This window comes from Lissotriton vulgaris, chromosome 6, assembly GCF_964263255.1.
Source record: "Lissotriton vulgaris chromosome 6, aLisVul1.2, whole genome shotgun sequence".
In the NCBI taxonomy this organism is placed as follows: Eukaryota; Metazoa; Chordata; class Amphibia; order Caudata; family Salamandridae; genus Lissotriton; species Lissotriton vulgaris.
In genome coordinates, this window is record NC_141694.1 from 327,742,305 (window position 1) to 327,814,393 (window position 72,089).

Consider the following 72,089-nt stretch of genomic DNA (forward strand, 5'->3'; position numbering starts at 1 on the left):
GGGCAAAGCAGCGGAAGGGTCCGGAGCACTTCTAAAGTGCAGCCGCCATCTTGACGCTTCTGGTCACATCCCATCATGGCATTTATTAATAATTAATCAAGATTTTAAACCATGTCCTTTGTTGGTATTTAGTCAAGACATGCCCTGGACTTTACCACAGATTTCAGATAACCAAGGAAAAAAATGATTAATCCTTTAGCAGTTGTAAGTACAGGAGAGCTGGACGAGCCTGTTTAAAATCCATCCTATTTAAAATTGGCACGATAAAAAAACTTCCGTGGTACCTCATATATTTACAGAATAGTACAAAGTTTATCAGATCCTGTGGAGACTCTCAGTCGCAGCCACAGGGTGCTAACAACTGCCATCTACTGCTCTCCCTCTGCATCGCGAGCAGGAGGTGAAAGAGGTCCAGGTGAAACATGATCAGTAAAAAACGTTCGTAAACGGTAAAAGGTCCCAGAAGATAAGGCTCAGCTAGTGACGTTGTCTTCAGCATTAAAGATTTACGTACACTGGATTTGCGCAGTTCCAGCTCTTCCCTCTCCAATTTCCTTAGACTGCCAAAGGACTCCCTTATTAACCCCACGTCCTCTTTGGTTATTAGTTCAGGGTTGGTGTACAGTTCGCCTCGTCTCAACCTTTCAAGCCTACTCTTGATGTATTTAAGCCATGGTATACTAAGAGCATGATCAAGGGTCATGCACTCTTTTAAAACGATCTGGCTCAATGTTAATTCCTTGCTCAACCAAGTTTTAAAACAAAATGTTAGGGGATGTAGTGCCAGAAAATCGCTTAAATAAGGCACCCGTAATTCCTTGAGTACCACCATATTAGATAAGCCATGGGGAATACCCAAAAGACGCTTCAGGAAGCTGTTCTCAGCTCCCTGGATATCGTCTGTAGTGACGTGCCCCCATATTTCGCCTTCGAAGGATGCTGTCACTACACTAAATCTTCAACAATGCTCCAATAGGTCTGTTTCCCAACCTAGAGGCAAAGTTGAAGATAGCTGCGTTCACCCGCACCAGATCCCCCTTCTTTCTTTATATTAATGATTTAGACAAAGCCCTTTTATCAAGAGGGTTTGATTATCTGCATGTGAGCCGACTTGGTCTACCTGTACTACTCTACGCGACGATGCAGTCCTTATATCCAGGACTGCAAGGGGGTTACAAACCCTACTTGATGCCTTCTCAACTTTCATGTTGGATTAAATCCTATGTCATCCGAGTGGGGACAAGCCCCAAAAAATAGTTGCACTTCAGGGTAGGTTCGGCTAAGGTACCTTGCACAGACATCTTCTCACACCAGGGGGTAGTATTGGATGCCCACGTGAAATTGGGCCCACTCAAACAAAGAAAGAAGGGGGACCTGGTGCAGCTGAACGCAGCTATCTTCAACTTTGCCTCTAGCTTGGGAAATCCTTTCAGCAATATGGGGCCTATTAAAGTTTACAATGACACAATCGCCTGGGTATGATTTATGAGAGCTACCAACCCAACTCATTCTACGCACCATATTAATGTTTTTCTCCTCCCGTTTTCCCAATTGTGGGTTGTGTGATAGCCAGTGCAAGACTTTGTTCTTTCACTGGGGGAAATCCTCCTTTGTGCCCTGTGTGAGGGTTGGCACGTTTCCCAATACCACTATATACAGGGTTGATTCCACTGGCAGATGTATAACTGGTAAACCCAGGGGGGGTATTCCCCACCTCCCTTAGGCTGCACTCGGATTGGGTGAATTTTTTCCTGGGGCTGAGGCTGCAGTGTCAATCTGCCCCTGGGATTATAATTTCCACTCTGAGAGGACAGTGGAAGGCCTTCATTAACGTGTCCCCCCTGTGACTGTAGCTGGCCACTGGAGTTTTTAGGCAGGATGTCCAGATTCGGTGGATCCGATAGGGAGCTTTGTCCTGAGTGGTCATCTGGCCCCCCAGTTAATACAGGTGAAATAAGGCATTTAAAATCTGATAAACTCTTTTCAATCGATGCCAGACGATGAATTATCCGGCCCAGCTTGGAGTCCAGCATACTCCTCCTCGAAGCTTGGAAAGATTGCAGTGCACCCATCAGTTCTGACTTGGACAGTATTGGTGTGGAAATTGGGGCTTTAGGGGGCATGTTGGGTTTTAATCTTTTGGCTTTACCCCCTGTTGTTTGGGATTTTCTTTTGGTGCCTGTCCGTAACCCTGCCCCTGTACCACCTGACTCAGTCAGAAGTAAGCTCCCTTGCATGGGTGCATTCGGTGTTACCGTGTGTTTACTGGAGATAATTGCAGCTGCTGCGTGCCCCTCATTTGAGTTAGCTTCATTACCCCTGTGGATGTTTATGGTAAAGGCAAGAGAAAGGGGCAACCAATGGGCTGTGGGTAACAGGATTGACTCACTCCCATCAAGCATCCCTGTGTTATTTAGAAGAATGGATGGATCGTTATCACCGGTGGCACTGGCCAGGGTCACATGTGTGTCTAGGTGCGTAGAGGATGGAGCAACGACAGGGGATCTAAAAATACATTGATTGACCAGCTCAATCTCCTTATCCAGGACTGCTGCAGCACGCTGGAGAAATGAGTCTGTGGTGGTCACTGGGGAAATGGTGCCAGCTGCAGCCCTCCCAGGGGCTAAAATCACTTTACGCCTACCCATGGTTGGCCAATACTGTCTATTTAAAGTGTTTAGCTAATGGAATTTAGGTCCAGGGGTTTTGAAAAAAGGTCAGCGATATAAATATAACAGAGAGCAAAACCAGGGTACCCCAAGTCACAAAGGCGCTTCTGCAAGTTTCTGCAGCGAACTCCCCTGCAAACTGTGATTTGTATACAGGAGTAGAGCAAATAGACCTTCTCCTCGATCACTGAGTGCTCCACACGAGGTCCAGGGTAGACAACTGTGCTCTGCTGGAGGTATTGATGGAATTTCCAGTTTCCAGTGGTGGACCAAAAGAGTAATTTTAACAATGTACGCAATTCGCATTACAAAAATAAGCAACAAGGAGTCACTAGGGTTTTTTTGAAAAAAGGCGGTATTATTCACCAATTGAAACAAGAGGAGGTCTTTCACATGGCAATACAGTTAAACAGCACTGTACAGAACAAATCATGTGACAACCCAGTGGCACTTGGTGAGTAGTAATATATACAGTTGGTGGCTGTGAAGGTGCAAGTGCTAAGGTGAACAGCGTGATCGGCGCATAAAGGCAAATTATAAATCAATAATGGCTCCAAAAGATCAAGTTGTAGTCACTTAGAACATGATTGCATAAATTTTAACAGGAGCACAAAATGTAATATGCGTCATATAGTTATGCTGTAAAGTCGACGGCTTTCGATCCCCGTAGGTTGGGATCGTCATCAGGACAGGGTTGTCGATGAAGACAGTGAAAGTCACCCAAGCGAAGGCGCGTGGGTGGCTGGGGTCCAAGCGGTCGCTCAGGAGTCGATAGCTGATCGTTAGTTGAATCTGGTCAGCGAGGGGGCGGGCGGCGCCTGTATGAGTCAGGGCGGCGGAGGGCGATTAGGGCTCTTAGGATCAAGTGGAGCTCGCAATTAATGCTGGAGCTACGTGGGGATCGGTGGCCTCCTGAGCGACCGCTTGGACCCCAGCCACCCACGCGCCTTCGCTTGGGTGACTCTCACTGTCTTAATCGACAACCCTGTCCTGATGACGATCCCAACCTACGGGGATCGAAACGCCATCGACTTTACAGCATAACTATATGACGCATATTACATTTTGTGCTCCTGTTAAAATGTATGCAATCATGTTCTAAGTGACTACAACTTGATCTTTTGGAGCCATTATTGATTTATAATTTGCCTTTATGCGCCGATCACGCTGTTCACCTTAGCACTTGCACCTTCACAGTCACCAACTGTATATATCACTACTCACCAAGTGCCACTGGGTTGTCACATGATTTGTTCTGTACAGTGCTGTTTAACTGTATTGCCATGTGAAAGACCTCCTCTTGTTTCAATTGGTGAATAATACCGCCTTTTTTCAAAAAAACCCTAGTGACTCCTTGTTGCTTATTTTTGTAATGCGAATTGCATACATTGTTAAAATTGCCTTCGTATGATACCTGTTGGGAATTGTTCTTGTTTACATTACACACCCATCCCAACGTGGTCTATGGGTTCCCTCCTGTTGCTCCTATACGGACCAAAAGAGTGGGCGCAGCCTAGCCTCAACCGGTCTCGGACGGGCGCAGACGGGCCTGCACTTGGCCCGGGTTTTGCCCGGGTGCATACTGCATTGTGGGAGCCCGCGCCCCCTTTTAAGCACCTCCTGGCGTGAAACAAACGTGTTGGCGCCTCCCTGGCGCTTGGGACTGTGGGCTTTGAAGTCCCCTCTGCAGGCGGATGAGCGTCAGCGGTGCTTGCGGTATTGCGGCACTGAAAATATGGGCACCTGCCAGGCATATACACGTCTCACAAAGTTTAGCAAATATGACATTTTTTGATTCATTATTTTCTTGCTGAACTTAGCTGGTCACTTTCTTTGCTTTCTACATTTTTCTTCATGGATATTTGCTACGGTCATATTATTTTCACCTGCATAGTTCTCTTGTTCTATTCTCATGCTTTTCAGTTATTTACATATTTTTGTTAGTTTGTCTGAAGGAAGCGGGATGTGTTGGGATAGAACGTTGAATGTGAGTTCCCTGCTTGGAACTCGGAATGATGCAGGGAGATCGGGATTCGACAAGGAGGCAGATGCTGCCATACAGGGAGAAATAAAGTTTGGTTCAACCACTCACAGCCAACTGGACTACCTTTCACAGAAGAGTCATAGGTTTTTCTCCAGGCCCTCTGTATCAGTTTACAGTTTTTTTTGCAGCTACGAGGGTCTCATTGAACCGTTCTTATTTATTTAATGTGATTTTATATAGCGCAAACTTTACCTGAAGGTGTCAGAGCGCTTTACATAAGAACCAATGTTAATGCATATGGATTTAGGATTACGTGTGTTACATAAAAGATACAAATAGAAAAAAAAACAAATGTACAAGTTGTAAAGACACACAAGAGAGTCACTCAAGGAAGCAATACAAATGGATAAACTCTAAGCGTCACATAGGAATGGTAGAGAGTACAATGGTCTACAGCATATACTAGTGATTGGAGTTATCTCTATATACATATATATACAAATAGTAGATTTGGGTGGGAGTAGGGAGGGTGGGAGCGATACAGGGGTATGTAAAAAAGGCAAATCAGAAACATTTGAGGATCGTCAAGGGGGAAACGAGGGAGAAGGGTAAAGGTCGAGGGAACGGATAAGATGGTGGGCCAGGGTCAGGAGAAAGAAGCGGCCAAGAGCAGCAGCAAAATGGCGGCCAGGACAAAAGAAAAAAAGTAAAGAAGTCCATGAGACAGTAAGGGTTGGTGCCCATTCTGGCATGTGACACGTGTCACTCAGTCATGTGGCATATGCCACAGCTTATTTGGCATGTGCCACAGCATGTCAGATTTCTGACATGCTCTTTCATGATTAACTGCAGATAATGCCAGATCCCATGAGAGTAACCCAGTGAGTATGACCCAAAGTGCCAGGAAAAGTACGGGGGTGGGTACATAGTTAAGGCAAATCAAAGTCAGGAAGGGAGAGGAGGTGTGTGGGCTCGGGTCCACTGGATCAACGCCGAAGACCATTTATTCATCTATGCGTTTTCATACAGCGCAGACTCCACCCAAAGGAGACGTCATGAGTTGAAGTAAACCTCTACTTTAACATATTCTCGTCAGGCTCCACATTAGAAGCTAACTGCAGATGGCTGAACAAAATAAAATTACTAAATTCCTGTAAATCCAAATGATGCAATTGTCGTTCCAGGGTTGTGGTGCATTCGTGAACAGTAATGTTGATGGTCATGGGGACCATGTAGTGGTCAATCCAGGAAATGGCCAAGGGGTAGAAACAAGTAAATTACTTATACTCGAAACCATAGGGTCGAGAAGGTGGTCAGCAGTGTGTGTCGAGCATACAACTAATTGGGATAGTTGCATGACTGTAAGGTCAGCCAGAAAATTGCGAATTTAACTGTCAAGAGCTCTATTTACCTCCCCAAATTGACGTGTATTATTGATGACATAGCAACAATTCAAGTACGACCTGTCAAAATGATTTATGTGCGTCAAAGTGATTTATGACATCAAATGACAGGCCTTAATCGTAATAAAATCTGCAGACAATAATCCCCAAAAACTCAATCAACGCCTCATGTGTCTGTAAAGTAAGTCACCGTAATGTGAATGTTGAAGTGGGCCAAATTAGGACGGCAAGATTTTGTTTTCAGATGAAAATTCTACGAAATAATAATTGAACGTAGAAAACTAACAGCAATCCACGAAGCACAGTGTACTATCCAGTATTTTGTTGTTGACAGGTTAATCCCGTAGTCAGCATTAAGCCTGTCGGAAAACTTTCGAAGCTACTTAAATGTGATTAACAACGATAATTTCTTCGAAAACAGAAAGTGCTCATCATCAGTGACCGGCCTGCTCGTTAATTCTGCGGTGACGGTCAGAGCTTCTGTCTGCAGCCTCCCCTTGTGAGGGCGCTGCAGGAAGTGGGGAACAGTCGGACCCACCCTCTCCGCAGTACTGCGGGCTATGCAACGCTGGAAGCAGAGCCTGTACGCACAGCTACTGTCTGCGGTCGTTCATTACCTCATGTAGGAAGGACCTCTGCACTAGTCTCTGCGCCACGCCCAGTCACAGGCCTCGACTTGTCATGCCCACACATCCTTCTCATAACTAGGCGGGGACTATCACTCCATCCCCATGGCGACAGTGACGTCATCCCGCCCTGGATTTTATTGGAGGAAACCCCGTGGCTTGCGGCCCCTGCCTACCATTCTAACCTAACTTCCTTGCCCAGTATTTAGCCCCGCCTTACCACTTTCCCCGAATTGGATAGAACGGCGACAGAAAACCCTGCCATTCATCAAGCACTGTGCGAGCGATTGGTCAAGACGAACGTCACTCCTAGTTGAAGCTCCGCCGCCTCGTCCGACTCCTCGGGTAGGTTGAGACGGGGAAGCCTCTTTTTTCCGCTGTAGCTCTAAGCGGGTCGAGTCGGTGGTGCAGCGCGGAGACTGTGAAGGTGAGCGTGGTTGCGTCTTCTGGACATTGGTCTTAGATTCGCAGGAGAAGGTGGCGGGCTGTAGAATTAAGATTTGGGACGAGAGCAGGTTCTCCTTTCGGGGACAGGAGGCAGGTTCGGGGTCGGTGGGCCTTACTGGCAGTAACTCCATCTTGTCAATGGGTATAACCATTGCAATTAGCGAGGGGATCTGCTGCAGTCCCAGCTTTTCCCCACCTTATGCATAGGTCCTATTAACTGTCGGGTTGGTCTTCATGGAATTGTTAGTGAGGCCCGTTGCACCCGCTCTTAGTCTTTAGGAAAATCACTAATTCCCCCCCCCCCCCCCCCACACCTGCTCCTCCGTGTTTTCTTCATTTGGAACGGGTAGCAAATGCTGCAAACGACATTGCGTGCGGGAGGGTGGTATGTCAGAATTGTCATTACATGAGGGCTGTTTTAAAGGGTCCACAGCATAGATGTGGACTTTGAGTGCGGTGGGGATGGTCATTAAATTGTGTGTATGGGGGTTAACTACTCTGCCAAATGGGCGAGGCGGTAACGTTTAACGTGCAGACGGCCATCTTAGTACAGGTGGGGCCGCTCGGAGGGCGTGGCCCTGCTGCTGCGGGCGCTAGGCGTGGTGCTGTTCGCGCGCGCTGTGCCTTGAGAATCGCGCCCTTACTCTCTCTCTCTTTCCCCACCGCAGGTCGCCAGCCCCGGTGTGTGAATCGCTCCCTCTGCCCGCCATGGACAAGGCCGCGGACACCAAGAAGGCCGACAACCAAGAGCGCCTTGAGCACATCCAGAAGGCCAAGCTAGCCGAGCAGGCGGAGCGCTACGATGACATGGCTGCTTGCATGAAGACAGTCACCGAGGAGGGCGGCGAGCTCACCAACGAGGAGCGCAACCTGTTGTCAGTGGCCTACAAAAACGTGGTGGGGTCTCGGCGATCCGCATGGAGAGTCATTTCCAGCATCGAACAGAAGACCGAAGGCAACGACAAAAAATGCGATATGGCGCGGCAGTACCGAGAGAAGGTGGAGCAAGAGCTCAAGGATATCTGTAAAGATGTGTTGGTAAGTAACGGCTAGAATCGCACGGTCTCTGTTGCTGCACATCTGGGCAGGGCCCTTGCGTTTTGACAGGCTTACCATGGGTCCTAAGTCCGCCTTCATAGCGCACGCGTGAAGGGTGTTTTCTTACTAAAATTCATACGGTACATTCATATAGTTTTTCGCTAGAGCGTGTAACTTTTCCACGACTAATCCAATACAGAAACACGAACGCATGCATATATATTTATTAGACCTTTTTGGATGGGCGATAAATCCCAAGATAGGAGCTTCAAGTATCCGAGTCCTTCCGCACCCCATGTTTTTTCTTAATCCGGCGAACGAGCAGCAACTAGAGATGAGCTCACAAGATTTTCCAGCAAGACGCCATGTGAAGCTCTTGAAGCAAGAGTTGCCTGAGCCATAATATTGTGCCCAGAGTAAACTATGCAAGTGAAACATTGCTTGTGTAATCCGTCACATTTTCAAAGACCAGCAGCTTTCAGAACAGTATGGGGTATCAAGAGTGTTACCGCTGTATATCTTGGCATGGACCTTTAAGTGCGACGTGTGGGCAGGATTTTCACCTGGAATATCTTCGATGGTAGAGGATGCCCCACCCAAGCCTACTGTAAACGTACAACACATCCAGGTGGGTAAATGAGTGCAGGTTCGTAAAACAATTGGCATATTATATTTTCGAAGGGCTCTGGTTTAATTTCCCGGTTTACCTTCTCACGGTAGCGCCTTGGAGTGGGAAAAAAGGCGAATTATGCCAATTCGGTGGAATCGTAACACCGGGAAAGATGGGGGTGTAAATTGACCGACCCGGAATATGCTGTCCGATCTGCCCAGAATGGTTTGAATTGCTTTCTGTGATGCATTTTTGGTTTCCTACAACGGGTTATTGTGCACTCGCGCAACTGTTTCGCGAAGTACTGCATACATTTAACAAGACTAGTAGAAGTCATCTACTCGTCCACCGTTCTGCTCATCACAGATTTTGAATAGGCCATTCTCTTGTTCTCTTGCTTGGTGGATGACAGCAGACCATATTGCGGCTCAGTGAGCCGCCCACTATGATTCAGTCCCATTTTCGTTGTACCATTGAAACTATAGCTTCATTGTTTACTTAAAACCCCTGGGTAAGGTTTGCTTGGTAAACTTGACCATGTGGCACTTAGATTTTCCCTCTGGTCCGTTTTACTGCCAGTGATTCTAGGGGAGAAGGCTCTTTTCCATTGTATTCTGTGCACATAATCACCTCATTCGTACGTGTCATTCCACAGTATTGGTTTATTTGTATTAGAATTTATTTCTTCTTGCTTGGGCCCGAAAGTGTCTTCTGTATAGCCTTATTGCAAGTCGAAGCTTATAACCCATGGTGAGTAAGTGTGCAGGAAAATTAAGAGCTAGCTTGGAAATACTCAATGGAAAGGGTGTTTATAGTTTGGCCTATCAGTGTTATCAACTAGTATCTGTTAATCACTACAGTAACGTTAAAACAACGCCTGTTGGAGGCATTGTTACTCTAAAAGATTTTTGAGTAGGGGTGGGCGGAATATTTTATTCTGCCTGCGAAATATAGCAAATCCTCGTTACTTTTGTAACACGTAGTTTATTTAGTCCAAATTATGCTAATCACCACACATTTATTTTTCCCTGCATGACTACAGAAACAGTACCCATTCACTGCATCTACAAAATCTAAATTCGGACTAACTTCTGTCCCATGCAACTAGTCAATCGGGACGAGCAGCGTAGCACAATACTTTATATTAGTCCAGCCAATGTCCAAGTCCTACATAACCTGCATATATTTTGCATTTGCGACTTGTGGCTCTTGATTATCGTACAAGAATATTGTAAACTGAGACTGGATGCTCCCAAAGGAGGGGGTTGTCAGTGTAAAGGGGTAATTGTACAGAGTGTACCAAAAGCAAGGATGGGAAGTAATTTTGAATAACTCGCATCTATCGTCAAAAACTAATGGGGCAAATGTTTTCTTTTCTGAGTAGGGAGCTATACTCAGGAGTTTGCATGAATCTGCTAGACATCCAGGGAAACTCCTCCAAAAATACCACGAGTGGTCTTTTACCAGTTCAGCCAGAGTACTAATGTATCCTGACCTTTTGGCCAGCGAAATCCGTGTATTACTCAGCAAGGGGCTCAATCACCAAGGCGAATAGCAGTGGATGACCTGTCTGGTGTCTCGATCAATCGGAAATGAGTCTGATAGCACTCCAGTTTACCCTCCATTCCTCGGTTATTAACAAAATTGTGCATCATACTATGGGTACATTATGGTGATTTTAACAGGTTGTCTGGCATTCACTAAGACTGTTCATTTCCCAACTTGCCTCGCTCAGTAATACAGACCACCACAGATTTTCAGAGCTAGTAACAATCTCTACTGGATGTCTGGAGAATCTCTCAACCCAATCAGTCTCTAGATTTAGGTTGTCTTTACTCTTAAAGCTCCGGTTATGGCAATATATTGCCCCCTTTCAATATATGCAAAAGGAACAAATGATGGGTAGAATGCTGAACAATGCAAACATTAACCCCAATCACAAAGATCTGGGTTTAATTCGTTGTTTTGCTCACCATGTCACCCCAGTTTCAACCCAGCCATATGCATAGGGGTTTTGTCCTGCTCCTCGTGGGAACAGTCCTGCCTGACCCGCCATGCCTCCTGTACCGGTAACAAGTATCCTGGGACCATTTTCTGGGCATCACCGATGAACAACCAGGCTAGCTTGAATCCAGTGGCACATTATGCCCAGACGTGGGTCCTGTGCTCACCCTTCCCACTTGGGGTGACAAAAGGAACATGTGTTGGACGGGTTGCTGAACAATGCAAACATTCACTCCTCGCCATCCTCCAAAAATCTCGCACATCTGGGTTTAATTCCTTGTTCCTCTGCTCCCCATGCCATTTCGGTTCAAACTCTGCCACTTGCACATCCGGGTAGGCCCTGCTCCTTATGGGAACAGCCCAGCTTGAACTGTCGGGCCAGGTTCTTCCTGGACCGGAAACGAGCATCCTATGACCGTATTTTTTTTTATTTTGTCACCCCGAGTGCGATTGCTGTTCCCAGACGTGGAAACCTGAACAGGAGTCCCTGGATGCTAGTTACTGGTCCATGGAGGACCTTGCTGGACCGGGTCAAGATTGATTTGCATATGACCGGGTTTAACCTGAAATGGCATGAGCAGGAAAAAACGATGGATTTGGACCCAGATCTCTGTACTGGGGTGAATGTTTGACATTCAACATTCTGTCCATCAGTTGTTCGTTTTCCCTTTGTATACATAACATGCCGGTTGCTTTTCTTCCACATATTCCTGGGCTGGTTTATAAAGACCAGCTGCTAAAACAGTTGGACGTAACGCTTCGTTAAATCTTAGGCTTTTATTTAATGTAATGCATACCCAAATTTACCCAGATTCAATGGATGTAGAGGGGCCCCATGGCACTTTAATTTCGAAATAAATGATTGGTTAGCTTATTTTGACCCAATTAGAGCATTTTTGGGCTTGGGCATTTTCTAACATTGCCTCACTAACTCGAGACCTCTAATTACTTAGTTATACCAAGCCCCAGTGCTCAGTTTTCTAAGTTGGAGGTAAACAATGATCCTAGCAGATGCCACAGTGTATCTAGAAATACTTGTTTTTGAATATTCTGCATTCTTCCCACCCAGTGAGAATTAATTTGCTTGACATGCGACGCAAGATGTATCCCAATACCCCATTGGGACGCCTGGGGTGTTAATATAAAAGTGCCAGACTTATGAAACTGGTTGGGAATGCCCAGTCCTAGCTGAATATTGGATTCAAATTACAATGACATATCACATCGCTCACAAATATACACAATCCTAAAATCTGCATACGAGGACTGTTTCCTTGGTCTGCTGCTGGGAGGGCCACCACTGGATTTCTAGACCTTGCTCTGTCCATGGTGTATGATTACTATGAAGTCGCAGTGCCCCCAGCCCCCTGATCAAAATATGGTAACTAGAGTACGTAAACAGGCAGAAGCATACACGATTCATTTACGTGTAGTATAAACTACGCCATAGAAGAATTGTTAGAACAATTTGACAAACAGTTGTCCAGAGTGGGTGTTTTAATAGGAAATTTACATTGTGCTCCCCAAAAAATTAGCGCACCATGCAAATATAAAAGTATAATGGGGGTTGGAAACACACTGCCTCAGTCCCAGCATAGTTCGCCCCTTTGCATCCTGGTAAATGCAGTACATAGTTCAAACTTACTTTAAAATTAGCTGGAGTTTTTCGCCAAAGTTGGTGCAGACATTTCTGTATATCTCTAGACACGTGTTTCTGGGTTGAGCCCTTCAGCAGTTTTAGAGAGCAGCAGTTTTAGAGAGCAGAGAGAAATCATCTGGGGTTGCTGGAAATGCTGCCAAGTTCCTCTCAGGTCACAGTACCACTCACAGGTGCATCTCCAAAGCTCTTCAGGTTGCTGGCTCAAGGGAGCCTTTTGAACAGAATGGGGGTTGGGAACACACTGCCTCACAGTCCCAGCACAGTTCGCCTTTCGCATATTAAAGTATGTACATGAGCACAAGGAGTTTTGCGTAATATGATACATAATGACAAAAGCTCCTTGTTTTCAGTTTTTACAGATAAATACAATGTTTCCTGTCTGCATGTATTTTTAAATGTGGATAAATACCGAAAATGGTGCTTCTTCAAGTGCTGTCTTTCATGAATAATAGCCTAACAGCTGAGCAGATGGACAGCATGGAAAATAAAAAAAACAGGATGGCATTTCTTTAAGTAAAGGCACTGTCAAGATGCATCTGTGGTATAGTACTAATATTTACCAGTGGATGTATTGTGTAATAATTGGCAGCTTAAATAGCTAAAACACGACACTCGTCAAAGTATTGTGTGTATCGATCAGTTAAATATGGAAATGTAGTTTTACAACTGCATTTTTAATCAAAATACATTTGGATAAATGTAGATAAAATGGCCCAAAAATAAACATGGATAAATACAGATTTTTTTTTTTTTTAAATGAACACCTTAAAACCAGGAGCCCTAATAATGAATCGTATATGAAAGTTTGAACAACTCCTACTTTTGGATACATATCTTGCCTTAATGGCATGCAATACTCCTTTTAGTGCTCTTTCAGTGAATATAATGCAAACCTTGTTCCTGACTCCAAATGATGACCTGGGCAACAGGAATTCCACACCCCTGGCTTTCCACAATGTTTGGCCTATTGCTTGTGTCATAAGAGAACAAGCCGGTGGTATCTGACATAACTTTCCCAAAGAACCCATATGGTTTATACCAGAGGGCTGCCAACTCTTTTTCTCTTTCCCCACCCCCCCTCTAAAATAAAACATTTTGGAGCCATGGGTCCGCTCTAAACCTTTGACAAGGCTTGGGGGAGGGGCTTATGAGCATTTCGGTGGGGATGTTTTCTATGCCATATATTCCACAATAATGTGAGACATAAAGTAGCGCATTAGTCCAGCTAAAAAACATGAATTAAGCACCAAAAGCCATCATAATTGTTTTTTCGTGAGCCTATCACGCTCCTCCGCCTCGATGCAACTTCACCTGCTGCAGGAATGATAACCATGCCCTTGAGCAACAAGAAATATCCTCCAATTACATTACACACGGTGAGATTTTTGTAAGACTTGGAAAAATTAAGTGATTCGCCAAGAATCACAGGATGTTGAGCGAATGCTGGGACTTGAACCTAGTTCGAGTCCATATTTCCCACAATGTGTTGCCCCCCTTTTTTGCAACGAATGTGCCCTTGGTCTTAAGGCTAGCAAGGAAAATGAGCTCACGTACCCTTTTTTTTATTTTTAAAAAGACATTATTGTAATACAGTGGGCTCCTTAATCCGCTGGACTAAAGTGCTGCCGCACCTGCTTTTCCAATCACACATACTGCCTCTTTAAGTGGGATGCCAACTCTGCCCTTTATTAAAAACAGCTCCCATCTTGCCGCATCGCAGTCACTGTCTTTTCTCCGATGCCCACAGTAAGGTGTCTCCTCTGCTACAATTTTTACTCGGAGCCCCAAAGGAAGTGGCCACTGGACGCTACCGCCTAGTGAGAAAAGTAAAACAGACATGTGGTTTAGCTGGCCCCGTATACTACTGTGATCCGGTGCCAAAGCACCTGCTGTAGCAGTTATGCCGACCATTCTGCAAAGCAGGCTGGCTGCTCTGTCCGCTCCATGGGCCATCACTCCTAAGCAGGAGTCACAAAACAGGCGTTCTGCCTATTTGTATAAAACCAAAACCTCTCTGCTCCACGAAAGCAATTGATTAAATCACCACATATAAAGAATGCTTGGGAACAAGTATAGACTTTAACTGGTTGGGTTACTTGAAGCTTCAGCGACCTAATTATTCTTCTTGAGAGGTAATGTGACAGTGTTGCCAGATGAGCTCTGTAGTGTGTCCTTTTTAGTGTACAATTATAAAAATGTGCTGAGGTATAGTATGATTACCTATTACATACATACACACCATATATTATAAATATAGAGAATTGACTGGCTTGGTCCCTGGATGAAATTCTTTTTAATAAAAGAAGGTCCCCCCCCGCTGTTTGTTGCTAGTAATCCATATGTTTATTTAGGCATTATCTGATTTTCATTGCTGATGTTGTGATTTATTACATATACGATTGCACCTTTCTAACCTGCTTCTTAAAAAATGATATACCCCGTGTGATATTCGTAGCAAGTCTTGTTAGCCGAAAGCACTTGAGATGCGGACACCTTGAAATTGCAAGCCCCCGAAAGCAATATTGATTGCTGAAAACAAGTAACCTAAGGTATCGCGTTGGTCAACTTGGCAACATTGCCGTTATCTACCAGGACCTTCTCAGAAATTGTCAACCGTAGAGTAGATCGCCTATCAACATTACTGTTGGCAAGATTGTGGAATGATCGGCCACCTGTTTGGATTGCGTATTTGACTGCAGTTACCACTGGGTAAGGTTCAGCTACAAAACAAAATTGCCTGAGTTGGAAACTAAAGTGAGATTAAATTCCGTGCACTAGCAGTGGCCAAACTATGCTTTTGGACGGGAAGGCGGGCTTATGCGCATTGCTTTTTAGCGCAATCTGGTGCACCGCTTTATCTGAAACAGTGTACACTCCACCTCAACTGGAGGGGTGGGGTGAAACGAATGCCTATTTTTGTGGCCTGTGCTAATTCTCTTGCTCAAAGTAAAACTCCTGGCCTTAGCAAAAGTGGCACCGCTCACGGTCACTAACTGCAGTGATTTACTCCGCAGTTGGGTTCGCCACTGCATTGAAAGCTTTTATGTAGCTAGGCTTGTGTCGAATGAAGACATGATATCACCACACTTGACTTATAAACCACCACAATGGGTTATTCGGATACTCCATCCATATGTGGTAAACTAAGTAAGCACTGGCATAGTCAAAACTGCAGCAGCCAACTCCAGACTTGTTGGATTTGTCCGTGCTTGTTTGGTATGGAAACATGTTATGTATCAACTTAACTGATTTGTGGCATTGTTTGTGCAGCGTATTCATTTTTTGACCATACAGTCTAGATCACTGACGCCGAAATGTATTGCAGGTGTTTAGGGTGCGAGTGGGAAATGTGTCTAAGGCTAAAAAGCGTGGAACCTACAAGTTTAGGGATTTTTTGATAATTGCTTGTGCCTTTTTTAGAATTTTCTTAAGATATTTAGTTTGTTGCACTTCAGGTTTACATATTATTGAACGCGCACTTTAAGTTACCCCCGTAACGTAAAATTGCTAATGGCTTTTTAAGATTATAGATGGGTTCTGGTGTGTGAACCGCATTATAGATTTTTTTTTTTCTCCTTCTTTGACCCCTTTTTTTTTTTTTTTTTTTTACTTGTCCAGGGAAATGCCATGGTTGTAAGTAGTACAAAAGGGGGTGGTGATGTACCGCTTTTGGCCGCCATGGGTGTGGCAGGGTATGCTCCGACGTGAGTCCCTTGCTCACTTTGCCACTGGATTCGAGCAAGCCGGGCCGAAGACTGATGGAATGCCAGAAACCGGTCCTCGGAAGCTTGTTTCCGGTCCAGGGAACACATGGCTTGGCAGTTCGGGCTGGACTGTTTCCATGAGGTACAGGGTCAGACTGATTTGCATAGAGCCATGTCTGAACTGGGGTGGCGGAGTGGGCTGAGGAACGGTGGATTAGGCCCAGGTCTTTTGACTGGGTGTGAGTGTTTGATTCAGATGCTCTGGCCATCACCACCCCCTTTTGTACCGCTTATGGTTGTAAGTATACTTGATATGGGACTGCACACCTAGTTTACCTTTTCTAAAGTTCTGGAAAATGTACCATGCCGCTTAATTGATGTTTATTCCACAACCTAGATTAAGGCTCTGCGTTTTCCCCTTTTATTTCAGCATTTGCTGGACACGTTCTTGATAGCGAAGTCTGAGAATTCTGAGAGCAAAGTCTTCTATCTAAAGATGAAGGGAGACTACTACCGGTACCTAGCCGAGGTAGCAAGCGATCAAGCCAGAGAAGGTACGTTTTTATTTTACTGAAATATTCTGTGAGTGTATGCAAGAAAATAAAACTCCTTATTGGTGTCAATGAATCCGTAATTTGTAAAATGTCGTTCAAAGGCTTACCACTTTTTTGTTTAAAGGCTCGTGCTAACAACTGGAATTTAGTAGTACTGGACTGAGTCCCTACCATTCCTGCAAACTGCTGGAGTTCTCGCGTCTCATTCTTTTGTACTAAGAATTCTGGTGCAGTGTACCAACAACCAAAGCAGAACTCGCTCCAGTAGAGGTCCGATCAACGAGGGGTGGGTGGTGGTGTTCTTTGAAAGGTACAAGAAAGGGGTGTGGGTTTTTCATTATATTTCAAAATTAAGATTTTGAGAACTTTATTGCCTGAGAGCAGCAAAAACGGTGAGCCTCTTGGTCTTAACACCTTCGCTGCTAAGGCAATTCCCCATCTGTGCTGGAAATTGCTATTTTCATTGTTTTATGACGAGCTGGGCTCGTCATCAGCACACGACCACTGTGCACCATGACGAGCCCAGCTCGTCATCAGCATCGAAAGGGTTAAACTACGATGCCATATCGCTAATGGTCCACGTGTAAGACTTAATGTACCAAATTAACAAGTTTATATGTAGTTCTGCCCTCGGGGGGGGGAAGCCAATTTGGAGTGTAATATGGGAGTAATGTGATTGAAGCCTGAGATCAGGCGTGCTTCTGCATTTAAGGAACTTTCAAGAGGTTTAAGGGATTTTGGGAATAATACAGGATGCCATTCCCATGGCTTAATTTTGGTAATATGAGGGCATAGTCTACTTATAAGTTATGGTAGGTGTACCTTTTTAGTATTTCTACAGTTCCTTAGAATTCAAAGTCCTGTTGAATAGTTTGGTGGCCTGGATTGAAAGGTCGTTCATCTATCCCCTTTCCTTAGCATGGAGGGTGGTGTTAGATAAGATGCACGTCTTTCCCCAAGATGCTGTGTTTGTAAATACTGAGGTTTGCACAAGCCTACAAATTAGGTGGTTTGTGGTTCCGAAAAGCAAAATTTTCATGGACCAGACACGTGGCCCTATTTATTGCTTTGTTCAGGATCCCAGGCCCCTCGTCATCCAAGCGACTATGATTAGTTGAACATGGGCTGTCTCTATTATATACTTGCTGTCTGCAGCCGCGGCCAAGTTGTCAATGTGGACACTAGCACAGTATGGAACTCCTCTAAATTTACTCCCACCGTATTCCCATTTCAGATAAGCCGGTCCTATGTTAGTCAAAACTGTTGGCATTGCATCGGCTGTGGGGTAGTTCGGTCCCAGGCGAGGGGGGTTAAATTCACTTCCGTTCTCCTACTTTCAGAATTACCATGCTGTAGTGGCCTAGTGCTCAGAATTTCTTACTGTGCTGCAGGAATTTCCACCTCTTACAGATGTACATCCACGTGGTGGATCTTCAGACCGTGCAGAATGACTTTGTCTTCTCTCGTTGCCTGACCCCCATTTCCCCAGGCGAACTGCTAGATAGACCTGAGGAACTAGAATTTTTATTTTATAAAGAGCATACCATAACCCACTTAACTTGCGTTGGATTTATAAGCCCATCCCCTTTGGTGTGCCCAAAGCTCTACACACCCTATGGACTTCTGCACCTGGCTTAGAAAAGTCATATGTGGTTTTCGAGCGTGATGTAGCGGACATCACACACACTAGTCCACTGTACAGAGCTTCTTATAATGCTTAGTTATGCAGCTGATACATGTAGCACCAAAAGGGGGCGGGTGGCCTTACTGTTGCTCCTGGCTTGGTGCCAGAAGTGTGAATGAATGAAGGGCCCTCTCCTAAGCGCGATGACTGGTTCAGTGGCGTAGCTTTTTACAATGACCAAGCCAAAACCTACTCTTCTACAGCCTCCAAGGCTGCTGCCCAAAGACATTTGGGGGCCCTATCAAGAATATATGCATTGGGTCTCCAATGGGTGGGATAACTGCAGCGTAGAGTGGGCATAGATGCGACACAGCAGCCTTAACCGCAGGGATTTTATAACATATGGAATAGCCAGGGTTGTGAGACCTAGCTGAGGATCATACCACCTTATACTTCTGATTGTACACATTGATTACAATTCATGTGGAAGCGACTGGAGGGGAAGAAATGGAAGGGGGTGGGAGACTTCAAGTTATGTATTCATTGCACAACATGTGATTCCTCTGCAGGTCTAAAGAAGGTAGAATGGGAAAAGTACATCTGTTAAACTGTGAATAGACCTACTGCATGTAGTTTAAACTTGGACCAATATTGTGAAACTCACATGGACATGCAATGACTATCTTGTGTTCCTGTTTCCGCCGCCTGTTGAAACAATTTGCAAACAGTCATGTTTGCATTTTGAGGTCTGGCCTCTGCAGCACATGCACTGCTCGGAGACGCATGCTGTTGTATTAGTGTCGATTTAAAGCTCCACCCATACTTTTCATTGGCTTGTCTTTTCCTTTTAAATGCTGGCTTCCGCCTTCCCCATTTGTAACCTCCCATGATGACTGTCCGTTTGTTTTCTGTTACAGTGTCTTGGTCTGTAAGCGATATTTTCTGTAACGAGTTTCTCCTACTGCAGGCACTACATGCCTTCCTGCAACATTCAGCGCACTGTGAGTGCTTGCACTTTCCAAGCAGCCCGGACAATGGCGGCCACTTCTTTGAAATAAAATTGGTCTCGCATTTACATGAATTGGAGCCGTTAGCTTTGTGAATGACCATGCCTTTTTATTTCTTTGTTAATTATCAAAACAGATAAATAAAAAGCATTGTCATTTACGATGCTAATAGCTTTAATTCTAATGTGGGACCGATTGCATTGCAAATGCTTGTTTAAAATGCAAAGTAACAAGTGGTGTGTGTATATATATATTTATGCACGAGTTAGCACTTGTACACTGATTATTATAAGTGTTAGTGACTTAGGGGTACAGTACGTGCTTATTACATCTAGTTTTTGCTGTTAGATCTGTCACTTGTATGCTTGTAACCTTACGCAGACTTACCCATCCCAGATTGCCCCCTATGTTTTAAGACCACCCACTCTTAAAAGCTACTTTTCATTGTAGACCATAATACATCTGCTGTAATGCCTTTGCCTTATGTGGATACCAGAGGTGGCCATCTTCACAGGATTGCTCCACAATAACTACTTAACCCCTTCGGGGCGGATGACGAGCTGGGCTCGTCATCGCGTAGCCTCCTCGCACGCTGATGCCGAGCCCAGCTCGACATGGAACATGCGATATTAAAAATCTCAGCGTGCGAGCAAAATCACGCTAGCACGCATGAGGTTAAGGTTGGAATGCATTCCCTATAGGTCCTAATTGGCCTATTGCAGTAAAGCCCTGCACGGGTGTTCCTACTTTCTTGTGCACCCTTCAATGGTTAAAGTCTTCTCTACCCAGCTCATAAGACTGGCCATGGTATCAACACTATGGTCTGATAAATACAGGCCTTTTTACTTGTGCCCTGCGGGTGGGAGGTTGCCCCCCCCCCCCCCCCCCCCCCCCCCCAAAATCTAGGGGCTGCTCATATAGTGCATTTATTTCAGTGTAGATAAAAACTGATGGGTACTGGATTCCATGGTACTCTGTGTGCCTGTTGTAAAGCATGCTGATACTGTCCAGCTGGGTACACCCGCCTCTAGACCAATTGGCATAATCTGTTGCCCTGCATTCTGACTTTCTAACACAAATCAGGGGAGAAAAATGTCATACAAGTCATCATGCTAAAGCACCAAAGTTATACAAACCTTGTCCAAAGAATATATTGAAATAAATGTTCCATGCTATGCTCTTTTTCTGTCCTACTGTTTTGCTTTAAAAAGAGTGCCTGTAGAGAAATATAATGAACTGTCCATTACTGCGGCTCACGCCATAAAAAAATAAGTGTACACACTGGCCTCATCGCCAATAAAGTCAAGGTTTGTTTGTCACAGGGATGAAACGCAAGAAAACAAAGGTACCTATCCACGTGCTTCAAGGCACAGCGTCAAGTGCATGTCAACTCTGCTTGAGGAACAGGGTCATGGTACTCCATCCAAGGCAGCTGAGGCCTATATCAATTTCGTTGTCAAAACAAACACCAGCTGCCATATCGTTAGGCCAGATTATCACTGTCACTAATCATGATGGTGACCTGCTGAAATGGATAATTGCACGTCAGTCTGGTAACTGACACGTTAGGCCTCTCACTAATACCAATAGAACTGCTGTTTTTTTTTTAGATATACAGCCTACAGGCCAGGCCCGTAGAGTCAAATGGTGCCTGGGTGTGCCGCAGGATTTCCAGGTCAATTTATTGGTTGAGGCTGGATGTGAGATGCTTACCTGTTTAAATGAAAACTGTGCAGATGTTGATGTCCTTACGGCCTATACCAAAATTTGCACTCAGATGGCCTCTGATTTCTTGCGGCCCTGTAAGGAGCAGCTAATATAAGGGGAGAGATGGTTTGACCGTAACTGTTGAGTAGCGCATTGTAAGCTGCTGGCAGCATTGAAAACCAATCCACCTGATCATTCCACCATAGCAGCACTAAGGAAAAGCTATAAAGTGGCTCTAACAAAACGGAAAAAGGAGATTAGAAATGAGGCTTGGAACGAGTTGTCTATTGACGTTATTAACAATAGTGCCAAATTTTGGGTAGTTGTCAAACCCTTTTTCCAGGACTCTATTAATAATCTCCTTGATTGTAGTATCCAGGAGCAGGCCTGGTACAATCACTTTAAATCTGTGTATGATGAGGTTACCCAAGGTCGCACTGGCACCACATTTGAGATTGAGGCTTATTCCCTGACCTTCACAGAGCCAGATGTAGCAGAGGACATAAATCAAATGACGAGCAATAAGGCCCCTGGACCGGACTGTGCCCTAGCCGATCTTTTTAAATCTGACAGACATGGTCCCAAATTCTGGTTAATGTTTTTAGTAAAGGCTTGTATATCAGGTCTACCTAGTTCGTGGTCGGTGTCAGTAATGGTGCCTATCTTCAAAAAGAGCAACAGAGGGGACCGCAGTTATCAACCCATTTCATTTGCTTGGTAGGGTGGTACTCAGCCAACCCGTGAGTTTACAATCTGAAACCAAAACCCTTTCAGATCTGCAATATGTATTCAGGAAAGGCAGGGGCACAACTGATCAAGGCCTCAATTTACACCTTTTTAATTAGGAAGTATACAGTTGCCAAGAAGTCTGTCTGGCATTTATGGACCTTTCCTCTGACCGAGTGAATAGGTCCAAATTATGGGTTATGCTCCTCAAACTAGGTGTAGAGAAATATTGTCCATTTCCTCTCCGATCTGCATAGGGATTTAACTGCCTCTGTGATGATCAAAGGGGCGATTACACCTGGTGGAATACGTATTGCCAATGAAGGTGAAGTATGCAAAGATATTCCGCGTGTAGGAACGCCTGATCCAGGCACTCCTCTATGCGGACGATGCTGCCCTTCTAGCACTAACGGCGGTAGGGTAACAAATTTTAAATTCCTTCACTGGTTTTATGAAATCCTTAGATCTAGGTGTCAATTTTTCTAAATCCCATATTATGATAACTGGTTGCAAACCGAAAACTTAACTTTTCACTGCTAGGGTCTCTACCTTTCCCTATCTAGGAATTATTTTTGACGATCGAGGTACATGGACCCTCTAAATACATGCCAAAAGAAATGTTCTGGCCAGATCTACATCAGCTGGGCTTTGCACGTAGACTATGTGCCAGTCCAATGCAAGCCCTTTAAAAAAATATATGGAGCGAAATGCATCTCCCTCACGATGTATGGCGCAGATATCTGGGGGATTAGGAAGGCAAAGGAAATTAAAGTTGTCGAAGGTTTTTAAAAAAACTTGTATCTGTCTCACAATCCACTTCTGGCTACATTGTCCATCAGGAGTTTGGAGCTGGCTTTCTGGAGGATTTAATTGCTATTGCAACTCTCCTGAAGTGGATCTCTACTTGGTTAAACCCTGAGTTGAACCGTGAAGTATTAAGAGACTGCCTGGCTCTTGATCAAGCGAATCTTATCCCCTGGCTGTGTTATGTCCCTAGGCTGATAAGGAAATTGGGTCGACCAGAGGTTCACCAACTTATCTCCTGATAAGTTGGTGAAATGGGCGCAGGATTCAGATTTGTTAATGGCTGCCATGGAAAAAGAAGTTGGTAAAACCAACCGTAAGAGCTCACCATTTGTTAATAACATCTTGTGCAATTCAACCATACCTGAATACTGTTACACACCCCAACCACCGTTTTCTTCTGGTCAGATTCAGGTTGAATCAACTTCATTTCCTCCTTGCTGATCCTCCGGGATGGAAAAGGGTGGAGGATTTGGGAGTATGTTCCTGTGACTACTTTTCTACCCAGGACACAATGCACTTTTATCTTTTTTTTTTTTGTGTGAACTTTTTTGCACATTCGGAAGAGTTTTATTCTACAAATTTTAAAAAATAAAGGTTTCTTGCAAGTCAAACCAGCACTTCTCTATTTGCAGCTGCTATCTAATGTGTGGGAGACCTTTTAGTATAGCTAGCTTTCTTACCCTAGCAGTTAGATTGAAGAAAAAAATCAAGAAAAAGGCAACTGATTCTCATCTAGTTTGAATTAAATTTAATTATGTCTTTAATTGGACGAGTGGTTTTTAAGAACATCCAAAAAAGAATTATCTGTTTGATATGCATCCAATGTTTGAAACTTTTTATTGTGATTCATGGTTTTACAACGTAATTTTATGTATTGTATAGTATGCTTTTATGGTTTTAAATTAACCAAATAAAGTACTTTTGACTCACACCTGTAGATTAAATCCTTTCCTTAAAGTCTGCTGTAGCGTTAGAGTGAAGATCTGAGCTCCTAACCAAGAATGGCTGGCTCATTGTCTTGTGCAGTAGAACAATGGCCAAAAGGAGTAGGCACAGCATGTGGTGGGTCTCGGCGTGGCAGTGAGGCCACTGGGAGTGGCTGTGCTCTTCGAGCGTCACAGCCAGATCTAATGTTACTTGGGTTTGAGTTGTAAGGGGGTGGGCTGTGTAAGGGAGACTGATTATATGTAGTGGCCATCTAAAACTCTACCTGTGTCTCTAGTAGCAGACAGACGAGCCACAGGCGCCTATTTCCATACAAATTTGGAGTGGACTCTGGCTCCCCGCAAATAAAGCTAACACCCAAATAGGCAAAAATAAAATTGTTTCACAGAACAATTTTTATTTTTTAAACATTGCTGTGAAAACAATTCGGTATCAAAATAACAAAGGGGATGGAGAATAGACCTGGCAGGATCGTAACGAAATTGATTGAGCGGGGAGAGCCAAAAGAAGTGTGACAGCAGAGTGGAGAAGAATGATAAATGTGAAAGGAAGTGTAAAGTGAGAATAAAAGACAATGGGGAGTAGTGTGGGAATTAAAGATGTAGAGAAAGTGAACGTGGAGAAGACTGACAGGAAAGTGGTAGAGGATGTGGCATAACAGTCAGATTGTCCATGTAAAGCGTTCTAATACCTTTGGGTACATTTTGCGCTATATAAAACTACAAATAAAGTGAATGACTAAGGAAACAGAGGGGAAGACAGTAGAGGGTGTCATGTCAAACATTTCCTAGTCTTAGAAGGAAGGTGGTTACTACCTCACATGCACTACACGGAAATGTGTTTACCTAAAGATCAGGTGAGGATACCCGTGTGTGTGAGTTGCAGTGGAATAATGGTGTCTAGTCTTGGCCAGTGCTACTGACCCAATGAGTTTAGGAAACTTAATTTATCAATGATTTCTCCCAAATCACTTCTGATACTATGCAGTGTTTCTTGAAAGGACGTTATCTTCAAATGTGGGCCACTTTTTCCTCTCCGTGCCCGGACCTAATTTTGTTCTCAATCGGACCTTGTGGTGTTGCATGTGCCCAGGTGTTCCCACTTGTTACAGTTCTGTCCAATTGTACTTAACCGGTTTTCCTACTGGTATGTTTCTTTCTAAACGCCACTTCTATTTTATTTTCAGAAACGATACAGTCCTCGCAGCAGGCTTATCAGGATGCTTTCAATATCAGCAAGAAAGAGATGCAACCAACACATCCAATTCGTTTGGGACTAGCCCTTAACTTCTCTGTTTTTTACTATGAGATTCTCAACAGTCCTGAAAAGGCGTGTGCACTGGCTAAAACCGTAAGTTCTAGGCATAATTTCATTTTTTATTGTTACTCATTACGTTCTTTGTAGAATTTTGTGTTGAGGGGGGAGAAAGCATTTACGGGGGCACAGTATTTTATTAGTTTACAGTTTCTAGGTCTCGTCCTATTCCATTCCGCAAGGAATGAATAGGACAAGACTATTGGGGCGAAACTAAGAGCTAAACTAAGCTCTCAAAAATGCGGATTTCCAGAAGTGCATGTGTCCCGTGCACACGCTTCTATCCGCCTGCCTGCCTCGCCACACCACATCAAAGCCAGCCATCTGTTGCTTCCCCAGCGTGGTGCAGCCAGCAGCTTCACTTCAAAGGTATCCGCTCCGCCCCCTGCTGCTTTCATTTCGCGGCCACGTTTTTTCTGCCCCTGTTATGCTTGTTTTTTGTGCCTTTCTGCCCCTATTAGACCCGTTGTTATAGATATTTACGCTTGCTAGGTATTTACGCTTGCTAGGTAAAACACAATTGCTCTGCCTGTAAACCGGGTCAGTGCAGGCAGTGTATATTTTCTCTGGTGTGCAGGCACAGCCCAGGGCCATTTACTGTAATCTCAAGCCTGCTTCTCCTGCACAAGCCGGCCTCTTTATGTCGACCCCCTTGAAAGCTCAGTGTGTTGTGCCCATACGGTGCATTTCTTGAGGGTGCTGCAGCCCTGCACACAGCTGCCACCTACCGCACAGTCACATGTATCACACTAAATCACCAGCACGCCATTCTGTTTTATGGACGGCGATTCCTTAGGGTTTCTCAAAGAAGGCGTATGTGAGGCTGGGTGGGGCCTGCCTAGACCGGGGGCTTGCGGTGCTGTGTGTACCGCCATCTCACTGACTTCCACTTGCGGGTACTGGGCAACAAATCCCTTTACCGCCCCAGTCATAACCTAGGCTTTCAGAATGGTAAATTAAAAGCTGAAGTCGGGCCCGTGTTATGGCATGTTTTCGGGATTTGTAGGAACAGAATGCAGGGCTGAGCCCCATCACAGCCCTCTACGTGCCGCTAAACACAATCCTCAGACCACTCCAGGAGCCTCACACTGCGGCATGTTGCTGCGCTAGGAGTCTGGGATTTTGAGATCAATGTTGGTGCGATTTGAGACCGGGGGTGAAAGGGCACTCCCTGTCTGTTTGCCGGGATAGTTCCATAGGGGGCGTCATAGCTGCGAGTTTGTTTCTTGAACTGTTTGCGGGGCACTGTGCATTCTCAGTGGGTATGTGTTTGCTTCAGAGACATGTTTGAGAGGTGCGAGTTAGAGGGTTGCTTTAGAGAGACGGCCCCAATAAAATGTCTGTAATAAAAGGGAGTCTAGGTCGCACCTGATTCCCGCTGCACTAACCTATATGGCCTTAAAGATGTTAGGCTCTGCCCAGTAATATTAGATCTCCTCTTTAAAAAAATAAAAAGATAAAGCCTCTGTTGCTAGTCTTGTATCTGACCACTGGATCTTCAAATTGTATGCAGATTATTGTAGCAGGAGCATTGACCAACTGAGCTCCCTTACTTTTAGAATGCTGCCTATAAGATCATCCAAGCCCCCAGTTGTTACTCTAAGAGCTTTGCAATGGGGGGGCCTGTTTAACGGTGCTGCCTTGCACCCTGCACACGGTTGACACCTACAGTCCTACTCTCCTCTGTGTTGATTACGCCCACCTCTCACCCTCCCCGCGTTGTCTCAATTTTCCCCGTCTTACACGGTTGACACCTACAGTCCTACTCTCCTCTGTGTTGATTACGCCCACCTCTCACCCTCCCCGCGTTGTCTCAATTTTCCCCGTCTTACATCCGGTGTGTGTGTGTTTCACCTACAGTCCTTCTCTCCTCTGTGTACGTATGTGGTGTGCTCACCGACAAAATTAGGCTCTTAAAAAAAAAAAACTTAAATCATGCTGGATAGCATCAAAGATCAAAAAAAACTGGGCAAAGCAGTTTCGTCACAAAGGCAAAATCTATTGCCGTGCAAATGCTTGTTGGTGAAGCTATCCCTTTAACCCGAGTGTGGTTTTCATTGCTAGGTGCATACAACCTCCTGCACAAAGTAGTTACGTGATCAGGTGTCCCAGTGTCCACACACTTCATCGTGTCTTATATGGGGAGCTTGTTTCATAAATTATGCAATGTGGCTGCAGTGAGGGCAGGTTCTGCTTCTGGGCCTACAGAACTACCCGAGGTTTAGGATTAACCTACCCACTTGCAGGAGCAGCACACCCCTGCATTCTCATCAGGCTCAAGAAAAGTCTTCATTCCATGAGTAATGCTTATAAAAGTAATTTAGTTTGTATACTGTGCTTTTTTGCAACAGTCCGCAGCATCGCTGTGCTATAGCTATAGTCAAATGAACTGATTGCCATTACATAAACAGCCCTGATTCTATCGCCTTCCCACGGAGAAACAGCAGTGCAAAGTTACTTAGATTCCAACTTGTAACTTGCAAACTTCATACAAATGAGCACTTGCACATAACTCACTGTGTAATCTTTGCAGACTTGCACTTCTATATTCTGAGAAAATGCAAAGCAAAGAAAGGGCTGGACATACTGATTTTAGTTATGCAAGTGTCAGGGCGTGCAAACCCTTCCCCTCTTGAATCCCATTCTACTTTTTTTTTTTTTCCCCGTTCCCTCTCAGCGCCCGCTACTTCCCTGCTTCGTTACCGAGGCTCCCACCCCCTCTTCTGTGTGTGCATGTATGCTCCTCCAGATGATCCCTCCAGCCTCCTCTGTCTATCAGAAACCTCCCTTGCAACTGGGAGGAACAAGCATTTGCAATGCAGTTGGTCTTGCATTACTGAAAGTTGGCGTTGCATTATTATTAGCAATGCCAGTAGCTCAAACTTTCAGTAATGCGAGACCTATTGCATTGCAAATGCTTGTTCTTAAATCTTGTAATGTAGACTTAGGACCAAAATGGCTGTATCTAATGAATGCTTTGCACGTGGGTCGATTTTTTTTTTTTTGATTTTTTTTTTTTTTTTTGATTTTTTTTTTTTTTTTTTAGACACGGAGAATGTATACCTCCCAAAAGTGGATAGACATCGTTAATATACTGGGCTTTTTTTCTTCACTAATATAGCAAGTCGTTGACACTTGCTTTACAAAAATAAAGTTTTGCAAGAGTCGCAGCGGAGACCAACTCGCTAAAAATTGTACTTTTTATTTTTTTTTAAACTCTTGTTTTGATCATTTTAAAGTTACCTATTTTTGACGCGGTGTAAATAGTACGTACTGTGCAGAGGTAGCTACACTCAACAGTGCTGCACTTTGGGACCCGAATCCTAACTTTGTCACAGGGGTGTCGAAAGTGTATGCACAAACAAAAAAGGAGGGAGAAGGAGGTTAAACCTGGCCAGGTCGGCCTCCAGTCTGTGTACGAAATACAGGAACCCTATGTCAAGGGTCCAGAGACCTGGTAGGTGTTTGTATGGTCACTGCTTACTTAGTCAGTGTGTACCAAAAAATGTGTAAGAAAGAAATTTCTTTCTAGAGTCCCCTCACTCACCGGGGTTGCCCCACGGTGACATGCTTCATCATTGGGGCCATCCCAGTTCTCTACGAAAAGGGGCGTGCTGCGACAAGGCGACTACGCTGGAGCACTGGTTTTGTGAGATGACTATGTGTGGTGCATGTGTAGTGATGATGGAGTGGGTGTGGAATTAAAAATACCGTGCTAGTGGGCCTCAACAATTTATTTTGCTCCTAGTGTGGTATAAAAAATTAAAAAGGGGTAACACTGTGTTCCAACTTTTACTGAGTTAGATCAGTGTCAAGGTCACAAGTATGCGGTCGGGTGAGGAAGCACCAGGTAGTACCGAGCGGGTCTGCCGATAGGAACAATGTTTCCACGAGGCGTTCCTGCCCTTGCCTAAGACCATGGGGTGTAATCATACACTCTTTTATAAATCAAAGTGAAATACAAAACGTATGTATGACAACACGCATGTTTACTAATAACAGCGTTCATTGTAAATAAATATATTTTTTTAGCAACACTTTTTCATTTGAAAACAGGAGTGGCAATACAGGGCTGGACCCTGTATGGTCCTGAAGAAAAGCTTGGGGGAGCTTGAAACATGTTGACCTTGACACTGATCTAACTCAGTAAAAGTTGGAACACAGTGTTACCCCTTTTTAATTTTTTATACCACACTAGGAGCAAAATAAATTGTTGAGGCCCACTAGCACGGTATTTTTAATTCCACACCCACTCCATCATCACTACACATGCACCACACATAGTCATCTCACAAAACCAGTGCTCCAGCGTAGTCGCCTTGTCGCAGCACGCCCCTTTTCGTAGAGAACTGGGATGGCCCCAATGATGAAGCATGTCACCGTGGGGCAACCCCGGTGAGTGAGGGGACTCTAGAAAGAAATTTTTCTTTCTTACACATTTTTTGGTATACACTGACTAAGTAAGCAGTGACCATACAAACACCTACCAGGTCTCTGGACCCTTGACGAAAGTGTATGCACATCAGGCAAGCGGTGCACATTTCAGCGCAGAGAACATGCTCCTGTTTAGCACCATCTTATAAACCTAACTATTTCAGGACCGAAAAATAGCCTCCGTCTTATCCAAGAACGTTAGGTTTGGTGTAGTTATGACCACTTTATCACCTTATTTTAACAGGGTTTGTTAGCTCGTTTATCAACATTTTGATATTGCGCTCACATTAGTAATAAAGTAACCAAGGTTAATAAGTCTTATTGAGTCAAACGTTCTATAACTGTTCACTTGTGTTAAGGACAGGCCCTCTTAAAACATTTTGTAACTCATTGACACCAGCTACATCCTAAACGGTGATGGAAGTGACAGGCAGTGGCTTCAGTTCTGCTTTTCGCGGTGTAACGAATTATCACTTGGAGAATTAATTTTAATAGTGTGGGTTTTCATTATCTGAAGCGATCCGCGTAAACTTTAGTTTCATTGTGTGCATTCTATTAATTTGGTTCGTTTTTTTTGATACCATGCCACCGGGAGCCCAGGAACGGATATTTACGTTTGGGATGTAATGGTTTTTTTTTTGTTAAGTGTGTGCTGTTATTGAGTAGGCACTCACTGTCTGTCCGTTTGGTTCTGTTTAGCAGTATAATAGTAAAGTAACTATGTTAATGTTGTTCATGCGTCAAGAAACTAATGTTTATTAATGCTCATAATTGCGTGAATGGGTGATGACTGACTTTTAGTGAGTGGACACCTGTTAGCACCTCAAACAATACAGCCACTTCCGAACTCTAAAGTCCATACCTCGCTATTTGTGGAACGTACATCGAATACTGAACCACATGGCCTAATTGTGTATAGCCATGGTCTGTCTGCATCGACCGACCTAGAGCAGGATTAGGGAATCATTGATCTGTTGTGGACGTGAATGTTCTTGCATGGCATGTGACTTCGCCTTATGTGTGTCTGTTGTATACTTCTAAGGTTTTTTTTTTTTTTTTTTTTTTTTGGGCACCAAGTTGGAAGGCTGAGCACTTCACTCAACTGATATTGCCTATGACCAGTCAATGCTAAATGGGTCTTGCACACCCATGTGCACAGATTTTTCAGGGAAATGCCTAGTTTTCCTTCAGATTCCTCGTCTAGGTCTGGCTTGGCTGCACAGCTGTGTTTTCCGTATTGCTACCAATTCTCTAATCTACATAGTTGACTTTAGCTCCACCCAGAGAAGTATACTCTTTTTCACTTAATGTTATGTGGCTATTTGGTGTCATTGTGCTGCCATTGGAATGCATGAGGTAATATTTTACATCTGCACAGTTTCACTTAAGTTCTCTACTGAAAGCAATTCGTTTCTTTTAATTGTTTGAAAGGTCTCTAAGACCTGTTTATAATACATTACATACACATTGTAGGATTTGGGTTAGTCATTTGCTCAAAGTTGAGGCTCCGTTTTTACCAACTTTTACAGATTAATACAGAACCATTTGTTCTATTAATGTTTAAATCTGGAAAAAACGGAAGTTGTTTTTTGAGTGGTTCTAAATGCTGTCAATCATGACTACCAGGGCAATTTAGCTGTGGGAATTGGCAGTCGAGGGGGTTAAATGTAGGTATTTTAGTAAAGAGCCTTAAACAGCAGATTTTCACCACCTTGGTACTGAAATTTGCATTTTTTCTTACGAGGGTATATTTTACCACCAGTGGGTATATATCCCTGAAACCTGTCGGGTTCAGGCAGGAGTGCATGGGAACTGGTTAAATGCAGAAATATACACATTTCAGCTTTTCACAAAACCCAAAATAAATACGGGTAAATTCAGGTAAAACTTGCAAAACATAAATATGGCTAAAAACATTCGGAAATGACAATTATAAATACCATAACACCGTGAGCCCTAGTCCTATTTGAGTAATTTTTTTCGATCTTGTTTCACTGCTCCTAATTTAGTGGCTTCCCCTAGATTTGGGTTTGTCCCATCTAGAAAAATTAAGGTTTAGGTATTTTGATTGTTGGACTTCTATACCCACTGCAGAGGATGCTTGCATGCAGAGAATTACTTTGTCTTCTGATGCGGAGTGGAAGTGCATACCATGACTTTCTCTCCCCATGTGCAGTTTTCTCCTGCAGTTATCTCCCCCTAGTCTGTTGCTTTCCTCGCATCCATTTCAGCTTTTTTTTTTCTTGTGTATTGCTTGGCTCCCTCCCCTTGCCTCTTCTCGCATGATGGTTGTTTCAACTGGTTTTGCCAATACTGGATGCTTTTTAAAATGCCTGGCAGTCAAAATGCATATTTGGATGGAGAAATTAGTATGCCATTCCCTTAGTCTGGGTCAGGACTGGCCCCATAGGAGGCAGGCATGAGGCAGGTAGCTTTAAAAATGAAGCTTAGTCCATATAGCCCGCTCATACCTACCTTTTGGGTCATCCCTGTCCTGTATATGGATGGACCATAATCCGAATGACTACAATGCTCCAATTTTAAACTACCTGCTTCATTGTCCGGATCCTAACTAAGGGATTGGCATAGTAATTCCTCAAAATATGTAGGTAAATGTACTACCGTTTAACGTTATAGTGTTTCTTACTGTGAACACTGGGATCAAACCACCATTGGTCCTGAGAATCTACCGACCTACTTGGGTGTAAAATGGCTGAAACGTGTGCTCCACCTTTGTGAGATGTGAAGGATTGAGGGTTTGTCCCGCACACATCCAATTCTGTTCTTTAACCTTACCTCATTCATGTTTCATTATGGCATCCTTTAGGGATAGGAGGCAGTATTAACTACCCCTGCAGATCCAACCATATTTCTGTAACAAACTTCCTCCTGGTTGAGGTGTTACCTACCTGGACTACCCCATACTCAGCCAGGAGGCCGATTAGACTATCCGCTACAAGTAAATCGGTGTATATCCTATACACTTCTGAAAAACTAGTGGGCGAGCGTCTCCGAAAATTCTTTGAGACTATTGCCTCTGGTATGGTTTCACTCTTATTTGATCTCCCAGCCCTAAAATGAGGCACTATATATAGTGTCAACATTTTCTCAATGTTTCAGTATGCACATTATTTGGCTTACTTTCCTCCAGGAAGCCGATGTCCCAAAAATGTGAACGTCGTAAATTGTAGTAACTTCATCCAACATCGGCAGTGAATGGGTACATTTGTGGCTGACCAGTGAGCACTGTCCCTGTGCAGTAACTGCATGAACTTCCATTGGTTTCCCATGTCAGTGTCAGCTCCCATACTGCCTTGCGAAGGATAATCACAACTGTCATTGGCATGTTACTAACGGGTTGCACTCTGCATTAGAGGGGTTAAATGCTAAAGCGTGAGGCAGCGGCCATGGTTGGTTGGGTGACCTGCATGGCACACATGCAGTTAACATCTTTAGTCCTACTTTAGATGTTTAATTCGTTACGAAAGTAATTTCTAGGTTTGTCTTGTGTACTTAATTCTTACTATTTTTTGTACTTCTCCCTTCAAATAACGTTTTTTCCATACATTGCATGTTTGCACTCTGTACTAGATTGACTTTTATTTTTTTTGTTCTAAAGGCTTTTGATGAAGCCATTGCCGAACTTGACACCCTAAATGAAGACTCCTACAAAGACAGTACCCTCATTATGCAGTTACTTCGGGACAATTTAACGGTAAGTTTGTTTTTGCTACAGTTATCTATATTGGTTGCTTCTGTTATTACTCGTTAAAGCAGCGAGAGATGCTGTCAATCTGTTTGAGGACCCCCACTTCCATAGTTTAATGCCTCATTTCAATTTAATGTTTTGTTAAATGAGTATTTGTTTGTACCTTTTTTTATAACCAATGGTTTTAACGATCCACCCTAGAGACCTACAAACCCATACCTAGATGGCCAGTCCCTTGCTTTAGAAATTGGATCAGGGACGTTTAAAGTTATTTATCCAATATCTTGCTCTTGTGAGGCAAGTCTTGGTTATCTAAACGTTTTATGATCTTGTATAATTGTTAATGGCACTTTATTTGGGGGCAGGTTGTGCTGGGTCGTGCTTTTAAATGACTAACTTGGTAGTGAAACATCGCACGCTGAAGCATTCTCCCAAGGTCTACTATATTAGGATCTGTGAGCACCTGTAATCCCACGTTTGTTTTAAAAAAATACATTTTTTTATTTTACAGTACACGATCACCCTGGGTTAATAGGTGTATGAAATGCTTTAGACCGATGGTGCATTAGGTTTGGTCAAACGGCTACATCTGAACTTCAGAAAGGATGGCAAAGAATGTGCTCAGTGAGGGTGCGCCATTGGGAGACTTATCCACAACATCTAGTTTGAAGTGTTTGAGGGACTAGCTAGAAGTGTTGATGGAACCACAGCATGGTCCTAGGCAGTGTACTACTAGACACGTATTCATGAAATACATGGTATATATATATATATATATATATTACATTTTTGGTTTTATGGGCAGCCAGCCAATGGAGGGTATGCTGCACTGGTCTGCCCAAACCTTTCTGCAACCTTCAAGAAAGCAAGCTGACGACTGTGGGACAATCTGGAGTTAGAAGATGGTAGTTAAGGTACATCACATTGGTGTGGTCTAATCAGCAGCCAAACGTGGCCCTTGTTAAGTGCTTGGCTTCTGAATGAAGGTAGTATGAGAATTTTCGCAGAAATCTACGCTGGCAGCTATCAGCTGAACTGTTGACATCACATGGTCGGCCTTAGTGCGCAAGAGTTTATCCTGAGTCCCCAGACCTTTCCCGGAAGTCTGTTTTCATGTGAGCCCTGCTGGGCCATTCAGCATTCAGCCAAAGTTAGCAGCATCCATTTCAGCCAGAATCCCGGTCGTCTTTGCGTTGGGCTTGAGTTTATTGCTCCCTTGTTTTGCGGTTTAAAGCATACAAATTGCTTAGATCAGGGGGTCCCTAGCTTACAATTGTAACACTGATGGTTCCCAGATTCCATGAATGACTGAAGTCCAAAGCTTTTAAAACCACTGCGCTCGTGCATTTATCAACAGTCCATGTAGATCTTAAATGTGCTCAAATGCGTGTCTTTGTGGTACCCCATCAGCTCTTTTTGAGTTAAATGGATCAATCATTAACACCTAAGCGTAATTTTCAAAGAATGGAAACACTGCAACGCAGAGCTCATCTTTCCGTGGGAGTGGGGAGGGGGGAAGACAATCTAACAATGTAGCCAGTGCCCATGCGCATTACTAGCAATGTGTGGACCCTTAACTCAAGACTTAGTTGAAGCAAAAAAAATTAGTCATGTCCCTGCCGAACACTAGATGGCAGGAGTATGCACAGCATGTGTATCTACAACACTATATGCCATGAACCAATGCTTGCATAGCGAGTAATATTTTCCCTAAAAATTGTGAGCATTTTTGGGAAGATTGTGTGCGTTAATGTGTGACTAACTGAAGGGTTGGAATGTGAAGAAATCTAGTTATATGGTTGCCCATTACCGTTCACCTGCACCGTATTTGGAACTATGAATGCATTGATTGCATCGTGGTAGCACAGAAAATGTCTTGGTGAAAAACCTGTTTGAGTACAGCAGGGAGTGTTGTGTTCCAGGAAGCTATAGTTTTAATTTCTTGGCTGCATTTAAACTTTATTTCACTGAGTCGCTCTGACCTAGCCTTGGATTTTAAAAAATGTCTTATTTGCTGACCTGTCTTGAACCAGTTTCTGGCGCCTTCCCAACCCACTCCTCAAGTGGAAAATAGTTTTATTTCTTTTTAGCAAAGAGTTATTGAGAACATAACTTCACTTGTGGGGCATTACAACAAATTCAGTCCAGGTGTTGCCTGCCTAACTAAAAGCTAGTGTCTGAGGTTTTGTCAGGCTTTGATAAAACTCCATCTTCTAGCATCTGATGCGGAGATCCTGATCACTTGATACGAAAAAAGCTCTGAACTACTACTGTGCTATGATGGTATTGTAAAGTCAAACATTCAACTGCTTATGTTGGCAGACTACAGAAGGAGCCAAGACAGCACTACTGCTGCAGGACCCTCTTGGTGCACCTGATGCAAGAGTAGACACTGCAGCTTGTCGTTCTTAACCCCTACCATGCGTCGGGCTTGCAGGAGCCATCCAATTCAAAAGTACTCCTATGCGTCTAGCGGCTCCCATGTGTCGGACCATATGGCACAGAAAATACCTCTGGTGCAGGCACCAGAAGGATCCCCCTGCACCCCAAGCTCCCGAGGCTGAGATTTTTTTTCACTGAAATGACATCAGCATTTAGATTGGCCTGTTTAATTTCACTGGTTCGACTAGTTTGTTTCACTGCCTCGGTGCTCAGGGGGGCTATCTGTGCCCCATGAGCACCGAGGCAAACTGCAGAGGTATCATTGGAAAGGGGATAATCTCCCCTTTCCTATGGTACCCCTCCCTAGTGGATCCCTGTTTGGGGATTGCCGGAGAAGGACCGTCCCCAAGCAGGGGTCCACCCACTAGACACCAGGGAGGTGTCCGTTGGGCAAGGGCTTTGGTCTCCTCCCCATCTCTCCCCTACCCCCCTCGGATTCAGAAGGGTGGGCGGGGGGGGGGGGGGGGGGTAGGGATTTATTTTATGTATAGAGGGGTGGGAGCTGCCCGAAAAAGTAAAGTCATTGCTCTACCCCAAAAATGTAATTTACTGGTAGCTAGCTTGTTTCGTTTACTGAACATCTTCATAACTTTGGCTGGATGTCAAGTGATCTTCCTGGTAGATAGTCAAAGAACAAACAAATGTGAAGGAATACAGGTGATCAATGCAACGGAACTGCTTGCAGTTTGCCTCGTGTAGCTGTTGCCCTAATTTTAGTTGCTGTGTGCAAGGGGACTTTTCTACAGACTTGTCTGTCTTGAGTGGACCTAACTAAACATTTGTGTAGCAATCCAGTGCGCCTTTAGAATGGGGCTATCTCTTGGTAAAAGCTGACACTACTTTGGTATTTTATATAGTACGGCAGGATATGATGGCTGTTCTGTTTGCTAAAAAACATTGTGTATCTAAATTGCTGTTTTTTTTCTCTTCTAGTTATGGACATCTGACAGTGCACAAGATGAGGCTGAACCAGAACAACCGGAAAATAACTAAACTTGTGCATTGAATGTTTCATGATCATTCTTCGGGCCCTCAACTTTAAAAACCTTTTTACATGCCACCATTCCTTTTTTCTCCACCTGGATCTCTTAAAGCAAAGAAACCCCCATCCATATGTATGGAAATCAACCGTTTAGTGTGTTCACACTGCAGCTTTGGGGATTTCCATTCCTTCATTTTGTGTGTTGTCCTGGCCATCCTGGTGTGCGGTTACTGCTGTAGAAAAGTGTTAATAGCTTCACTTCAACTTCCAAACACTTGTGTAGAGGACTAAAGTATCTGGTATTTAAAGGAAGGTGACAATTGGAACCAGTTTTTGAAAGTGACTGTTTTGTATTTCATTAAGTATATGAACATTTAGTTAATTGCTGCAGTTAAACTGGGTGTCTGCACAGCTTTTATTTTCTAATTTTCATTTTTCTGTAGGGTATTCTTTATAATTAATACTTGTGTGTACCCTCAAACAAAACTCTGAAGTTTTGGCCCAACTGAATTTTTGTAGTATTGGTTTAAGAGCATAGTTGCCTCTAACGATTAAGCCAGAGGCCTCTGTATGTTGGGCTGTGATACCGGGGACTTTCTGTCTTTTATTTGCTGCTATGTTGACCACCTCACTCTCCCAATAAAGTCTCACTTACACTCCTGCCTGTGGTACTGGTATTAACTTTTACTGTGTATTCTAGGCAGCAGCATGCATCTGTCTACATTAAAGGATTTCTGGCAACACACGGGCATGTTTTAGTACTGGAAAACGATTACAGATATTCAGCCCTAAAATAACACTTAATTCTCTTCCATGTTGTGCACATGTAAGAACGTGCCAAGTTTGTCCAGTGACTATTTGGATGTCGACCACTATTGTGTTTTGCTGAATGTAGTCCCAGAAAGCCTTGTGATCATGTTTTGCCCAATGTAATGGCAGACTTAAAATAAAATGGCATTTTACAAACCATCCACTTGTTCTGTTAAAAACGTGATGCTATTTATTGAATGAGGTGGTAATTTAATTCGTTTTGCATTCTCTAGTATATACACGATTTGGCCATAACGTATTTTTCCCTGCAACTGGTCAAACGTAGAATAGTCCTGCTTGTGTCCAGAGGACCTTTTAATTAAGGCAAATGCTGTGAAACATTTCATTTCTATCACTCATCTTAATTTAGCACGGCTGTGCACGAATTAGACAAACGTGTATGCAAATTGGTGTGGCCACTAGAGGTCATCAGACTCTTAATTTTAACCTATCTTTGAAACTCACGAGATAAACTTGGCGGTACCCTGAGCATCAGAGTTCACAGTGCTGGAGAGGGGTGTGTTCCATAAAAGAACATTTGCTTCTGAAAGAACTGCTAATACTTTTCTATTGAAAAACATTTAATCGTCGAGGATTGTAGGAGGCAATTGTAGTTGGATTTAGCAAATTAACACTGGCTTAGAAGGAATGGAATTGAAAGGTGTTATATATCAAATTCTTGATCTTAAAGCACAATTAGTATATAAGACCATGGAAGATTCAGAATAATGTGACTTAAAGTGGGGTACGCTTCATCGCTGTAGTCTGATCTTAACAGGCTGAAAAAAAAGTTGATATTGGAGTAGACCATTTCGGATTAATTTAAGAAGGGAAATGGAGAAGCTAGTACCAATATGTCCTAATCACCTATACACCCTTTCAGGACACTCAGCTGGAAGAGGAGGCAGAATGAGAACCAATAAAAATGGGAGGGACAGTGACTTCCTGTAACTGATTAGCCATCTCTTTCGGATTGAAATTGATCAATAAATGGGGGGCCGGAAAAACCACATTGGTTAACTTAATCTTGGAGCATCTCTTTTTCTGTGGTAATACAAATTAAGGGAATAGTTTTTAGGTAAAACTACATGAATCAAAACTAAACAACGAACCTTTTAGCTAACCATATATATTAGAGAATTTTAACAGTGGGAAATGGTAGCAGACCCCCACATGAGAACTCGGTTCGGGAAGAAACTTGTAAACATTTCAAAGCCTACCAAATGTTACTGTTTCACAGTAACTATTTTCGAATGGAATTGGTGCTCTGGAAACAACTGTCAAAGTGGGTTTGGGGCAATGTCACCACAAAAAGGATTAATTGTAGCACAGATAATTGCAGGATCTACATTCAGATGTATGGGGTGAAGATATATGTAAACCATGGCAGAAAAACAGAACTAACAGTTAATGGCACTTGTACTTTTAAAAAGTAGCATGCAAAAAAGCAATTTCAACCATTTTGGTTAATACATTTTGTTTTAAAAAATTGGTAAATGCAATTTTTCTGGAATGGGGTAGGTAAGATTGTTTCAAAGTAGCGGCATGCTATGAAATAACTTTTGTATGCAATCTAATACAAACATTTTTTGGGTGGCTGGGCAAAAGCTGTTGTGGCTTCCCTACCACCCATCATCTGCTGGGGAGGAGGCGCTAGACTAGGCTGGTTATCCAGCTGGGAAACCATTTTCGGGCAGGCTGCACCAATGTGGCTTTGTGGATGTAGTGCGGCTCAGCCACCATGAGCTGTGGCTATCAGAGTAAAGAGGGTTTACTTCCATTTGTGTGGAAGAAAACTGCGAAAAGCCAGTGACACTGCAGGTACTTAAGCTTCAATGCGGAATCCTGGCGCGTTGAGAGAAAGTGAGAAAATATGGGCAACTAAAGCTTAACCTCACCCCAAATTAGAAACCTGATGCAAAGAGGTGGGTGCATGTGGTGACGCGTGGTTTTTAGTGTGCGGCCTAGTACCTTATTTATGTAAGGGTCCAAGCCCATATCTTTTAGCTCTTCAAAGTGCCTAATTAAAATGGGATGGACATGTGACGCTCCATAGCATCATCGTCATGCTGATGCTCTACAAATGAGATTAAAAATAAATTCTTACAAAAAAAGCACATCCGAGGTCAGCCAGGTTTTGTTTTGGAAATTAACCCGCTTTCGTGTTGAGCTGCAACCATGCATGCGAGTGTGCCACCCAAAGTCCTAGTTTAAAATTTCATTTTTTGAGAAATAATCCCAATCTCTGGCCCGAAGAAAGCTGCCATTTCATTAAATCCTTTCAGATACTCCCACAGAGGAAGATAGTATTTTTCTGTCCTGTGTGAATGTATTAAGATGAGTGAAGTAAAAGACTTTGTCAGTCAACTAAATTGGAACTTTTGATGGACTTGTTACAGCAGATGGCCTCCATGATATCCGCTATTGATCATAAAGTGGAATCACTGTCTAGATTAATAGTGTATCCTTGACTGGTTTCTACATTTTTAGTCTAGAAGCCCTTAATCCTGATGTGGAAGTTTGCTGCTTATGCCAGCCCCAAATAAACTAGCTGACCGACCAGAAATTCTCAGGATCTTATCTATGCAGGTGACAAATACATTATATTTTTGTTTAACCAACTATGCAGTTAAGACATCAGTCTTATTCTCAATGTTCAGGCATAAGTACATCATCCTTTGAAGGATTATAAAATCCCATTATTAGAATCACTTATTCAGGCACCCAGGTCAAGGAGTTGGTTTACATTTTTTCACTCGTCGTCCTGTAAATATTCATCTGCCACAACTCTTGGCTCAAACTCTCGATCCCATTCACCTGTTGAAGGCAACTCTACAAGGGATGTTTTTCCCGACCATGCCTGGCACAGATTAACTTGGTTCAATGCACCACTTAGAATGTGAAAAGTTAATGTAGCCCAAGTAAATGTGCGACATAGTAGTATTGCTTTTGGGTTACTAACTATCTAATTGAAAGATCCGGCGCACTGCGGAAACAGTAACCAACGTAATTCGTTAGTCAAACTATCACACACTGCACTAAAAAGAATAACCACTTAAGTATTACTACAGGAACAAGCTGTTCCTTTGTAAATCTAAAAGCCACTGTCAACGGGAGTACCTCAGGGCTCCAGTCTGAGTCCGACATTGTTCAATGTTTACACCGCACCCCTGATTCAGCTGATATCGTCCTACGGCATAGATGTAATAGCATATGCCGACGATACCCAACTGATCCTGGTCATGGACAAAGACAACCAGGCCTGGGAGGAAAAGCTTAAGTGCTACTTAACGGCCACCTTTGAGTGGATGCGGAAAAACCACCTAAAATGTAACACAGGAAAGACCGAGATCATGCCCATAGGCTCAAATAATCATTTCATCCCCAGACTGTGGTGGCCTGAGAAGGCAGAAATTCCACCCCACACTACCTCCTCGGCTCGCAACCTTGGGGTACAGTTTGACGCCGATCTATCCTTTAAACATCAGGCGTCAAAAGTGGCAGGCACTTGCTTCGGGGTAATAAAAATGCTCAAAGTTCTTCGACTTGCTGCCCCTCGAAGCTAGGAAAACTGTTAAGATTGCATTAGTCACCTCCCGCATTGACTATTGCAATAGCCTGTATGCTGGTACCAATAAGATGGTTACCCATAAACTCCAGATGGTGCAGCTGCAAGGCTGGTTCTGAAATGGCCAAGAAGATCCTCAGCAACCAAAGCCCTCAATGCACTACACTGGCTGCCTATAACTAAAAGGGTCCTCCACAAAGTTTTAACAATTACCTTTCGCGCTGTGCATAATTCAGGCCCCACTTACTTAAGAAAAAAATTTGTAACATACTGTCCAAATCGCACACTAAGATCCTCCAATGCCAATCTTTTGACCATTCCTAGTTTCAGACTCCAAACCCACGGGGGTAAATCCCTAGCGGTATTGGGTGCCAAAGCATGGAATGCCCTACCCCCTCTATTAAGAGCACTGGACAAGGAGTCGGAGTTCCGCAAGCAATTGAAAACCTGGATTTACAATCTTCCAGACCCAATGGCCAGAGCGCTAGTGTGATCCCGGTTATGGTCTCCTTAAGCAGTAAGGCAACCTTTTCATCTGGTTGTCCTTATATTGGCGCCGAGATGCTCCTTGGAGCGATTGCTAGCGCGTTATAAATGGACTCTACATCTACTACTATACAAAATATTATACAAATCAGAACGTTAACTAGCATAAAATACATTTCTAATATTGTATTGTCATTTAAAACTTAACGCACCAACATCGACCAGCTTTGTAAGAGCATGGAAAGTAAAGTAACTTGTCTAGTTTCATAGGAAAAAGAGACATACGCTTTAAACCTTGTTGCCAGCAAAAGCTGTCTTTATTAATGGAGGCATGAAGATTGTTCCCTGGGAAGAGCAAACTTGTGCTGCAGTAGCGGGTGGTCTTCCTCCGGTACATGGCTTTATCAGTGTCAGGTGTGATCTAGCATCTGAGGTGTGAGGTGTGAAGTGTGCTGGCAGGTGAGTTTGGCAGGATCTCACGATTCTGGGCAAAGGACTTCTGACACTTAGTCGAATGGCTGTCCTTTTATATTAACAGTCACTGTAATTGACACATTTGGGAACGTCTGACCTAGAGAAGTTGCATCAAGGTATAGATGTCGGGTATTTCCATATGCATGTATTAGGCAGGACAGGACGTCCATTCAGACTACATTATTTTGGTTAATGTCTGTATGTGTGCTTTAACCTTGATGTGATAAAGAGTAGATGTTTGAGCCAGATGATTGTTGCATTAGATGGTGTATCTGTTTAAAGGCAGACATGATGATTCGTCATAAATCAGGGAATGTAGCAACTTCTATTTCCTAAGTTGAAGATGGTGACCTCCCTGGACCAAGATGGGGTCTGACCATGGGGACTTTGTCATCTCGGGCTGGTACGTCTGAATGTAACCTCATAAGGGCTTATCTGACCAATAGGTATTCAGCTAATGTGTTGAGAAACCTACTCCAATTATCCTCTACGAAAATACATCTCTAAATGTATTCAGTAGGCTTGTTGCATGAAACCAAGGCCATTAATGCATTTTTGCTAAAGATAGGTTAAAAACATTGTTCACATAGCAAAGCATGAATATTTGTAAGGCTTGCATAGTTGGCAACTAATCAATGATAGTATAAATATTCCATAATTGATCTAAAAGGGTTTTGTATGTGTCGGTGAATATACATACCAGTGAGAAGTAAGCCAGATTAAAAATGTGCAGTTGAATTATTTTTTTAGAATCTATTAGGTTTTCATTTTAGTCCCTAGTTTGCTGTAGTACATATGAGAAATTATTTTTTTCGTGATTCATTGGTCCACTTACTGGTGGAGTTCACGCCCCCACCGGGAGACATGTAGACATCGTCTGGTGAACACGCAGCCTACGTGTGGTCTTTGTGGAATCCATACAGAGCATTTTAATGGTTAGTTTGTAGGTTCGAGGGACCAGCAATTGATTGATTGTCTGAAGCACTGTTTGTTGCGGCTCCTCTCCAAAGAGCTTTAATGATAACATGTAGTGAAGCCATTCATTGAGAACTGCATCAAATTGCCACTAGTGATACTTTTATAGGTGGCACCCTGTATAAGGGACGGGTGCATTGCTTGTCATTGTTTCTGGTGTCCATGTAGAGGACTCATTATTTTTTCATTGTCCAGATAAGCCACTGAAGGGTGCTCCAGATGCAAGTCCAAGATTGTCAGTCAGTGTATGCACCAGAACACAGGTTTTACTTGTGCAGCACTCATTTTGCGTAAGGTGTGAAGTCAGTTAGCCAAGCATCTGTGTGCTAGTCCCACTGCAGCTATGTTGAGCTGGATAAGTGTACTCAGTGTTGTGGGTTTCTTGGTCTGAGCAGAAAGATAAGAAATTCTTCAAAAAGACTGGAAGCCATGACCTGAATCAGTTCAAATGCTGCATTATATCCAGTCACCATGCCAGAACCGATGTTTTTAATAAGATGCACAACTGTAGTTACAAACAAATCATTTGCACAATGTTCTCAATGTGTTGGGTATTATCCTCCTCTGTATTTCTGAAGCAATTCTGACTGAATATAAACTTCAACCGCTGAAGTCAGAGGGACGTCTTTTTGTAGTAGAACATACAAAAAGGTACCAACCATCTTTCAAGTTAAAGAAGATGGTGACCTCCATGGACTACGATGGAGTCAAGCTTTTATTAGATGGACTCGGACCTTTGGGACATCTCAAAACTTGCTTGTTACTTAATAGTGTGGGTAGATTCTATATTTGCTATTGTTTGAGTGTTAATTGGTAGGGTTCATATAGGTCTGTTTCATTAAGAAGTTGCCAAGGCACCAAACCTGACCTGAGCATTTGTAATGCCCAATTTAATTGCATGTTTGCCCTTAGCTGAACCTGCCCATGTTGTAACAAATTCGGGTCCCCTTTCATAAGAGCTGAGTGATTTAATGAGTACACTTTTTGAAAGTGTGAGCATTACATTGTCAAGAACTTAAATGTTTTCTTGGTCTAGTATTTTTTCTGCTGCTTCTTTTTCACAATATTAAAATCATTATAGATGGCACTTATTCCCGTGGCAATCTTATATTTCTTTTAGGGGGTGGTCCAAGAAGCTTCTGGAAAATCCATATTCTCATTGAGAGTATTATTTCACAGCTGAAAGAGGAGTGTTCCAACCATTGGTGTTGTAGCTTGCCTACACTGTATGTGCTTACCACTGCATGTTGTAGACCGATGGCTAAACCTTCAACAGAGAATTGTTGATTCATAGCTTCCATTATGTAGCATATACTTTGTCTTTTTCAGACATTCATTCGAAATTGACAGTTTTTGAACACAGTCGGATTGGCTTTTGTAGTAGAAGGGTTCTTTAGATTTTTCATTAGCCCAAATCACAAACCAGTTGACTGGCAGATTGTTTTGTTTAGAAAGATAATTTTGGTATTATACAGGCTCAAAATAAGGATGCCCTACCTTGGATCTGCCAGAATTTGGTTCCCCAATGCTTTTCTCATTTGTTTACCAGTACTCGTATCCTTGCTTAGCCAGGTAGAGTAAATCTGCTTGTTGGTAGTGATTCATTTCTTAGGAATCTGCTGTAGCTTGTGTGTGAAATACAAGGCAGAAGGGTGTGACATGTCTGCACTCTGAAAGTAGGGGACATTTTTTCAAGAAATTAGAATAACTATTGGGAGGCAGAACCCCGATACAGTTTCAATTGTGTGTCATAGTAAATTTCTCCAGAATAACTATTCCTATGTTGTGTGCATAGTGGTGATCGCAATAAATTTCTTTATAGTTTTAATGAACTCTAAGGATCTTCATTATTCAAAGTAGCATATGCCTGTAAATCATAAATTTTTCTATTAAGTCTCAATGTCCCAATATGAAATAAAAGTATTACATCTATTGAAACTTTATTCACATAGGCCAATCGTAATGTCTCAGTAGCCCCATATTATATGGGATTCCCCCCAGTTTATGGGCACAGGATAAGCTGTAGTGTTTGCAGTGTAAAATCTTCGGGTTCTGTGGAATCAAAAATGAGGCTGTAGTTCATGTATCTCAGGGGATGCAATTGTCCTGGTAGGAACGAAGTGTCTTAGTAGTAGCATGACAAAGTTGACAACCACATGATTAAAAGGAAAGTTCCCAAACCAATCTAGTCTTAGGACCACAGTGGAATTAAATACTTGTCACTAAACCATTGACAAGCATGTAACAGTCTATAGCAGTGAGTGACTGTAAAAGATGTTGAAAAATCTCCTGCGATGTATCCATAGTCCTTTTCAATGTCGTTGGTCTCTCAAGGCTCTCAGTTCAAATGATGTAGCATCAAGTGAATGTCGTAGTGAACCACCAGCTGTGCTCGTGGCACTCTGTTCTGTGTAGTGTTGAGCTAAAACGTCCCCAGCTGGAATGTTACTGCTTTGTTTAGTGGGTAGAGTAAGAGAGGTACTACTCTGAATCTTTTTTTTGTCTCCGCAGTGGCTGGCTATAGAGGACTCGCCACATTGTTGTTTTTGACATGGTCAATAGACACCAGTCTGTTTCTTCTTGATCCAGGCAGAGGCGGCAAGATAACTGTTCTGTTGCCTTTCACCCTAAGAACAGTAATGGTCTATAGGTCTAAAGCCTGCTGGTCGTGGATTTCTTACAGAACTGGGTGCCCAACTTTGGGAACTCACATGTCTGCAGCACAGATCACCTCTTAACAGTTGGCAGCGTCAGTGGTTTCTGTTAGCTTGTCTATGACTTCTTGGATACTCTGTAAAACATTTAAACCATTCTCCAAGTCAAATTTATCTTCATCCACCACCGTCCCAGAATTTTTCAAGCCAGGCACATATAAAGGAACTTCGAAAGTACGTCCTCACAATATTTATCAATGCCATACAGATTGGGGTGTCAACTAAGACCTGAAATTAACACCCTAGCAGTCAAAGGTTGTTTAACTATGCCATTGGCTTCTCTACAAACCTTTTGGATTCAACTTGAAACGGGTTGCTGAATTGCAGACAAAGTCTCAAAGCAGACATTGAATCCATGTAAGCCTTTGAGGCGAACTCAGGACTGTGAAATTAATGAACTGGCCCTATTGACACTAGTCGCTGCAAGTTTTTCCTTTGATTGCGGAAGCCCTTGCATTTCTGTGTCCAAACCCGTAGAAATTGAAAACATGAATCCGTAGCTACCAATATGTACTTAAATCTGTTAGCTGATATTGAAATCATAGGGTGATTTAGAAGGGGTTAAGTAAGTAAACTAGGAGCGTTGCTACCATTAAATTTAATTCCTGCATGTGCAGAAGCCAACCCCTTGAGTGCTTCTTTGATTAATTCTGATCTGACTATTGGGTATAATTAGGATTTCCGGTTTTCAGTTTCTATTTTTGGCAAATTCTGGTGGGGGTTTTCAGTGTTATCAGTGGTTACACATTTTTGTGCCATTAAAAACTACAGAAAGTGTTTTTCCAGTGTTTATGGAACGTTTTGCTTTTATTATTGGTTACTTTCTGAACTGATAGTGCATGGCATATAGACAGTGGACATATAGTTTGAGTCCAAATACATTTTTACAAATCAAACTTTTTGTACTACACTTTATGTTTACAGGAGTTATAGCGCCCATAGCTGCCCAAGGGCTTCCCAGCTCATACAAAACTACTTAAGTGAGTCTTTGGTCGTGCGAGCTTGCTCTTTCCTGCCCATGTAATCTTTTTTTTTTTTTTTTAATTTGTTTTTGTTGCAACAATAAGCTAGTATACAGAGCGAATCTGCTGGCGTAGCGTCAACATTCAGCCACAGTCAGCCGTTTGCGCAACTTTTTTGTTTAAAATATTGCTATTTGCAGTTTTTTTAAAATAACTACAGTACAGTCATGGCATTGGTCGCTTAAAATCCCCTAGACCCACTCCTGTCCCTCCCCATTGACACTTTGCTGTTACGTCAAAATATTGTAGGAGTACATCATAAATCCCACCCAGTAAACAGGTAAAGAAAAACTCTGTGCGTGCGTCCCTATCCCTCCCCGCCACCCCCAGCAGTGCTTTCAGGTATCATGTGCCTCCCTCCCCCAGCCCCCCATCAAGCCCATGGTAGTGTCGCCACTTAGATCATACCTTTCTGAATTTTCTCGGGCAGCCCCGTGATTTATTAGTCACCCGTTCAGCCACCATATAGAGGTCTAACCCTCTCCTCCACTCCTCTACAGTCGGGGGCTTCGCTACTCCCCAGTATTTTGCGATGTCTCGCTTCGCTACCACTAGGGCTAGAACCAGGAACACCAGCAAGGGACGCGGGAGGTCTACATCGTTAGTCATTCCCAAGAGTGCCAGTTTGGGCTCCCGTGCAATAGGGACGGCCAGTACTTTAAGTTATGTGAATATGAGGTTCCAGTAGGCTTGTATATCTTCACAGGACCATATTGTGTGATAGAAGTCCCCGTCTTTGGTCTGACAATGGAGACACTTGTAGCACGTTATATTGAATGAGGCGGTGCCGCGACTTAATCGCCACCTTGCGTGGGTGCATCAGCACTAAGTCCCAGTCTATATCCTCAAGTGTTCCTACCACCTTCTCCCAAGTGTCGTCTTGCTAGGTCCCCCAGCATATTGTTGGTGATCGTTTTGTAAGTGAGTGAGACTGCCTTGCTTTGTATCTGCTCCTGTAGTAGCCTACCTTCTAGCGGAGCGTATTCCGCGAGATCCTCCAGTTGCAGCTTCTGTGCCGTCCACGCATGGCGGAACTGAGTGTGTAAAAAGCTGTGAGTGGTGGAGCCCATATTCAGATTTTAGGACCTGGAAGGGTTTCAGCGCCCCTTTAGCGATCACGTCCCCAACTGTGGAAATCCCAATGTCGTCCCACCTTTTAAAGCCTTTAAGCTTATGGAGTTCAGAGGCCAGAGATGTGTCTGCCAGGTGGGTTTCCTATCCCAGCCTGTGCGCTTAGTGGCCTTAGACCAGGCTCGTAGAGTAACATTCGTGGCCGGGAGCAGTGCCGTCCTTGCAGGGCTGCCATACAGATACGTCATTAGGGTCTGCGGGGCGAGATTGTGTCGCTCCAGCGCATATGTGGGATGATCTGCCGGGGCATGTAACCATTCGTTGATGGGAGTCAAGTGTTCCGCCCAATAATAGGCTTCAAGAATAGGGAGTGAGATCCCTCCGCTGTACTGGTGGCGTTGAAGGGTGGTCAGTGCTATCCTCGAGTGTTTGCCCAGCCATAGGAAAGTCCGGAGGTCCGAGTGGATTCTGCTCAGTACGCTCTCTGGAAGTAAATAGTACTCATTCTGCAGGGCATACAAGTACTCTGGGAGTACAATCATTTTGTACATAGCAGCTCTACCCAGGAGTGTCAGTGGCAATTGTCGCCAGCGCTCCATATCTGAGGTGGAGTTCCGCATTATCCTCTCTACGTTGTTAGTTAGTGATAGTCTCTTATCCAGGGTAATGTAGACGCCCAGATATTGGAAACCCTCCGCAGTCATGGTCAATCTATCCGGCAATGTCTCCCTTCGGGTCCCCCTCTGGGGTCATAGAGGACGGACTTGAGCCAGTTTATGGCATAGCCTGAGTATTGTCCATAACGGTCCAGTTCTAGAAAAAGTTCCGGTACGGTGGTGTCAGGGTTAGTGATGTATAGTAAGACATCTTCTGCGTATAGAGAGTTTCTCTTGGTTCTGGTCTGCGGCCGTAACCCTGAATCCCGTAATTAGCTGGTTTTGTCGGATTCTGGCTGCCAGAGTTTCAATCGTTAGCGTGAACAGGAGAGGCGACAAAGGGCAGCCCTGGCCAGTGCCCCTTTGAATTTGGATTTCGCGGGACAGTCTCCCATTCACCCGTAGCACACGGGTTGGTGTAGAGGAGGCACACCCATGCCCGAAACTTGGGTCTAAAGCCAAATTTCTATAAGACTCCTTCTAAGAATTGCCAGTGCACTGAGTCGAAGGCCTTCTCGGCGTCGAGGGAGAGAAACCAGTGGGGTGTTTCCCCGTCTCTCACCTCCTGCAACCAGTTGTGCGTGCTTCGAAGAGTGAGTTTCGTGGCCCTGTCGGGCAGGAAACCCGTTTGGCCCAGATGTATCAGCTCCGGTACTACCGATCTCAGCCTCTGTGCCAAGACTGTCGCGAGGAGCTTCACCTCCGTGTTCAGCAGCGAAATAGGCCGGTAAGACTCACAATCCTCCCTTGGTTTACCCTCTTTGTGGATTGGGATTATTGTCGCCAACGATAGGTCCGAAGGCAGTCTTCCCTCCTGGTATGCTTCTAGGAAGAGGTTCCTCAAGTGTGTGGCCAATATATCCATAGTCCCCTTGAAGAATTCTGCCGGGAAACCATTTGGTCCCGGTGTTTTCCCTGGTTTTAGCCCCGCGATGGCCACCATAACCTCCTCTAAAGTGATGTAAGTCTCCAGAGTTATGGTGGTCTCAGAGTCTAGCATAGGCAGGTCGATTTGCGCCAAATATTGGAGCGCCTCCTCGCACAAGCCTAATTGTCTGGCTGTGTAGAAGTGTTCGTAGTAGGCCGCTAAAATATCTGCTATGTGGGGATCTGTGGTGACCAACCCTCCCTTCGCATCGTGGACATGTTCCACCCATCTCGCAGCCCGTTCTTTGTGACTAAGCCACGCCAGCAGTTTGCCCGACTTATCCCCAACGTCGTAAAGGCGGTGTAGAGTGGCCAGGATCTGCGTCCTTGCCTCCCCAGTCACCAACTCCCTGTATCGTCTCTGGTTGTCCAGAAGCTTCCTCAGTGTCGTCGCTCTTTGTGGTTAAATGCTCCCTTTCTAGTCCCACTATGGTGCATTCAACTGCTGCTACCTCTTCGGGTAATCTCCTTCTCTCTGCCCCCAATCTGCTTTGTATTCTGTCTCTCATCACCGGCTTTAGTGCTTCCCAAAGGGTCACCGCCGAGTCCACTGTCCTTTCGTTTTCAGCCAGATATACTCGTGCATCTGCTCTCAGCCCCTTGAGTATCACCTTATTTTTAAGGTCCCATGAGTCCCGTTCCATGCCCCTAGTCTGTCCTATCTGCACCAGGAGCGGCGAGTGATCAGAGAGTCCCCTCTCCATGTATTCCGCCGTGACATCAATACCTATCTCCTGTCTGGACGTGAATATGTAGTCTAGTCTGGAGAACACTTTGTGCACCGCTGAGTAGAAAGAATATGTTGCCTGGGCCGGGTGGACCTGCCTCCAAACGTCAGTCAGGCCTATAGTGGTGATCATTTGGGCCAGCGGGGTCTGGCTCACCCGGGCGGGCGGTGTGTCTGATCTGTCCAGTCCCTTATCCATCACGTCATTGAAGTCACCCCCCACTATTTGCAAGGTGTCCGCTGAATCAAGGAGTATGGTGGCTAGTGCCCTCAATGTGTTTGCCTGCAGCTTGGGTGGTGCGTATACAGATACCAACGTGTAGGTGCGTCTACGCCATGTCCCTTGGACCCCCACACAGGTTCCCAGCTGATCCCCCCCCCACCCCCCCACCCCCCCGGTGTGTGTGACGTGGAATGGGGAAGAGTTCTTGATTAGGATTGCTACTCCTCTAGAGTCTGTCGTCTATCCTGCATGCGCTAGGACTTTGAACCTTCCCCTAGCTAAGAAACTGCAGTTGGTGCCCTTAAGGTGAGTTTCTTGTAGGAAAATTATGTCTGGACTTATTCTCTTAAGGTAATTACTCACCAACCCTCGTTTTATCTTGTTACCCAGGCCATTCACATTCCATGTCAGCACGCTGAGTTTCTCACTGACTATAGATTGGGCCATTTTGATGTACCCGCCATATTGCAGTGCCTTTCAGGAGGTGTGGACAGTCGCACTGGTCGAAGAACATGCTGCACCATTGATCATGACCATGTTTAACTAACTGCATCCCCCTTCCCTCCACGTGACCTGTGCTGAGATAGTTCAACTGAAAAACAAAAGGTAGGATCCTACCCCAAAGCAAAGAAAAACAGAATAATAGCCACTTGCGTGCCCCATTGCAAGAACTGCAATTCAGAGTCTCGGTTCCACGATTCTTCAGGAGTGGGAGCCTTGCGTTGCGCCCTTATCTCCTTGTTCCAATTCTCGAATGGCAGCTACCAACGGGTGGAGGGATTGTTCCGTCTGGTCCTCAGTCCGACACATTAGTGCTGCCCCCATTGTCCGTCTCAATGTCTGTGTGTGGTATTGGGCAGCTAAACCTGGATCCTGGCGCGGTGTCTTTGTTAGGTTGTCCTTCTCCACTTCGGTCCCCTCTGGTCGTCTCATACTGGACTGGATATGGCGTCCGTTGCGATTGTCGACCAGCCCGTGAGTGATGTGATCTTTGTGTCTTAGCTGGGCTTTTTCGAAAACTGGCGGCCGCCATCTCCTTTCACATTCTACGACCCTCCTCTTCCGCCTCCCGCAACATCGGTCTCTCTTCCAGCCAATGCTAGGCCTCCTCCGGGTGGGTGAAGAAATGCGATCTTCCTTTGAATAACGCCTTCAGTTTCGCAGGGAAGAGCAACATGTAAGATATGTTCATTTCTCGAAGCTTTGCCTTCACTGTGTCGTAAGCGCGTCTTTGCTTCTGCACTTCCTGGCTGTAGTCCGGGAATATCATAATGTTGGTGTTCTCAAATTGAAGCTCCCCCTTTTTTCGGGCCTCTCTCAGGATGAGATCCCTGCCTGCGAAGTTGAGGAACCTTGCAATGATGGGTCGGGGCCGCGCTCCTTCAAGGGGTTTCGCTAGCAGGGCCCTGTGCGCCTGTTCAATCACAAAACACTTCGAAAAGGGTGCGTGGGGGAACATGGACGTCAGCCAGGTGTGTAGAAACGCAGCCACATCAGTCTTTTCAATTCCTTCCCTATATCCAACAAAACGCAGGTTGTTTCCCCTTGCCCTGTTTTCTGCATCGTCCACTCGCCACAGCAGCTGTCTGTGCGATGCCTGTAGTTCCGTCATATCTTTCTGGAGGGCCGTGAGGCATTCTTCCGCGTCTGTGATTCTGGTCTCTGCTGTATTCACTCGGTCTGACAGATTACGGAAGTCCTGGTGTAGTAGGAGGACATCTGAGCCCACCTCCCCAATTTTTGTCTCCAGCGCCGCTCTGGAGTCTTGGATGTCCGTCCTCGAGGCCTGGATTGCTTCTAAAAGCATTGCGGTGTCTGTGCGAGCCTCGCGTCCCCCTGGTTTGCCTCTCTCTGCGCCTGTGTAGTGGCGTAGTTGTCCATAGTGCCCTGGCTGGTCTTGCCTCTGGGTCTCTCTTTCCCATTGTTTTGATGGATATCACTACTACCGGTGTGTTATGGTCTTGCAGGCGCGTGGGGGAAGGAAAAAAGGCCAGCTGTCTCCCGTTCCCCCCAGACTCAGCCGCTGAACGCTGGATCAGGTCCACCGGCTGGGAGGTTCCCACTTATCACCGCTCCACAGGAGGGGGCCCGAGTATTATGCCCCCACCTCTCACGGCGTTATGTCCCAGGACTCATTCACCGGGATTCCGGGCACTTTCTGCTCCCCACCTGGAGGCCACTGGTTGTCTAGAGTGGCCCAGGGCTCCCACCTCAGGCACCTCCAGTTGGGCTCACCCTATGTGTACTTGTGCGTCTCTGCAGGTTTCCTCGGCGAGCTGTGAGCCTCTCACCAGTGAACAGTCACCCACAGCCGATCTCCAGCAAACAGTGTTGGCCTCAGGCAGGACTCAGGCGATCCAAGTACCAGGTAGGGGCTCTCACCTCCGTAGCTCTCCGTGTTCAGGGGCTGCTCATCTGTCTCCCGGTGCCGATCTCCAGGCCCACAGCAGGTGCAGAGCTCTTCCGTCAATGGCAGGCGTCCTGCGGCAGTCCCAGCCAGGGAGCGGGGCACAGCTCGGCACACTTCCTCCCACCGTGCCCACGGGCGGATTCCTCAGCCTCGACGGAGCCTGGAAGGGGGTGCTGGGGGGGGGGGGGGCCTGGATCTCCCGGGTGTCGCCGGAAGAGTCGGTGAGCTCTCCTACCGGCAGCGGGATGGGTTGCTTCAGTCGCGATCCCTGCTGACGCCTGCTTTGTTGTGTGTTTCAGGCCGGCAGAGCTCCAGGGGCCGCCATCTTGGGACCGGAGGTTTCCCTGGGGGTGATAGTTGCAAGGCCTGAAAAGGGCTCTTATTCTGCTGCTACAACGGCATTGGCGGTCTCCGCTTGTGCAGGATACTGGCCGCTCCTCCCGACTACGAAAAAAACTCCGAATGCAGCGACGTGGAGTGTCATTTACGGCGGATTACTTGCAGTTTTGCAGGAGCTGCGCCGGGGCATGTCCTACTCGGCCATACAGTTGGCCACGCCCCCTGCCCATGTAATCTTATCTGTGAAAAGGCCCTCCACATTGGCACTTCAGACAAGCAACGCCAAAACTGCCAGTACACAATTTTCTCACTCTGGCCACTGACATAGCTTTCCATGCCAATCCTTCTGCACCTGAAGATTGCAATTCTCTGGGACAGGCTCTGCAACATATGCGTTGAAATGGGTGCATATGCCCTCAGTTATTGAAGCTGTCAAAAATGAAGTGGCACCTTTTAAAGTCTGGAGAAAATTCCCCTTTACAGAAGTGATCTAGAACTTGTGCAGAGTACCACAGTGAGGCTTCATTGACTTCAAATGTGCCATGGTTGGTGAAGGGACACTTATATGCTTCATTGCAAGCCATTTTTCATGCATTGTAAAATACAATTTCCTGAATTGCTCCTCAATATTTCTTTGCTTACCAAGTGGCAAGTATTCCAACATAGAACATGTTGCAATGCCAAAGTCACTAAAAGTGTCTCCCAACTACTCTCAAGATGTTTCACATCTATACCAATTTCGCTGAACACTTAGTAGACAGGGGTACTTTCAGATTCCAGTTTCTTGATTGTTTATTATGAATGCAGTAGAGCATACTTTTTTCACATCACATTCAATATGTGACCAAAGATAGCAATTATGCCAAGGGCAAAAAATTTGACTAAGAAAAAAATTCTGTAAACGTTTGCCACATGGATAAAATGGCATTCACGGCTTCTAACTCTGTGAACTACCGGCTCAATACATATGGGATGACTCTTTGATGCCACACAAAGCTCAAATGAGAAATATTTGTTTAATTCCTTAGCATAACGAAACCGTGCACCAGAATGGACTACAAAATCAATAGCATTCTTCATTAACTCAGATGGTAAAGAAGCTTTCAGCATACCATCTAGAAAGTAAAAAGGATCTCTTACGGGGAAGCACTTCAGCCCAGCTATAGTTTTTGACCAGTCATCACACACATTTTTCATATACATAGCTGAATCACTGCAAATGCAAACAATATCACTCCAATCCTAGTAAGAACCTTTTGCAGCAGCATGCCATGTTTTCTAAAAGTCAGGGGTTGTTTTCACCACTATCCTAGATGTCTGAGAACAATTCTTCACACATATACCACTCACTACACCTTGCATTGAATGTTTAAAGCCTGGGGAACTTGTCAATTTACCTACTATAAATATTCTCGCTAGAAAAGGGAGATGATGTAGCGGAGGGTTTCACCCATTCTTGGTCAGTGGGTAAATGTGATGCTACATATTGGGAAGATTCCTATGGAACCAGCCATTTTACCCATCAGTGAAAGTATTGAACAAAGCCAAAATATTTTTAAAAAAATTCTATTTCCTGATTCTCTGCAGTTTATAAAATAATTGAATAAGATCTAAAACACACCCCTAAACCTTCCATCTTTAGACCAATGACCAAAAAAGTAAAAAAAGGAAGAAGAAACAGTATGTTCGAGGCATATCAGCTGCAGATTACACACTATGCATAGATGGCCACCTAGAGTTGGGCCCGGATGTTTGCAGTTTGTTTTGTTGTAGAAAAGTCTTTGGAAGTCATGGGATAGGCAACTCTTCCTTTGGATGATACTGTGCATGGGCATCAGCTCCATCCCGAGATTGTTTTTTTCCACCACCGGGCTCTGATGTGTTTCCAGCGCTCCGTGTTGGAACCAAATTTCCTTTGGCGCACAATCCTCACCAACTTACAAAACTTAGTTTTGAACGCTTTTCCAGTCAACGCTACTCTTCAACATCTAAGATCTCGATTTCGGTCGTCGTCGACTGCCTTCGGGCCTAGCTAGGCCTCGACTCTAGCTCATGGAAAGGCCGCCACTTAAAAAGTGTCCTCAATGTGGGTCGAAGTTTCCCCACACCGACCTTCAAGAGTGTTCAGCTTGTGCCTCTTTCCGCTCCAAAAAGACTATCCTGGACCGAAGACTCCAAATACCTGCCAGCCTGGGAAAACATCACATCAGACAGGTGGGTGCGTCATATAATTCAATCGGGTTATTGTCTGGAACTAACATCTACCCCCCCAAAACATATCACCCAAGCAACGTCCAATGTCACATGAACACTTAACATTGCTCAGACAGGAGTTAATATCCCTCCTACAGAAAAATGCAATAGAAATAGTTCCAGAGCATCAGAAAAACAAAGGAGTATACTCCCTATATTTCCTAATACCAAAGAAGGACGGATCTCTAAAACGCATCCTAGACCTCTAAACATTTACATAGTCTGATCATTTTCATATGGTCACACTCCAAGTCCTCCCATTACTGGTACTAAACTATTTCCTTGTCACTCTAGATCTCAAGGACGCCTACTTCCATATTCCCATCCACGCAGCGCACAGATTTGTGCTAGAAGGACAACACTACCAGTTCAAAGTGCTCCCATTCGGAGTCAAACCGCGCCAAGGGTGTTTACCAAATACCTAGCAGTAGTAGCAGCACACTTAAGAAGACAACATATTCATGTCTTCCCATATCTGGACAACTGGCTCATAAAAGCCAGTTCCAGTGTGTGCAACACACTCACTACTATTCAACTGCTTCACGACTTGGGATTCACGTCAAATCACATCTGCAACCCTCACACATACAACAGTATCTCGGCGCTACAATAAACACCAGCTTATCCCTCTCCAGCCAGGATAACACGTGTACAAACTCTCCTAACAAAATTCAAACCGCAACACTCGCTACCAGCTCGAAGGGATGATGGCATCTTGCATATTTTTAGTACCTCACGCAAGACTGCAAATGCGTCCACTTCAAGAGTGCCTAACACGCCAATGGAACCAGGCTCAAGTTAAATTAACAGACCTAGTGTTTGTAGACGGTAGGACTCATCGTTCTCTGCAATGGTGGAACACCAAAAACCTTTCCAAAGGGCGACCGTTTCTAGAGCCAGTTCCTCAAATAGTCATGACAGTGGACGCATTGCTCTCCGGCTGGGGAGCCCATCTACTGCATCACACCATGCAAGGCAGATGGACACCGCAACAAAAGCTACTCCACATCAACCACTTAGTTGCTAGCTGTGTTTCTAGTTCTCAAAGCATTTTAAACTCAAGTGTCGGGCAAAGCTGTCCTAGTCCGCACAGACAATATGACAGCTATGTACTACATAAAAAAAACAGGGGGGGGGGGGGGGAACACACTCTCTGCAGCTCTCTGTTAGCACAGCAGATATGGAAATGGGCAATACCACTAAAGATCTTCCTCTCAGACCAACACGTCCCAGGAGTACAAAACACTATCGCAGATTCGCTGAGCAGACAAACTCACGAGCGGGAACTTCATCCACAAGATCTTCATCTGTTCTTCCAAATGTAGGGACAACCTCAGACAAACCTCTTTGCCACCCACGAAAACGCAAAATGCCCAAGCTTTGCCGCCAGATACCCACACCCATTGTCCAAAGGCAATGCAATATGGATGAACTGGTCAAAACTATTTGCGTATGCTTTTCCTCCTCTCCCACTACTTCCGTTAACGGTATGCAAACTACAACAACATTCCCTGACGCTCATTCTAGTCGCTCCAACTTGGGCCAAACAACCGTGGTACACCACGCTGTTGCAAATGTCTGTAGTACCACACCAAAAACGAAACCTATCTGCATGCCGATTAACACAGAACCATGGAGAGATCAGGGACCCGGACCCAGCTCAGCTCGACCTAGCGATCTGGCTCCTGAGGTCATAGAGTTTGGTTACCTCAACCTTCCTCTAGAATGCATGAACATCATTAAAGAAGCTAGAGGTCCCACTTCTAGAGCATGTTATGCTGCTAAGTGGTAACGCTTTGTCATATACTGCCAAAACAACCAAGTAAATCCCTTAGACGTGTCTATTCAACACATCATAGGATAACTATTACACCTTCAAAAGTGTAATTTAGCCTACACGTCTTATCAGACTACACCTTGCTATTGCAGCATACTTACAAAATAGAGAACATCTATCTCTTTTTAGAGTAAAATGTTAAATGTTGTATACTTGTAAAGCACACAGCTGCCCCAGCAAAGGGGCGTCCCGGTGCTGTATACTGCTGGTGAACCTATCCTGGCTTTACCTGTGAGATGGTCCCTCCTGGGCATCTCCAAGGTGAAGACAAGCATCCCCGGCGCTGATGGGGCCATTAGTAGAGATTAAGCAAGCTATTGCCCAGAGTTGCTGAGTGGGACCCATGGTTAGAGTAGGCACCGAGGCGAGAATTATCGAGTCCGCTGACCATGGCCCAAGACCCTGCCGCTTCAGGAATCGAACCCTGGTCGACCTCTGCTTCCGGGTCAGCCGCCTCTAACCAGTGCGCCACACCACTCTTCCAGCTATTAAAGCTTTCATGGAAGGAGTCATGTGAATAATTCCTCCCAGAACGCCACCGGCACCAGTGTGGAACCTGAACATTGTTCTTACAAGATTAATGGGTCCTCCCTTCGAACCATTACATAAATGTGAATTGCAATTCCTAACGTGGAAAGTAGCTTTCCTAGTACCAATTACTTCTCTCAGAAGGGTTAGTGAACTACAAGCATTGACCATTCAAGAATCTTTTTTGCAAATGCATCATAACAAAGTAGTTCTTCGTACTAATCCTAAATTCCTTCCTAAAGTCATTTCACCATTCCATCTAAATCAATCAGTTGAGCTGCCCGTATTTTACTAGCAGCCTCAGTCGCAGAAAGAGCTCTACACACCTTAGATGTCAAAAGAGCATTGCTGTACTATATCGAAAGGACACAAACTTTTTGTAAAACAAAACCACTTTTTGTGTCTTTTTCACCGCCACATAAAGGAAACCCCATATCAAAATCGGGGATCGCCAGATGGATTGTTAAATGCATACAAATATGTTACCAAAAAGCAAAACGTACGTTAACAATTCCTCCAAAAGCCCACTCAACAAGAAAGATAGGGGCTTCAATGGCATTCTTAGGGAACATTCCCTTAGATGACATATGCAGAGCAGCTACATGGCTTACATCGCCCACATTCACAAAGCATTACTGTTTAGATGTGCAAACTAAACAAGGCACTGTGGGCCAGGCTGTACTAAAAACACTGTTTCAAACAACTGCAACAGATACTGGTGGTCGCCGCTAAGTGTGGGTACTACTATACAATCTATGCATAGTGTATAATCTGCAGCTCATATGCCTCGAATGGAAAATGCTACTTACCAGTATGCCACCTCCACCAGTAAGCCTCTGGGCTGTGGAGTTCCGCAGGGATCCTCATTGAGCCCGACGTTATTCAACGTCTATATGAGGCCGCTGGCTGAGATCGTCCGTCCATATGGGATCAAGATCATTACCTATGTGGACGATACTCAGCTGGTGGTCTCTTTGGCTCAAGAAGGGGGCTCCTTAGCAGGCGTGGATCTTGTAGGCTGTCTGGAGAGAGTCAAGAGCTGGATGACCAAGTCTTGTCTCAAACTCAATGGAGACAAGACTTAGCTCATGCTTCTGGGTCGGCTCGCACCAGCTTCCATCGATGCTTTTTGGCCACCCTGTTTAGGCCCTGCTCCGGCACCCAAGGATACCATCAAGAGCCTTGGCATCTGGCTGGACAGGTCCCTGTCATTTGACCATCAGGCAACCAGACCATCTGCTTTGGCATTCTCAGAGTCATCAGAAAGATCCTCCCTCTACTCCCCTTTGAAGCAAGAAAGTCCGTGGTTCAGGGCCTGATCCAATCCTGTCTGGATTTCGGGAATGTCCTATATCTGGGAGCCCCTGACTTCACTCTGCGCAAATTGCAATTAATACAAAACTGCGCTGCCCGGACTCTTCTACAAATCCCTCGCAGATCATCGGTAAAGTCTGGGTTAATAAGGCTACACTGGCTCCCCGTTAGGGAAAGAGTCAGCTTTAAATCCCTCTGTATTGCGCATCAGGCATTCTGGTCTTAAGGCCCAGCAATCAATCAATCCCTCATTACTCTTTACCACCCTGCTAGACAGCTGCGCTCAACCCTTGCCACAGTTCCCAAAATAAAGAAAACAAGATCGGGAGGCCGCTCTTTCTCCTATAATGTGGCCAAGATGTGGAATGCTCTCCCCCAACATCTAAGGTCCAACCCCGATCTCACCTCATTCCTCAAGCAGCTGAAAACGTTCCTGTTTAATAAACAGTAGTCGGTTGATATTTCTTCTTAAGCAATCAAAGTCTCAGCTGCAATCTCAGCGCTTGGACGCCTCAGGGCAGCTGTGTACGCTTTACAAAAATCATTTTCATTTCATTTCATGCATCTGTCCTTGGCATGTGGAGCTGCAGTGTTACACACACACGGCTACCTTTGTCTGTTCCAGTTTTATCTTAATTAGATACAAATCACTGCCCTAATGGCGAAAAACAATCTGGGGATGGAGCCGATGCCCATGCGCAGTATCATCCAAAGGAGGAGTCACCTATCCCGTGACTTCCAAAGACATTTCTACAACAAAACAAACTACTAACATCCGGGCCCAACACTAGGTGGCCATCTATGCATAGTGTGTAACTCTGCAGCTCTACATGCTAAGAACAGATGCATACTGGTAAGTAGCATTTTCCTTTAGCGACATCCCTAAACAACACAACTCAAGCAGAATATTGTTAGACCAGTCTTTCTTGCTGCTAACTTGTATAACAAAGTTACATTGTATTACCCCCTCCAGGAAGAAATGAAAATTACTTTCAACCTCCTTTTCCTTTCTTTTAATGGCATTTAGTTTGTGGTTATTCAGGTGTGTTTTTTTTGTGTTTATATGTTTACACTGGTGAGGGCTATTTACCTTTTGGAGGGGTTTTTATCAGTGGTTATAGGTTTAAACCTAAAACCGGATAGCCTAGGTATAATTCTGTCTTCCTCTCCTGGTATCTGGACTACTGGAATGTTATCCGAATTAAGGGTGTAGGAGTATGTAGGAGAAAATCCTGCGGAAGGTTTTCCAGCTTGCTTGCTTGCATTTAGGACTTAAGATGTGTTTAGCTTTCTTTTGAGATCTGGTTAGGACTGCTAATCTGAATTGCAGCCTTTGCTGCTAAGTTGGCTTCACAGTTCCCTTTAGCATGAATACAGTAATGCAGATGCCCCAAAATGTGCATTACGTGGACCAAATGGAAGCGTGTTTTGTAAGAACGCTTCCTTTGGCCAAAGCTCTTTATTCTATAGAGGCTTTCCCTTAGAATTTTTTTAGTCCATTCTATCGCCAATGTAGCAAACCAACCTTCAACACAGGAAGGCTGAGTTGGCTAAATTAGTGTGGGAATTGAGTCAGCCTTTTGTAATTCAAGTAGCAGGGCATGTAATTATGCATGCTGCTCAGCACTGTCACCTAAGACTTTAGTGTGGGTGCACTGAAATTAATTCACATCTTTACTACACCTTTTACTGGAGCGCAGGCTGCATAGTATTTACTTTTTGTTCCTTCCACAGGTTAGGCAGAGCCTTCTGTATACAAGATGCTCTGGTATGGCTCAATGGCTAATGTATCTGGAGTTCCCCCAACATCCTGCTCTTATTAGAGAAAGGTTTGGGACGAAGAGATAAATGTACTAAAACTTTATATCCACTGCACTTTATAAAGAGGCCCACTGGACCAATCTCTGGTGTAGCGCACAAGCACTAGGAATGCTGTCTTGTGGCTGCTTCTAGTATGGGAGAAATACATTGTTTTACTTGAGACAAAAGGCACTCTTTCAAGATAGCAGTTTACACAGCGGTCAGGATTTTTTTCAATTGAAGCAAATCGTGCTTTAGCCAGGAAATAAGAGTGAGACTTGTAAGCAGAAGCGACGGTCTGGGTATAACTGATAACTAGGTTGGTTTTATTCTCCATAGTTTGTACATATTTAGTCTCAAGCACTGTCAAAACTGTAGGTGGTTAGATACTCACTTTCAGGCGCTATGTTCAGACAAAAAAACCAATTAAAAGATGTTCATGGTGGTTTAGCATTTTTTCCATACTGCGCTTTCTGTACTACATATGTGCCAAGCATGCACATATACATTCCTATAGTCTAAAACTACTCTATAGGAGCGGTCTGGCTTGTAGATGGCGGGGGGGGCATGTTCATTGATAAGACAATGAAACTGGTACTGCGATTAATCTAATATTGCCTTGATGCCATGTTTTGCTTCTGGTTTTAAAGAGCATTGTGGGTTTTAATACCCAAGGGACTAGTATTCATCCCATACATTACAGGCAATTCATGCAGAAGTCCAACCCAAGAATGAGCCTTACTCCTATTTTTAATGTATACATTAACCCAATATTTCCCATATAAAACTCCATATTAAAAATCTGGTTCAATAAATTCTCTTATCCTGAAGACTTGAATTCGCTAGATGGAGGAGATATGGCAAGACTTCCTCTGGAGAGGATTTGAGGGGGAAGCAGAACCACATCAGATGCAAAGTCTTTTCCATTTTAAAGAATGAGTTCTGTTGATGCGGTGGGCACTAGCACGAGACAAAATCTTCCTCCACACTTTAGGAATGTTCAGGTATCGAAATTCCTGGAACTCAGGAGCCAGGCCGATCTCAGTGAGCTTGGATCTGGGTGCAGAACCTGTCCCTGGTTCATTGTTCGAAGAGAGGGAAATACAGAAAGAAGAGTTCTCCCAGTATATTTTTAGGTCCAGAGGGGGGGGGGGGAGAAGAAAATAAACTAAGCACAGGAAGTACCTCTGATTAGACCTATATTACTTTATCACAGGAATTTATCGAAAACATTTTTGTAAAGATGGATGCTATAGAAAAAGAAAAAGGCTTTTAGTTACTTTAGAGACATCATTTTATTATTTTTCTTTTTATCTTTTTGTTTTTTCAATTTGACTGTTCATACATAAATACAGTTTATTTTGTCACATGAAAACATAAATAACAAGCTTTGAAAGGAATTTTTGTAAATTTCATAAAGTGCAGTTGAAGCGAAACACCCCTAACAACTTATCATATCCTATTATCATTCATTCGCTCATGCATACCTTACATACCTCTGCATTCACTACTTTTTATAAAAACAAATATAGACAGATGAACAAAACTTTACACAAGAATAACCCAAAAGTATCTCAGGTGGCCCACTGTAGATGTGAGGGACAGGGGTCCTACCAATTAGTCATAAGCCGATCTATACATTGTTTTCCAATCAGCAAAACATTGTCCAGGTCTTTAGTGTGTACACACTAAAGACCTGGACAATGTTTTGCTGATTGGAAAACAATGTATAGATCGGCTTATGACTAATTGGTAGGACCCCTGTATTTATGTATGAACAGTCAAATTGAAAAAACAAAAAAGATAAAAAGAAAAATAATAAAATAACGTCTTTAAAGTAACTAAAGGCCTTTTTCTTTTTCTATAGCATCCATCTTTACAAAAATGTTTTCGATAAATTCCTGTGATAAAGTAGTATAGGTCTAATCAGAGGTACTTCCTGTGCGAAGAGAGGGAAATGCCTTCAGAGGAATCGGCGGCTGTAAGGACAGGAGATGAAGCTCCGTGAAACAATGCTGGCCGTTCCATGCTGGAGCTATTAGAATTAGTTTGCAAGGTTCTCCTTTCATCTTTTTTAGAACCCTGGGTAGGAGAGGAATCTGTGGAAAAGTGTGGGCAAATAAGACAGATCCAAGCTATTAAAACACATTCCTCAGAGATCCCTGTTGGGGACGCCAGCTTGTGAAGTGTTAGCATTTGGAGTTGTTGCTTGAGGCAAACGGGTCTATTGCTGGTTCACCCCACTGAGAGAAGATTCTGTTGAGAGTATCTTGGTTCAACTCCCACTCATGACAGATTGCCCAATTCCAAATTTGTTGAGATTCTTGGGAGAGAGAGTTCCTCTCTGAGTGCATTGTCGTAGTATTGTCTGTTGTGAAAAGCACGGGAGAATTTTGTATCCTGGGTAAGAAAGCCTGAAGGGCTAGAAAGACTTTGTTCCAAGAGATTTATGTGTAGATTCCGCTGAGATGGTGGCCACTGATTTGAAGTTCCTGTAGGAAGGCTCCCCAACCTTCCAAAGAAGCATCTGTCATTATCACCAGAGAGGCTTGTGGAAGTAAAGGTAAGCCCTGAGACGGATGGTAAGGATGAGTCCACCAAGTTAGGCGACTGTTTGTGGAGTCACTTGGATTGTAGTCTAAGGTCCCATTTACCTGAACCCATGGTGCGTTCAAGGCTTACTGAAGAGGACGCATGTGTAGGTAGACAGCAATGGGGAATCAGAAGAATACAAGAGGACATCATGCCTAGCAGATATTTGTACAGGCGCACTGAAAGACTTTCTTCCTTGTATGTGGCTTGCCAGTGTCAGTAGCTTTTGTTGCCTCCTCTGTTGGATAGGCCCTTATTAGAACCTCATCTAGGATAGCTTCCAGGAACGTTAGACGTTGAGAAGGCTGAAGGACTGATTTCTCTGGGTTTAGTGTGAGACCCAATTCGATGAAAAGCAGCAAACAGGGTTTAGAAGAACAAGTTACTTACCTTCGGTAACGATATATCTGTAAGAAACATTAGTTAGTGTTAGATTCCTTACCTTAGAATATCCCCAGGCGTCAGTCTGGATCCGGAAACTTTTGCGTAGCAGTACCCCTGCGCGTCGGTAGGCGTCGTCTGCAGGCGTCCCCTGCGGCTCCGCGTCCATCGTCGGCGTCGTGCACGCTGATGACGTCGCTGGAGTATATAGACGCCGCCTCCGCGCGCTGACGTCAGTTCTTTGCGCACAGCTTTTCCGCGCCAGGAGACGCAGAGCCATGAGAGAACCAACACTGGTGCCATGTAAAACTAGGGCCCTGAAAGGGATGACATTAACCCTAGGTATCAGTTCGCAGAACGGGGAGGATGGGTGGGTTCGGTAAGGAATCTAACACTAACTAATGTTTCTTACAGATATATCGTTACCGAAGGTAAGTAACTTGTTCATCTGAAAGAAACACGTTAGTGTTAGATTCCTTACCTTAGAATACATACCCCAGCAATACCAACCCCGGTGGTGGGTCTGCGAACCAATACAAAACTACACCAGAAAGTCCTGGAGGACAGAACGGCCAAAGAAGCCATCCCTCCGGACTTGACTGTCCAGGCAGTAGTGCCTCGCAAAGGTGTGCAGCGAGGCCCACGCAGCCGCTTGGCAAATGTCCTGCAAGGGGACTCCCCGGCCCAGGGCAGTAGTAGCCGCCGTGGCCCGAGTGGAATGGGCCCTCAGCCCAACAGGAGGCTCCTTCCGAGCCAAAGAGTAGCACGCTTTGATGCAGAGGACGACCCATCGAGAGATGGTTCGTTTACAAACCGCCCGTCCCTTCTTCGCACCCACGTAGCCAACAAACAGTTGGTCATCCACCCGGAACTGGCGAGTGCGATCCATGTAAAATGAAAGCGCACGTTTTGGGTCCAGACGATGGAGCCACTCTTCATCCTTTGAAGGATGCGGAGGCTGGAAGAAGGAAGGGAGGGTGATGGACTGCCCGAAACAACCTTGGGCAGGAAAGAAGGTCTAGTCCTCAGAACCACCTTGTCAGGATGAATAGACAGGAAAGGAGGTTGGACAGAAAGAGCCTGGAGCTCACTCACCCTCCTGGCAGAGGTGATGGCAACCAGGAAAGCCGTCTTTAAAGTCAGGAGACGGAGAGGGCAAGAATGAAGGGGCTCAAAGGGAGCACACATCAGGAAAGTTAGAACCAGGTTCAAATCCCACTGAGGCATCACAAACGGAACAGGTGGAAACATGTGAGTGATGCCTTTCAAAAATAGAGTTACAATCGGGGATTTGAACAAAGAAGGCTGATCAGGAAGCCTCAAAAAGGCTGAAAGGGCAGAAAGGTAGCCCTTGATAGTGCCCAGAGCAGAGCCCTGCTGGGCGAGAGAAAGAAGAAACAGAAGAACCTCGGAAAGAGGGGCAGAAAGAGGATCCACAGCCTTTGCTGTGCACCATGCCACAAATCTGTTCCACCGACAGGCGTATACCGACTTTGTGGAGGGACGCCTGGCTGCCAGAATAACATCACAGACTTCAGGAGGCAAGTCAAATGGCCTCAACTGCCGCCGCTCAATCTCCAAGCATGGAGGTGGAGACTGGACAGGTTCGGGTGGAGGACCGTCCCCTGCTGCTGCAACAGAAGGTCCTCCTGAAGGGGCAGGCGGATCGGGGGACCAACTGACATGCTGAGTAGCTCGGGATACCAGTATCTTCGAGCCCAGTCCGGAGCCACAAGGATAACTTGGGCCCGGTCGCGCCTGAGCTTCTTCAGCACTCTGGGCAGAAGTGGTATAGGCGGAAAGGCGTATAACAGACCGCAACTCCACTCGCGCCGAAAGGTGACGCCGTGCGAGTGCCGTCTTGGAAACTCCAACGCGCAGAACTGATGACATTGCGCGTTCTCTTCTGTGGCGAATAGATCTAACCAAGGCTCTCCCCATTGCAGAAAGATGCCTCGCGCCACGTCCGAGTTCAGACGCCATTCGTGATCCATCGAGCACCGACGGCTGAGTTCGTCCGCCCTGGCGTTCAGGGAACCTGCCAGGTGTTGAACCGTCAGAGTCACGCCCTGACTTCGAGCCATTGCCAGAGGCGCAGAGCCTCCTGGCAAAGGGTCCACGACCCCACTCCGCCCTGTTTGTTGCAGTACCACATGGCAGTGGTGTTGTCGGTGAACACCTGCACTACACTCCCGTTGACAAAGGGGAGGAATGCCTTCAGTGCCAGACGAATCGCCCGCAGCTCCAACAGGTTGATATGGAGCCGGGACTCCGCCGGAGACCAGATGCCTCTGATCTCTGCCTCTCCCAAGTGGCCACCCCAGCCCTGGAGGGACGCGTCCGTCACGACAACGTGCTCCGGTTGGGGAAGGGAGAGGGACTTGCCCCTGACCCAATCGCGGTCCGTAAGCCACCACTGCAGTTGTCTCGCAGTGCCCTCCGAGATCAAGACGTGGTCGGACAAGTTGCCCTGATGCTGTGCCCACTGAAACTTCAGGTCCCACTGCAGAGCCCGCATCCGCCACCGGGCGTGATGCACCAGAAGGATGCAGGAAGCCATCAGTCCCAGCAGCCGCAGCGTCAACCTGACCGAAACTCGGGATAGCGGCTGAAAGATGGGAATCAAAGCCTGAATATCCCGAACCCGCCGTTCCGGAGGATAAACCCGAAACTGCGCCGAGTCCAGAACCGCTCCGATGAAAAGGAGCTTTTGAGAGGGACACAGGTGTGATTTCGGCACATTGATGGAGAACCCCAGGTCGTGCAAGAGGTCTGCCGTCATCTGAAGGTGGTGGACGACTGTCTGGGGCGAGCCCGCCTTCAACAACCAGTCGTCTAGGTAGGGGAAGACTGAAACCCCCAACCTGCGCAGATGGGCTGCGACCACCGCCATCACCTTTGTGAACACCCGTGGGGCGCTGGTAAGGCCGAAGGGGAGCACGATAAACTGAAAGTGCTCCAGGCCTACCATGAACCGCAGGTAACGCCGGTGGGCCGGCAGGACGGGAATGTGAAAATAGGCGTCCTGCAAGTCCAACGCTACCATCCAGTCTTGTGGGTCTAGAGCAGCCAAGACCTGAGCTAACGTCAACATCTTAAACTTCTCCTTCCGGAGGAAGCCGTTGACGTTCCTTAGATCCAAGATAGGACGTAGGCCCCCCTTGTCCTTCTTGGGCACCAGAAAGTAGTGGGAATAGCAACCACGCCCTACTTCTGGCCCAGGAACGCGCTCGATGGCCCCCTTGGCCAAGAGGGCCGTAACTTCCTCCTGCAGAAGTGTCAAGTGGTCCCCCGACACACGGTGGTTCTGCGGTAGCATGGCTGGAGGAGAGGTCTCGAAGGGGAGGGAGTAGCCCCTTCGGACGATCTGCAGCACCCACCTGTCCGAAGTGATCGTGCGCCAGTGAGCGTGGTGATGGCGAACCCTGCCACCCACTGGCGTCACATGGGGCCGAAAGCAAGGACTAGGAGGATTTAGGGGTAGATGCTGCGGGGGAAGGTGTGGTCTGACCCCGCCGTTGTCCCCGACCGCCACCACGGCGGTTTCCACGGCCGCCACCGCGTTGGAAGGATTGTTGCGGCGCGTGGCTGGCAGCACGGGTGGGGGCGCCCCTTCCTTGGCCACGAAAGGGACGAAACAAACCCGTTTGCTGACGCTGGGTCGAGAGACCCAAGGACTTGGCCGTGACCCTGGAGTCCTTGAAGCGTTCCAGCGCGTGGTCCGCCTTGTCACCGAACAGGTGACAGCCATCAAACGGCATGTCCATCAAAGTATTCTGGACATCAGCCGAAAAATTGGCGGATCTCAGCCAGGCGTGGCGACGAATCGCCACCGTCGTTTACATAGCCCTGCCCAGCGAGTCGGTCGTATCAAGACCACACCGTATCGAATATTTCGCTGCATCCCGGCCCTCAGCCACAGCTTGACCGAGTTTTGCCCGCACCTCCATGGGGCATTCTGGCACCAGTTCCGCGACCGTATCCCACACAGAGTGGGTGTAGCGGCCCAAGAGGCAGGCGGTGTTGCAAGACCGCAGGCCCAAACTAATGGACGAGAAGACCTTCTTGCCAAATTGGTCATACCTCTTGGATTCCCGGTCGGGCGGGGCCGACAGGAATGCGGACTGGGAGGTCGAGGCCTGGATCACCAGACTCTCAGGGGTGGGGTGGGTAGACAGGAACTTGGGGTCGTCCGGACAAGGACGGTGGCGCCTGGCCACGTTCCGATCAACAGGCGCACCTGAAGCGGGCCTGGACCACGTGCCCAACAGAACGTCTGACAAGGCTTCATTAAATGGCAGCAGTGGCTCCTGTGGGCATGACTGCGGTTTGAAGACCTCGGTGAGGATGTTAGGCCTCACGGCCGCGACGGGGAGCTCAAGGTGTAAGGCCTTGGCAGCCCTCATCAGCACCACAGAATAGGCAGCTCCCTCCACCGATGCCACGGAAGGAGGAGAGATCAAACCAGGGTTAGGAGAGTCGTCCAGACCACTGGCATCCCCCAAGTCACCTGTCCAGTCCGGGTCATACTGGCACTCGCGTGACAGAGGGTCCTCGGACCCCTCCCAACCTTCACCGAACTCTTCATCTTCTCCGTATTCGGAGTCAACGATGTAGACCGTCTCCTCGGGGTTCATGGGCCCCATCGGCGCCGGGACCGGCGTCGGTGAAGGTAAGGGGACGGCGCCGCCCGGAACCCCGCCGCCGGCCGGAGCCGGCACCGGAGAACCGGCGCTGCGCGGGGGCGGCGTCGGGGGTAACCCCGATGGTAACGGTGCCGGGGAGGCCGGAAGACCAGCCGGCGCCGATCCCGAAGGCCCTTGCGGCGCCGGGGTCGGAGCCGTCGGCGGCGCCGGGGCCGGAGCACCCGACGGCGCCGAGGCAGGGACACCCGAACCGCCAGGGCCCCCAGACGGTAGCACTGGGCCCGAAGGCGCCGTAGGCCCCGTCGGAGAAGCGAGCGCCCTCATGGCCATGAGGAACACCTCGATCACCTCAGGCGTCGCGCCATGCCCAGGGACCGGAGGGTATGAGGCAGGCCGCGCCGGCGACTCTCGCGGAGCCGGGGTCACCCGAGCCCCCGGCCGCATCGCGCGAGCGTCGGGGGGAGTCGGGGGTACGATGACGACGCCCCGACTTCTTGTGCTTCTTACCTGAGGAGCCTGACGAGTGGTGTCGACTTCCGGAACGCTCGGCGCGGCTCCGCGACCGCTCCCTCGAACGCTCTCTCGACCTCCGGCCGGACCGGGACCGCTCCCGGTCCCGACGTGGGGCCGACACCCGGAGCTCCAGCAGCTTGCGGGACCGCTCCCGCCTAGCCTTGTTGGTGAGGGCCCGGCAGTCGACACAGGAGTCCACGTTGTGGTCGGGGCCCAGACACCGGAGACAGAGGCGGTGATGGTCTGTGACCGACATCGTGCGCTCACAGTCATCACAGTGCTTGAACCCAGGCATCCTATCAGGCACAATTAGAGATATAACAACGAAAAACTTGGTCAAAAGACCGGAGTACTGCTCTTCAGATCTGCGTCCACTGGCGCGGAAAAAAGAAGAACTGACGTCAGCGCGCGGAGGCGGCGTCTATATACTCCAGCGACGTCATCACGGCGCACGACGCCGACGACGGACGCGGAGCCGCAGGGGACGCCTGCAGACGACGCCTACCGACGCGCAGGGGTACTGTTACGCAAAAGTTTCCTGATCCAGACTGACGCCTGGGGATATTCTAAGGTAAGGAATCTAACACTAACGTGTTTCTTTCAGATGACTTCTTCGTGGTGTTGAAAGAAGGAGCTTTAACGAGCCAGTTGTTGAGCTACAGGCAAACCTGATAATGTTTAAGTTATGCAGCTACTGGAGTTCAGCACTTTTTAAAAAATGTGTGAGGCCAACTTGAACCCGGAAGGTAAAACTCAGAGTTGATAATTCCTGCCGGCTACAGCGAGCCTTTGAATTTTTGTGCTTCTTGTGAATAGGATCTGAAAGAAACACGTTCGTGTTAGATTCCTTACCTTAGAATATCCCCAGGTGTCAGACTGGATCTGGAAAGTTTTTGTCTTTTTGGACATTTTTGTCTATCTTTTTCGAGTCGGCTTGACTCCTGGTGCCGGTAGGGAAGCCTTGGTTCAAGCCATGTGACGCCTGTCACCGACTGATGTCTGTTACCGACCCCCCACCGCCGGTGTGTCTACTATTTTAGGGCAGACCACGATGACAAGTCGAGCTCTGACTACCGGGCCTTGACGTCGAAGTTGCCGTAAGCTATTCGAACTCTGGCAGTCTGCTCCGCGCAGCTAGACGAGGAGGTCGAGGGACTGGTTGCGGAGCAATCACTGTTCATCCGGATCCAAGTCCTCGCACTCTGGTAAGTCGAGGCATGGCAAAAAGGTGAAGAAACACCATCACACTCAATGCGACTCCGGAGCAGATTCGAGACTTACTCGTGGCCATGAGGAATCTCTTTCCGCCGGCGTGCCTTCCCGTCCAGACCGGGAGTCAAAAAGACTAACAGTTTGGCAAGAAACTGTTTTCCTCCATCAGTCTAGGGTTGCGGTCCATTAATACTGCATGCCTTTTGGACCTTTATACCCACTCTCTTTGGGATACGGATACGGAGGCAGACGTGCTGCCCCAGTGTCCGGAAGAGGCCAGGACACTGCTCGCCCAGGCTCTTGCTGAGGGGAGGGATGCAGCACGGTATTCCTTTTGATGTGGACTTGACACCACGGACTCGCTAGGCAGAGCGATTGCAACGACGCTGGCGATTAGTCGTCACGTCTGGCTGAGGTCCACAAACTTTTCAGGGGATGTCCAGAGCACTCTCATGGAGATGCCTTTTGATGGCCATTGCCTCTTTCAGACCCTCCAGCTTATCGCGATTTGCCAAAAAATCGCGAAATCGGCCGATCTCGGGAAATGCCGTGATATTTGGCATAAAGCCCGCAAAATTTGCCGTTTCCGCCCGTTCGCCATCTTTCCGCCCGTTTCCGCCTTAAAAGAAGGCCCGAGGCACCCATTTTCCCATTCCCCCCAGGATTCATTTGCGGTTGAGAGAAGAGAAGGAGCCAGGAGGTCGAGGACGAGGACGGCGGCCGAGCGAGGGAGAAGACCAACACCACACCAAGAGGGGGAGAGAGCACGAAGACTCTTCCTCAGAGACCGGGGCTCGGAGCAGGAGGAAAGCCGGCCGGCGAACAGAAGACGGGTACATCCGTCCTACGCTGGTGGGGGCCCGCCGCACACATAGGGGAGAGCGCTGCCCGGGTGGGAGGGGGGCAGTGGAGATGTGGCCGACCGGCCCCCGGCCTGGGCTGCGTGTTTGGGTGCACATAGAGAGGCAATTTAACAATAATAATTCGAGAAAATAATGAAATGCTCACAGTAAACATTCAGAACACTGCCGAAAAGTTAACCATAAATCTCCTTACGATCCAGAGCTGCAAAGGTTACCGAGGGCACCCAGCAAAATGGATCAGTAAGGCGACAGCAGAAAACAGACTCCCGTTCACTGGTTAAAGGTCACAAGTTAACATTTTCACCCCCGATCTGGGCTCAGTGTCATCTGCTCTGCAAACGGATCTCTTCCTTATACCCCGGTTTTGTTCTCTAAGTCCGGTTAAAATCAGGTTGAAAGTTTTAGAAGCAAGTAGACAAAATGAGCAATGAAGGCAGCAGGGTAAATGGCACCTTCTAATTAACGCATCAGTCTGTAATTATGGATGCAGTGAAACGCTCTTCTTCACAAAAAATATGGCAGGGGGGGGCGTGGCCGAGACAGCGATGTGATCGGACGCGTCTCGTGTGAGCTCCGTCGCCCCGCTGTGTAAATAGCCTGTTTCAGCGACGTCCGGGGGGTTTCTCTTGCCTGGGGGCCCCCCGAATACAACAAACCCTATCAGCAATATCCTCCGGAGGCGAGCCCTTCCTGCTGGGACCCCCGCTGCAGACGCCCGGAGCCCCGGGATCCCCGCGATCGGCCTCTGGCCGCCATCTTGCCGGGGGTTTTCCGAAGAGTCCCATGGCCCGACTCTCCTGGTACGGAGCTGTTTCCCGAGGCAGGCGAGGAATTGGTGCCTTCCTGGGCCCTTCTTGTGGCGGGCCTCTCCCCGCGCTGCTGGCTGCTGACTGGGCGCATCACCGAGGCTGCCGGCGCCGGGATTCCCCCCGGCTGAGGAAGCTGCGACCGCCCAGGAGCCGGATCTACGTGAGGCCCCGGCTTGGGCGGGAAAGAGAGGCCGGACCCAGAGTGACCGTCGGGGGCTCCTCCCTTACGAGCCCCAGCTCCAGATCGCTCATCCGCCGCTGGACTTTCACGGTGAGCTGCAGCCTCTGCGCCGCCCCCTCCCCCTGGCTGTCTCTGGCGGGGTCTGGCGCTGGGAAGGCCCTGCCTCGGCCCTGGTCGCCATCTTGTCCATCGGACCGGCTGCCAGTGGGGCTACATCAGGAGACGGGTGGCCGGCCCGCACCCCCACGCGATCCCCTGCTACCGGGCACCCAGCTGGCCAAGTGTGCCTTGACGGAGGGCTGTGGGGCCACCCGGGCACTGCGGGGGAAGGCCCTGACTCACGCGGGGGAGGGAGGCTGCTT

General features: G+C 46.0%; 1 protein-coding gene across 2 annotated transcripts; it reads left to right on the forward strand.

The window, feature by feature from the left end:
* Positions 1-6,922: 6,922 nt before the first annotated feature.
* On the forward strand, positions 6,923-37,057 carry YWHAQ (tyrosine 3-monooxygenase/tryptophan 5-monooxygenase activation protein theta). 2 transcript variants are annotated; one of them, XM_086926359.1, is made up of 6 exons: positions 6,923-7,027; positions 7,798-8,167; positions 16,576-16,699; positions 24,702-24,865; positions 32,883-32,978; positions 36,348-37,057. In XM_086926359.1, the coding sequence occupies exons 2-6, from the start codon at positions 7,838-7,840 to the stop codon at positions 36,405-36,407; spliced, it is 774 nt and encodes a 257-aa protein (XP_086782485.1). In that variant the 5' UTR covers positions 6,923-7,027; positions 7,798-7,837; the 3' UTR covers positions 36,408-37,057. The 2 variants fall into 2 exon arrangements, with proteins under 2 accessions (XP_086782485.1, XP_086782484.1); XM_086926358.1 differs by having other exon boundaries at positions 7,017-7,109.
* The last annotated feature ends 35,032 nt before the right edge of the window (positions 37,058-72,089 follow it).

Excerpts from the sequence above, each read along its gene's own strand:
- YWHAQ (XM_086926359.1), top strand. The coding sequence starts at position 7,838 with ATGGACAAGGCCGCGGACACCAAGAAGGCCGACAACCAAGAGCGCCTT. Across the intron at positions 24,866-32,882 it reads CGTGTGCACTGGCTAAAACC|GCTTTTGATGAAGCCATTGC; the intron begins GTAAGTTCTAGG and ends TTTGTTCTAAAG. Across the intron at positions 32,979-36,347 it reads TACTTCGGGACAATTTAACG|TTATGGACATCTGACAGTGC; the intron begins GTAAGTTTGTTT and ends TTTCTCTTCTAG.